The sequence below is a fragment of the Perca flavescens genome, chromosome 2 (genome assembly GCF_004354835.1).
Source record: "Perca flavescens isolate YP-PL-M2 chromosome 2, PFLA_1.0, whole genome shotgun sequence".
NCBI lineage: Eukaryota > Metazoa > Chordata > Actinopteri > Perciformes > Percidae > Perca > Perca flavescens.
This window is the reverse complement of record NC_041332.1, coordinates 27,813,880-27,874,827: the sequence shown is the minus strand read 5'-3', so window position 1 is coordinate 27,874,827 and position 60,948 is coordinate 27,813,880. Positions and strand designations below refer to the sequence as shown.

The window sequence follows — 60,948 nt, the reverse complement described above, 5'->3', positions numbered from 1 at the left end:
AATTTTAAATTGGTGGAAAACTCTTTTAAGTCTTAAGAAATCCCAGAATTTCACTATTTTAAAGACACCAAGAGGTAGTCAACTTAGGACTGCCACTTATTATTTTCATTATTGATCTTTGTCTATAAATTGTTAGAAGCTTGTTTTGCCTGATCAACAGTCTTAAACTCAAAGATATTCAGTAAGAGAAGCAGCTAATCTTTGCAAATGGGTAGCTAGAACCAGGAAATGTTAATCAAAAAAGTATGAGATTAACAATGCCCTTGATCAAGGCACTGGCTCAGATCTGGAGTTGCTCCCCGGGCGCTGTCATTGGCTGCCCACTGCTCCCTTGAGGGATGGGTTAAATGCAGAGAATGAATTTCACTTCATGTACGTTTATGTGACAAATAAAGTACCTTTACCTTTATTTACATTATTTGAATGAGGCTTTGCCTTCTGATGCAGTGCATGTTATTTTCATTTTGCACTTAAGTTTTTAATAAAATGAGAAAATACTCAGTACCTTTATATTTGTCAAGTATTATATTCACACAGGTGTAAATTAAATTTAGGCTTTACCATGTGGTTATTTTATGTAAACTATTGAATTGAATTACCAGAAAACATGCTACATCATTATATATATATATATATATATATCATTATTGACATATTAAATTACCTATATATAGATAGGAGATTTTGGCCATATTGCCCAGCCCTATATGTGAGCTTTGACAATAGTCACTCACTGCCCCCAGGGCCTTTTCCATCTCTGGTTGAGTTGTGTTTTCTTCTTCTACCTTTAAATATAAAAATACACATCAGTAATTTAAGGTTATGTGTGTACTTGTATGTAAAATGTGTACTTTTTTTTTACTGTGTAATGGATCAGTTACCCCCTTTATTTTTTATTTCACTCCTCCCTTCCTCTTATAGCTCAGGCCTTGTTTGACGTTTGATTGTGATATTGTTGGTATTGTTGTAATGCAACAAAAATGTATATATAAAAAAGGAAACCAAATATTAGTAAGAAAAAAGGCAGAAGTACCAGTAGAGATAAAAAATAACAATCATTATCAGTGATCCTTTGCATGTAACTCAACACTGAGCACTGTAAGTTTGCCACCACTAGAGGACGCTTTACTTCTAGTTTCAGTTTTACCGAGCAGCAGAGTGAGAGAGACTCCAGCCGATATCTGGCACCGTTTCATACACAACATTAAAAAGGAGACGCCTTATATCCACAATATCCAACTGTACACAAATGACAATGGCAGTCACTGTATCTTGTGGTTGGTATAAGTGTTTGTAGACTTATCTCAACTGCATCATGTCAAACAAAAGGCTGGTTGTGTCTATTTGCAGTTATCAGTAAAGCGAAGGTCCACAAGGTGTGTGACTGTGAGGGCGACATGCTCTGATGCTGCTCAAAAGACCTGGCTGACACAGGCTGCTGCAGGATGTTACTGCAGAGCACCCCCCCTATACTGGACCAATGTTAGTGTGTGTGTTTAATGTGTGTGTGTGTGTGTGTGTGTGTGCAGCAGGGTAGACTAGGGGTTTAACTGTGTACATGAAGAGAGCGTGCAGCAAGATTGACTGACAGATAATGGGTGGGGACCAAAAGATGTCATCCATATCTGATGTTAACTGTCATACAGTTATAACCTGAACTAACTTATCAGATTGTCTTACAGTTCTTCTTAGATAGACAAAAGGCTCATGTAGCATGCAAAATGACAACTTTTTGTGAAATATATTATCAGAGCATCACAACATTGTATTTTTCTATTATTACATTTGAATCATGATTGCATTTTAAAGTAAAATGGTCAAATCAAATAGTTAGACAAACAACAAATATTTTTAACACATCATGAACTATGTGCTAATATGAGGTGAATGTTTCATTGTTTTGGGGAATTAGCATGTGAAATACTATACTATGACTTTATTAATGACATTTTTACCCTAAAAAGTCATAGTATAGTATGTCATAAAAAAACGTCATAAAAATATGAAAAAAAGGTTTTTATGATTTTTTTATAACTTTCTATAGTAAGTTATAAAAAACTTACTATGACATTTACTAACTTACTATGACATTTTCATGATGTTTTTTATGATTTACTATACTATGACATTTTAATGACATTTTATGACATTTCTTATGACATACTATACTATAACTTTTAGTGACTTTTTTATGACTTACTATACTATGGCTTTTACAACTTTTTATGAAATACTATACTATGACTTTTCTACGTTTTTATGACTTGCCATAATATAACTTTTTATGACATTTTATGAATTACTATACTATGAATTTTTATGGCATTTTCATGACGTTTTTAATGACTTACTATATGACTTTTATGACTTATTTATGACTTACTATGACTCTTTAATGACATTTTTATGACATAGGGGCCTACTATACGATTACTTTTTTGACATTTACATGACGTTTTTTATGATTTACTATACATTACTTTTTTATGACATTTTTGACATACTATACTATGATTTTTTAATGACTTTTTTATGACTTGCTATAGACTTTTTCATGACATTTCATGACATAATATACTATGACTTTTTGATCATTTTTCACGACTTACATTTTTATGACTTTTTTTATACTATCAGTTTTTCTGATGGAGCAGGGAGCCGTGTGAGGGGACCGAATGGTGAGGCCAGCTGACTGGAGGCAACAGAGAGGTGTGGAGATGATGGCTGCAGGAAACAAACACAGAGATACTGTAGGTCAGAATTGACAAGGGACAGAAACAGGTAAGTAAAGGTTTCTCAGGGAGCTTGTAGAGCTTTTTGTGACAAACTATACTATGACTTTAATGATATTTTTTGACATACTATACTATGACTTTTATATTTTTTGACATAGCTACTTAACTATGACTTTTTTTTCAAACTTATTATGCCGTAATATTTTTCTTTATACTATACTATGACATTTTTCTGACTTTTTTTAACGTACTACACAATGTCTTTTTTTTCTGACCTTTTCGACATACTATACTATGACTTTTTTCGACTTACTATATTATGACTTTTTTGACATCCTATACTATGACTTTTTTCTTGCTTTTTTCAACATACTTTACTATGACTGTTTTTGACATACTGTGACTAATTTCAACATTCTATACTATGCCTTTTTTTCGACATACTATACTAAGACTTTTTTCTGACTTTTTTGACATACTATACTATTACTTTTTCTTGACTATTTTCAACATACTATACTATGACTTTTTTGACATAATATACTATGATTTTTTTGACATACTATACTATGACTTTTTCGACATACTATACTGATTTTTTTCGACATACTATACTATGACTTTTTTCAACATACTATACTATGACTTTTTTCAACATACTATACTATGACTTTTTTCCGACAATTTATGCCATAATTTTTTTTCGACATACTATACTATGACTTTTTTCTACATACTATACCATGACTTTTTTTTTTACTTTTTTCAACATACTATACTATGCCTTTTTTCTGACATACTATACTATGACTTTTTTAAACATACTATACTATGACTTCTTCTGATCTTTTCAACAAACAGGCGTATACTATGAGTCTTTTTAATTACTAAACTTTAAGGTGGCCTTGAGCTGTGATGTCCACTATGATCCCCACTCGCCCCCATCACACCAATTAACTTCACAGTCAACATTTTGGAGTACTTTCGCCTCCTGGGCTCCATCATCATCTACCAGGACCTCAAGTTAGAGCTGGACATCAGCACTAACCTTCATGCTGGACATCTATGCTATACATCTGCCCATGGCACATACTATATATTATTGTGCATTCTGCACTCAACCCTTTCGGCCTCCATTTTCTCATACTTAACAGCTATTTTGTATATATTTGTTCCTGTTTCTGTATTTATTGTTTATTTCTTATGTTTGTTTGTGTATGTATGCACCAATCGTCGTGGCAAATTCCATGTAGGTCTACTGTGGCAATAAACTCCTTTTTTGTTCTGATTCTGATTTCTTTTCCACATGCTTTGCTGACTTTTTCCACATACTATGCAATTTCTTTTTCCCCCAACATATTATGCAATACCTTTTTTCGACCTTACTATACTATGACTTTTTTTCAATATACTATTCTATGACTTTTTCAACATACTATACTATGACTTTTTTTCAATATACTATTCTATGACTTTTTCAACATACTATACTATGACTTTTTCTGACTATTTCGACATACTATACTATGACTTTTTTCTGACTATTTTGACATAATATACTATGACTTTTTAAAGATTTTTTTTGACATACTATACTGTGACTTTTTTCAATATACTATTCTATGACTGTTTTCAACCATTCTATACTATCCCTTATTTTTCGACATACTATACAATGACTTTTTTGACATACTATACTTTCTCTTTTTTCTGACTTTCTTTGACACACTATACTATGACTTTTTTCAACCAACTACACAATAACTTTTTTTTCATACTATTCAAGGATTTTTTTGATATACTCTACTAAGACTTTTTTCAACATACTATAGTATGACTTTTTTTACATATTATACTATGACTTTCGATATACTATATTATGACTTTTTTCAGATATTTTTCAACATACTATACTATGAATTATTTTGACATACTATACTATGACTTTTTTCAAGATACTATGCCATAACCTTTTCAACATACTTTACTATAACTTTTTTCCACATACTATACTATCACTTTTTTCTGACCTTTTTCAACATATTATACTACAAGTACGACATACTATACTATGACTTTTTTTTTTCGACATACTATACTAGGACTTCTTTCTCACTTTCTTTGACACACTATACTATGACTTTTTTCAACATTCTACACAATAACTTTTTTCTTACTTTTTTGACATACTATACTATAATTTTTTTTCACACTATTCAAGGACTTTTTTGATATACTATACTAAGACTTTTTTCAACATACTATAGTATGACTTTTTTACATATTATACTATGACTTTCAACATACTATATTATCACTTTTTCTGACTTTTTTCAACATACTATACTACGAGTATGACATACTATACTATGACTTTTCTTTTGATTTTTTTCAACATACTATTCTAGGACCTTTTCGACATACTAAACTAGGACTTTTTTTCCAACAATTTCTGCCATTATTGTTTTTCAACATACTATACTATGACTTTTTTTCAGATTTTTTTCGACATACTAGGGGTGGGACGGTCCATGAAAAAACATCCGAACCGCTCGGTCCGCTTGTCTCGGTTTGGAGCGTTCGACGCATGCGCAATGTAGCCTCGTGCCCGTCAGGTGCCTGTATGTGACCTCAGACAGCTGTGTTTCCCTTTTGTGCGAAAGAAGAGGTGTGGACAAGTTACCAACAAAACGTACAGTGAAAGACCGTGTAAAACATTTAAGGCCGTCCTGCCAACCTGTATACATTTTAACATCAATTTACTGTAACGTTTTTTTCACTCTAAAGTCGCTGAAGCGGCTGCAGTTTAGATCCTGTCGGATCTCTGCAGCAGGCGGGACTGCTCAGTTCTACCGGCGACTGACGCATGCACACACAGAAACACACACACGGTGGATGCAGGAAAAAACGGAGATGAGACGTATACAGGAACCGTTTTTCCACATGCTTTGCTGACTTTTTCCACACACTATGCAATTACTTTTTTCCCCAACATATTATGCAATACCTTTTTTCTGACCTTTCCGACATACTATACTATGACTTTTTTGACTATACTTTCTCTTTTTTCTGACTTTTTTCGGCATACTATACTATGACTTTTTCGACATACTATACTTTGTCTTTTTTCTGCCTTTTTTGATATACTATACTAAGACTTTTTTCAACATGCTATACTATGACCTTTTTCGACATAATTTACTGTGACCTTTTTGACATTCTATACTATGACTTTATTCCACATACTATACTATGAATACTTTTTCTGACATGGTATATTAAGATTTAATTTTTTTTACAATATAATATATTATACTGACTTTTTGCGACATACAATACTATGACTTTTTTTTCAACATATTATGCCCTAACATTTTTTTTCGGCATACTACACAATAACTTTTTTCTGACTTTTTCGACATACTATGCTATGACTTTTTCTTGACTATTTTCGACATACTATACTATGACTTTTTCGACATACTATACTATGAGTTTTTTTTTTACATACTATTCTAGGACTTTCTCGAAATACTACACTAAGACTTTTTGCGACATGCTGTACAATGACTTTTTCCAACATACTATAGCATGACTTTTGTTGACATATTATACTATGACTTTCGACATACTATACTATGACTTTTTTAGACTTTTTTCAACATACTATACTTTGAATTTTTTGAAATATGACTTTTTCACCATATGAATTTTTCCATGACTTTTTCACGACATACTATAAACTATGACTTTTTCATGTCTTTTTTACAACATACGGCTCTATGACTTTTTTTTTATGACATTCTATGACTTACTATATCAAGATTTTTTTAATGACATTTTCATGTTTTTATGACTTACTATAGTATGACTTTTTAACAACTTACATTACAGATTTTTTATGTCTTTTCAAAACTATGACGTTTTTGTAAAATGTTTATGACTTTTTTTATGACATACTATGACTTTTAATTACCTTTTCATGACATCCTATATTATGACTTATTCATAGCATTTTTAATGACACTGAAATTGGCAAACACCCGTAGCTATCTCAATTTAATCCATGTGTATGCATGGTGTATGCAATTCTGTGTGAGGTACACACATTCTCACAGGACATGTTTTCTATATAAATACCAGTTGATAGTGGGAAATAACATATGCATTTTTTTGCCATGCCGTAATGGATATTTGTTAAGAGGGTGCTCCTACATGACCCCCCTGAAACTCACCAGTTATTTTTATCAAAATTCAAAATTAATCGGTCAAATACTGGTTATTTAAGTACAACGTACTATATATGTGGCATATATAGTAACCTTATAACAAAGAGTTCAAGTATGTGTGTGTGTGTGTGTGTGTGTGTGTGTGTGTTATAGGGAACAGGACTGTTTCTAGCTCTCATGTATTACTGATGTTACTCTTTTTTAATAAACCTTGCATTGGGTTAATCACTCAATTAATTACCTTGTGCTTTGTTCTGTTTAGTTGTGCCATCTTACAATCAATGTATAGTAAATGTAAGATAAAGTGTGTCACTGATGTAACCGGTTAGAACTTGAAGTGGCGATGAGGTCTTAAAATATATGGAAAGCGTCTTAAAAGGTATTAAATTTAACTTCAGGAATCCTGCATATACCCTGCTATAATTCTTTATTTGTACAATACACACTGTACAAAGTTTGCCATTGTATATTCCAGCTTACATATGCATATGTTTCATATCTTTTAGAGCCTTTAAGATGCTTAAAGCTGTAGTTGTGACTTTAATAATGTTGCACTAACAAGATTATTAAGACATTTCAGTTGTCGTGGAGGTACTAAAGATATTTTTTTGCCTGACCTATTTTTTTTGTTTGGATTCTTGCAAGAAGACATGAAAGAATCCTCCAGTACCATGAATAATGCATCTTTCTTCTTTGCTGAGCCAAATCCTTCCGTCTTCTTTATATTCTGAAAACAAGATCTTCTTCTTAAAGGATCCAAAAGATATGAAGTGCATGCATGTGTAAGATGGGATATACAATGCAAACTTTGTACATGTACTGTACAATAAAGAATTATAGCAGGTGTATACAGGGATCCTCAAACTCAATTTAATACCCTTCAAGACATTTTTAAAGACCCTTTCAATACATCACAAGACCTCATCACCACTTTGAGTTCTAATCGGTTAAATTGTCATTTTTCATAGCAGATTTCTGCCAGTGACATATTATTTAGCTTGAGCTAAAATCCAGAGGTGTGTACATCTATGAACAAAACGTTGTTGGGGCCATAAACATTTCTTTGTATTTATTTGAATAAATTACATTGACTTATCACATTTTTCTTTACATCAAGCATACAGTCTTAGAATCCAGTGCAAGAATAAACTGAAAACAAATAAAACAAAAACAATCCAAAGACAATCATGTGCAGCACAGATAATCCTTTCTTTCACATTGCTTTTGGATAATATACTGTATATATACACATCTATACTGTATGTGTATTCTTTTGTCACGGTTACAAAAATAAGATACGTTACTGTAGATGTGCAACTATACACACACAAGGTGAAAACAAAAACACAGAAAAGCTGTACAGTCCTCACTGAGGGCAAAGATACACACGATTGTTAAAAAAACTGAAAGAAGGAATTGTTTCGCCTTTAAAAAATAAATCCATGATATTTGAACTGTATCTTTATTCTTCCCCAGCCCACAAACTATACTGTCTGCTAAATTGTGCTTCCCTTTAAAAAAAAACAACACTTCATATGGACCTTAGTTAATTTTGTATAATTTATTCTAATTCTACTGAATATAATGAATTGGGCGACATCCATGTTTGTTTTAATGTAGAACACCGTCAGAGACAGTATATCTTAAATACCTCAGCATCAGAGGTCCTCTGCAACCCAGTTCCTGTGCATAACACGTACTGTATGCAAACCCAAACCCCTCCCCCAAAGTACACGCACAACATTAATACAAGATGAGTGGGAAAATAGTGTTAACTGCTGCACAGATTGTTTTGCAGAAGGTAAATACATCGTTAACATCACAGAGCATGAAACCCCAGGAATAACGTGTGTACGACACCCAACTGCTTAGCGGACTAAAACATGTATTGTAAGAATGGAGTCTGGTTTGATTTCTAGATTATCAGTACATAAATTAAAGAAGGGGAAAAAGTCCCACACAATACTGCATACAACCATATAGCTGGTGAGAGAAAATGAAACCTAAGTATATAATCTTGCAATTTTTCTGAGGTCTAACATGACATGAAAAGGGTAAACCAGCAACTTATATAGTCCATATTATGTTGGAGAAAAGGGTTTTTAGTGTAAGTTGCATTATTCCAATGAATAAAACATTTCCACCAAGACAAAAATAAATTATTTCTCATTCTGTTAGGCCATTTGTGCACTCCTGGCTATGTCTAGTTTCATCTTAATCACTGGCTTATAGACAGCTAAACTACAGAATACTAATCGGACTAGTAGATTATGCAGCAAAAATAGCTACACCTTCAGCTGCAGAAAAAAAATGAGCAGTTAAGTCCTATAAGTTATTATATCACAATACATCAACCATTTTTCACACAAGCTGATGATAAAATACACGTCGGAGGATCGAAACTTATGCACCATAGTTTTCTTACATCACTTCAAACTGTTTAAACTTCACAACTTGTTTTTGAAAATCATGTCATCACTCCACTGGCTCAGATAGGTAATATCACATACTTTAGAATACAGTTTCACCCTTCCAGATTAAAATACCAAAGAACTAGAGATTGCAAAGCTTCACCCTATTGCGTTGAACAGATTCACTGATACTGTGCTGTCTGGAAAAAGTTGTTGACTCTGGTTTTTGCAGGTAACTTTGGTATCTAAATCACATACGACCAATCATGCACACGTTATGTAAAAAACAAAAATATGATGGGTAACCTTGGTTGTTAGTTATCAACTAGTATATTAACTAACTTTTGTCAATACTCTGAACAGTTAAAAGGTGAGGACATCCTTTGGACAGAACTTTGGACGCCGAGAGACAACTACCATTAAAAAAAGAGGAATATTCAAAACAAAATCAGCTCAGCATATTTTTTAATAAGATAAAACAAACACTGAAACCATGCTTGACCTATAGTCTCTAACAAACACAATTTGTTTCCCATTATGTGAGAGAAAAGTTTACATTTCTATCTACTGTAGAGGTTTCCACAAAGTACAGTGAATGAGAGAAAAGTGGGATTTTGCAAAGCTGCTCATAATTAACTTACAGAAGTTATGACAGACTGACAGCCAACTCAAACAGAGACAAAAGCCTGGACAGTAATGGATAAAATGGCTGTGGAAGCCTGAAGGTACCTCCTGGGATAAGGGGGAAGCAACGACATACACGCAGATTTTTTTCTCTTTTAAAGTTTTTACGCTCAATTGGTGCATCAATTCGTCGTCAGTCTTCATTCGTTATTGTGTTGTTGCTGTGTTGCCTCCTTTTAAGTGGAGTACAGGTGGTTGGTAGGGATGTTACCGGGGATACGGGGGGAGGGGTGTTAGGGACTGGAGGCCAGGATCTGTTTTGCCACCATTGCAGACACAGCTGGGAGTGGTGACGTCCTATTGGGGCAGCGGCACCAGGATTTCCACATAGTTGACGGGGAAGAAGCCGGAGGTGCCATGCAGCATGCCCTCGTACCAGTTGTCATCGATCTTATTGGTCAGGGTGATGATATCACCTTCCTTGAAGCCTAGCTCACCTTCATTCTCGGGGTCAAAATCGTACAGTGCACGACAGCAGGGCTGGTCCATCGGGGCTGGAGAAAAGAGTTGGAGGGATAGGAAGAGAGGAGTTAGATCAGAGGCTATAGGTAAGAGATAAGATGCTGCATATAGATTAGAGACATAATAATAGCTTGTGAAAAGCTCACCTGGAGTCCTTGCTGAAAGAGGGAAAGAGAAGAGGGAGATGCAGAGGAGACAAAGCAGAAGAGACACAAAACATGAACATCAGTGACCAGAAAATAATAATGAGGCATACAATGATTAAAGGAATAGTTCTACATTTGAGAAATACACTCATTCTCTTTCTGGGGGAGAGGTAGATAAGAGGATTGATACAACTCCCTTATCGGTCTGTTAAGGCTACAGCATAAAGACCGAAAACCGGAGGAAACATGTCTCATATACTGTATGGGAGACGCAGGGAAGCAGCGGTGAGCAGCTCTATACCGGAGGTCGGGCGGTTAACCAGACATACATTTGCCAAACCAAACAGTCAGTCTTCATCCTTGAAGTCTTCTTCAAGTCTTAGTAATTTTCTTGTAAAACCAAAAATTATACTTTGAAAACTCTTTCGATAAAGCATAAAAGTTTGTTTTCCAGTGTTAAATGGACTCATTGTTGCCCCTTGTGGACATTGGGGGGAAAAAGCCACTACAACTGCGATTCTCACCAAATATCAAGTACCATGCGGTGGTTGAGACAGTCCCGATCAGGGCTAGGGGAAACAGCTAGCCTGACTCTGTCCAGCGGTAACAAAATGCGCCTACCAGCACCTCAAAGCTCACTTATTCACAAGTTATATCTTGTTTGTTTAATGTGTGTATAAATAGCATGGCCACACGGCATTCTGCGGATGCAGCTTTTAAACAAATAAAAAAAATAAAAATAAAACTCTGAATATTAACACATCTCCACCCCAAGCAGAGAAAGTCTTCAGATTTTCATCCTGGATCACTGCTGAAAAACACAAGAAAAAATCTGCAGATTCTGTTTGAGGCTGATAAATAGTGTATTAATGTGTGTAAAAATAGTGTACAAAGGACCATTTTATGAGAATTTTTTTTGGCTCTGAGCAGTTGTCAAGCAACAAGATGAGACTACAGGAAGTTACTGCTCCCGACCAGTGAAGCTCTGGTTTTATAATGATAAAACCAACTAATTAGTAAGCTTTCGAGGTCCTGGTAGGTGGATTTTGTTACTGTTGGACAGAGCCAGGCTGTTACCCTGTTCGCAGTCTTTATGCTAAGCTAACTGGCTGCTGCTTCATATTTAGCATCCAGACATGAGAGTCGTATCAATCCTCTTATCTAACTCAGAGCAAATAAGCTAATAAGCACATTTCCCAAAAATGTTGAATAATTTCTTTAACAATAAAGGAAAGATGAGCAATTTGATTAAACAAAATAGGGACAAAAGAGAAACCAGGGGTTAGACAGAAACAGCACTGCAGACGAGCTGCAATGCAAACAAAAATGCAGACAAAAATACATTTCCACAAAAGTCAGTTTAAAGAAGGATAAAATTGAGAGTTATAGAGAGAGATTTTGCATCTCTTCCCAAGTCACTCTTGCTCACCTGGAGATCTTGCTGCAAATGGGAAAGCAGAAAACAGTGAAAAAAGAACAGAAGCGTTCATGTTTATTGGCATTTTCAAGATGGATAAGTGATGAATAGATGGGGTAAGTACAGCAGGCAGAGTAATGAAAAGGTTGATAAACAAAACAAGAAGAAACACAAGTTGGGCAATACATTGGCAGAGAGGCAGACAGACAAAGAAAGAGGAGGATATGATGGTTCAGAAGATAGACAAGAGAACAAAACAGAAACAGCAAATGCTCATCCGCTGGTAAGGTTTCATTGTTACTGTAGGTCGGGCATTCTTTGTACAGGGAGCGGATGGCACTTGTTTTTCTGCTGTTAATTTGTTTAATTTGAGTGCAACAATTTTCCTATGACAAAGACACAAACAAAAAGAGAGAGAGACCAAGAAATGACAAAGTGATGGAAGAGATATTGTTGTATCTCTCTGGGGATTCACTTTTGTCTCACCTGGGGACCTTGCTGCAAAGAGGGAAGAGGGAACAACACGAGGGGGGAGTGGGGGAAAGAAAGCAGTAGAAGTAGTTTTGAGTTTCAAGTGTAAATGCAAGGATGTTGTTGAAGAAATTAATAGGTGAGCACACAGATGGAGAAACTGACAGATAAGTTAGACCTGGCTCACCTGGAGACCTCGCCCCTGGAAGAATAAACAAAAATCATAAGGGGGAAAGAGAAGAGCGCAGAGTTGTATTAATTAGTTCTGAATTGCTGAATATTCTGTTCAGTACAGGTAGTAACTGAAATTTTTGGAACTGAAGGAAAGACTGTAAATTCACAAATATCTGCCTTTAGTTTAATAAATAAAAACACTGCTTTTATTTTAGTTTGACAAGATTTCTCATCTGCTATTCCGAAGAGCACCTGAATGGTCTTCTTTAATGTGGAACTAATGTCTATCATATATGTAAATTGTGTGTTGTTGTGTATTCATGGGCGTTTGTCTATACTTACACCTATGTTAGAAATTAAAGTTAAAAATTAGAGCTCAATGAAAATATCGGTTTAAATATAAACTAAATGTTTTATCATATTTTAGTAAGAAACTTCCCTCTGTTTGTAGTATTGATTGGTTATTGTAACTGTTTGGTCATGCAAACAAAACTCACTCCATACAGTATGTTTCATATTAAAAGGCTTCTAAGCACTCAATCCTTTTTTTTTCCAGGAAGGATTTTATTGTGAAACATCTGAAGGAAATGTTGCATTTCAAAAGTCGCACTAACTTTACCCTGCAATGCATTATAATACATTTACTGCGTTTCTTTCTTTTCTTTTGGCCTTTACTTGTTAGTAAAAACCCAGAAGCATTAGGCTGAGCAAATTTACTCTGGCTCTCACCTGGAGAGCGAGCACCGTGGAGGCCTCCGTTGTGGTTCTCACTGATGGAGGAGAAGTCCAGAGACGTACGTGGTTTAGGAGCGAACTCTTTCCTCGGTTTGACTGCAGTGTCCTTTATCCTGCAAAAACACAGAACCTGTTAATGCGCAAATAATAGAGATTAACATTAACCACAGTGTGTTTCTGTGGCAATGCTGCATTGGTAAATAACCGTTCATGACTGAAATTCTACACGTTATTGTAAGTACATCCAATAAGGTAGAGTAAAACAAAAAGATCCCTGTGAAAAAGGAAATATGAATACTAACCGTTCGTCGATCTTACTGGAGAGCTGTGTCAGGATCTCAGCGGCCCGGCTGTGGTACTCCACCTGAGCATGTACCAGTGCAGAGAGCTGGCTCACCTGTTCAATCTGTTAAAGACATATTTCCGTCAGGATCACACAGAAACAACTGTGAATGAATGGCAGGACTGTCAACAAACACAAACAGGATTGGGATTGACAGTCAATTCATCAGCAGGACGAAACAATTTCCCTGCAAGGTCCATTTGCAGCTGTTCTAGAGCTTTATCTGCTGATGATAGAAAGCTCCAGAACAGCTACTCATGGACCTTGAGACAGTTTTGGCCACATACAGGATCAACTAATATTCCTGATGATGTTATAACTGCATTAATTGATTGATTTGGGGCAGAAAAACTTCACAACAACCTGAAAAACAATGACTCGCTTTATAAAGTTGTTAGGACAAAATTGCCTATTGCTTCGTAGACACAGAGACATTAGCATTCAATGGCGTTGTGTTTCTATAGAAAAAAATTATATTTGTGGAGCTTCAATGTAGTATTTCTACATGTTTGTCCATTGTAAAGTAAATGGGGGTTTCTACTAAGAAGATTAACCCCTTGATTATCATGGTTTGAGGAGGACAAACCGGCAATGGGAATTGTTGTGGTAGCTAGTCACATCAACAGCAGAAGGTATAAGACAGTACAGTAAACTGAATGAGTTGACAGATTCAAAAAAACAAACAAATAAAAAATGGTAGGTAAAATAATCCTTACATCACTCTCCAACAGGTTGAACATGCTCAGCTCAGCAATCTCCTTGGAGTCGTCAAATTTCTCTAGTGCCTGTTTCAGATCGTCTTCTTGTACTTTGCCCTGACGTTTCTTCTTATAATCAAAGTCCAGACGACGACCCTCCATTTTCTTTAGGTGATGCTGCAAAAGAAGGAAAGCAAGAAAGTAAAGCTGAATCTTTGACCAAGGCGTGACTTAGATTAGTAGTTTTTTTCTTTTCTTTTCCCGGTGGTGCATTAAAGTTCTGCACTCGTACCTGAATCTCCTTCAGATCTTTTTCATAGAGGTTCTGCAGTGGATCAATGAAATTCTGCTTGACCTCCATGTCCAGAGCATCTTTAACCTCTCCAAGCTCACGCATGGCTTCCCCAGCATCAATCAGAGCAAGGCCTGGAGAGAAAAAAAAAAAAAAAAAAAAAAAAAGACCCATTTAGACACCAAATAAAACACACGAATAGCACACATTTATAATATTCCAGTTTTTGCCCTTATTCTGAAAAAGATGATATTCCAACTAAGCTGTTTACATGGCTAATGAAAGTGAATATTCCACTAATATTCCCGTTTAAACGCAATGTTAGCCGTGCAAAATACGATATTTTCAAAGTTTACCAGCGGTGGGGGACATTTTGGACTGTGCGAACAGTGTCCCTCTTTCATTCCTTCAAACAGCTTCTTGAAAAGGTCGGCGTAGTGATGTGTGCGCATATCCAAAAACCTGTTGATATCCAAGCAACCATAGCAACGCACAGAGCTAAAACCTGAATAATCCCACGTCTCAATCGGAAAATGCTATATTTGGAAAAAAGCCTTATTCGGAATATCCAACCGGAATATGCTGTTTACATCACCTGTATCAAATTCGGATTACTGTCATATTCGGAATAATAGTTGAATATTGATGTGCATGTAAACGTACTCACTGTATATTGTAGAAAGGGTTTAATCTGCAGTAACTCATTAGAATCCGGTATATCTCTTTAAACAACATTTTAATGTCTGCACTTGTGAAATAAATAACTTCAGGCAACTTCATCACATTGTTACGGTGTCCTTGAGGGAATAAAATGATGCCGCTTCATTCTTGTGAAGCATTTAATATAAAAAAAGTGTTCTTCTCTTTCTGCGAGGAGCTTTAATGGGCTGCAGCTCACCAAAGTTAGACTCCTCTCCGAGCTCCCTGCCAAACCTCTGCATGGACTCTCCCAGGATGGCCTCGGTCTGCGTATAGCCCGGTCCCTTCTCCTGTCCCCGCATACGTGACATGGAGTTCATCATGCTCATCTTGGCTCTGGTGGCTGTGAAGGCAAGGCAAATCAAAACACTAAATGTTGGGTGGGCTATGTTTTAAAACAATGCCTGAAGCACCAAATTGATGCTTGATTATATTTTGCTGTTTCCAGATGATTTGGAGGTTATTTTTTCTGCCAGTGCAGTGGCAACATTTTCCTCTGAAATCCCAATCTCAGTGAGCCTTTTCCCACTGCCTTGAGATTTCCCACCTTGTAAAAAGACAGAAATGCTGCTCTGTTTAATTACCACAAAGCAAAAGTATGATGTGATTGATCAGATTAGTTAATTACACATGCTGAGCTGAATTAGACCGATCCTGAAATATCTCGTCTTGCGTTTAATCTAGTAATTAGATGACAGTCAAAACAGTCAGTTATATAATATATTTCATAAAAATGTAATACATTTCTACTGATGCTAGCAAAGGCACTCTTTATTTCAAAAGGGGTAAACCCTGTTACTAGTGTGAGGTAAACATTTAGTCAAGGATTAGAGACAAGAATTAGATTGAAAACTAAAATGGGATGTGCATTTACAGGACCATTCAATTATGTACAGTATGTATGGGTTTTGTGAGATCACAGTGACCTTTACCTTTGACCTCCAAAATCTAAATCAGTTCATCCTCGAGTCCAAGTGGACATTTTTGTCAAATTAAAAGAAATTCCCTTCAGGGGTTTCTGACATATCGCGTTCACAAGAATGGGACAGACGGACAACCTGAAAACATAATGCCACAGCTATCGCCACAAAGGCATTATAATATAGAGTATGTGTATGAATAGATGTACAGTATGTATATGTGACCACGTATATATAATGTGTGTAAGTGCATAAATGCTTTCATTGCATATTTCTGAAAATGTTTTTCTTTAATACATTTTAAAAATATTGACATTTGGGAGACAGCTTTTAGTCTGAAAGTAAACAATACATTATATTATCATCTTGCACAGCTGGTTTATGTCACCTGGGTTTGGCTGCAGATACTCAGTAGTCTTGGTCATGATGTCCAGCACTGCCCGAGAGGTGACGTCCATCTTCTGTAAACCACAACGTAAAATAACATGTAGAGGGAGACATTAGGTGCAGAAATAACAGTTACGAAATGATGTGGATGGAAACGAAAATAAGTAATGGCTGAAAGATTGTGGGAGAGGATAAGAAAAAAAAACAAGATAAAAGAAAGGGTTGCTTTCTTCTGCAGGATGGTGAGAGAGAGAGACGTGCAGAGCCGAGAGCTGGCCATGATGTTCTTGTTAAGTGCAATGAGACCTGCCAGGTCACAGCAGCTCTGCAATGCTCAGCCTCTGCACACAGGAACTAACATATTAACACACAGGACCACATGTAAACACACATGTGGTGATGACACACACACACACACACACACACACACACACACACACACACACACACACACACACACACACACACACACACACACACACACACACACACACACACACACACACACACACACACACACACACACACACACACACACACACACACACACACACACACACACAGGCCGTCAGACTTTTGAATTGTTGAACTCTGAGCGCATGTCACTTTACCCTTTTTATACTTTTACACACTACGAGGTAAGCCCTGACCACACTCACAGTTACACACATTCCTGCAAGCTGCCCAGTAGTATTATTAATTTCAATGTAAACACTGGTGCAACATATTTCTATTAACATATTTTTAGTGAAATGAGACATTCATTCTTTTGCACCAAGCAGTTGGTCCTTCTAATCATGTTTACCACAGAATAAGCAGCAAGTGTTTATAGTGATTCCCCATTAAAAGCCAGGGTCACAACATGTTGAAAAGAATGTTTATATCCACTGGAAATACTGAGAGAAATATTCCCCTCGATATTTCTCTCAATATTCTGGTGGACCTTTGTAATTTTTTTATCTTTTAATAACTTGCCAGCAGTTTTCCAACATAACAGCAGAAATGGCTGGTGTGATATTTATAATGTCTGTTTGGATCCAACAACATTGTGATTTTGATCTTGAAAGAGTTCAGTCTTGCCTTTTCCATTTCAGTGAAGTCCACATCAAGCTTGGTTCCTTCTGCACCTCCAACTTTCTCGCTCACTTTCTGCAAACAAAATAAAAACATGGTTAGGTTTAAAGCTTTTATCAGCATGACAAAACAATGGCGCATTGGTTGCAAATATGAAAATCTGTAATGCTGCAAACTCCATGAAATGACCATTTCTACAATGCACAATACTGAAATGAAGTTGATAATTGAAAGGACCTCGGCAAAAATATATTGATGCTTGTTTGAGGGAACTTCTTCAAAAGTATTGCACATGGATTCTCTGCCTACAACAAACTAAGGTAATCTTACAGATTAAAAATTGTGCAATTCCTTTCTCTGACTTGTTTGTTTGTTTGATATCTTTATATCAGTAGTCTGGCTCATGAGATAATACAGAACTAGTCAGATGTTGTTTTATAGCAAGATACATGGTGGGTGATTTAAAAATTAGAGAGTGGTTTGCCCTGTCAGCATGTGCAGTGAGAACCAACCAAATTGCTGATTGATTGGCAATAGTGGAGGCAAAAGCCTGACTGTCAAGTTGATTCATTTTGAAAGGGCAATGGGCAATGAGGAAACACAAACCCTCACGTCATCTCACTCACTCACTTTTTGTAAAATAAACATAATTGCGCGTAGCACAAATATGTTTTCAATTCTTTCTCATCCTGATAATAATCTTATAACCCCTCAATTAGGTCCCTGAGGACCCCAATCCCTAAATTTGTGAGAGAATATTTGCAAAAACAACACACTGTTGGCATCTTACATAGGCACACATATCTGTACCTAGATATTTTTTATGCACATACACTACTTTAACTCAGTCTCGACTCTAGACAACAGGGTCTGTTACAGTAGCTCCCGCCTTAAACATGACAGTGTCAGGCTCACTATATTCAGCGATGCAGAGATTCTCCATCACTGCTGCAGACAGTTCCAGGCATGCAGCAGTAGAGAGGAAGAGATAAAGTATGGGCAGCATCCACAAGCTGAAAGCGTTGGCCCTTATAGCTCCAGACGTGGCACAGATCCACATGCACAGACATAAACACAGAAATAACTTCGTTAGGCTCCCGTCCCCTCTCTCCCGGCTCATAATATTTTCAGCTATGTCACCATAAAGCTCCAGTCTGTGATGTAACCAGATGGCTTGAGGGGGCAACAATTTGACACGACGACGCTAGACAAGGCCCTCAGAGGATAGACTGAGGGAGGAGGAAAAAGCTTCTAGGGAACGTCACGACACAAGACTAAAAAAAACATGAAAGTTAAGGTCAGTGGATAAATTCTTTCCTTGAGTAAAAGACTGAAAAATCACACTATACATTTACTTCTTTTTATATATTTTTTCTTGGGACTGAATTATCGTCTCATTTCAAAGAAAATTTAAAGATCCTGAAATAGGGAAGTAGATGCAAAAAATGTAAGAGGGGTAACCTGTGACTGACTGATTTATATGACTAAGCCTGTGACAACAGTTTATGCAGTGTAAGACTTTCTTCAGGATTGGCGCTCTGTGAGTGTCCTCTGATCCCACTTGTGAAACAGTTCATAATTCTGACAGCAATGCAAAATTCTGACAGTATTGCCACACACACACACACACACACACACACACACACACACACACACACACACACACACACACACACACACACACATGAGCCTGTCATTATCTGTACATCACTACAATGTCTTCAAATCCTCCTTGAGCTGGTTGCCATGGAGACAGGTACCTGCTTGTGCCTGGCTTATCAGGTAGAGTGAGTATGTCTCAGCATCAGTAACTTCCGGTTATTTCTCTCATTGTTTGTGCCCTTTTTTCTGTCAGACCTGATGATCAGAGACAAACAAGCCTCACAGTGGCAACCTCACTACCGCTTGGAAGACGACGACAAACAGAGCTGTAAAAGATGGAGGTGTACGTGTCAAATGTATGGCTGTATAATAGCATAGTGTTCTCTACTCCCTATGTCTGACACGCGACGTACGTAGTGACACTTCTGGTGTTCGTCCAAGCCGTCTAATCACATAGTGTACTATATTACACCTGGGATACAATGTGACATGATCAGTTTGATCAGATGTATACCATAAGTGAATATACAAAAAGATAGACTCCTTTTAGATAGAAACTGGTATTTATGTAAAAAACTGAGGCAAATATGTTTTACACCAGACACACACATGCTTTAATGAGTCATCTAAGCGGAGATACATTGTTATGTTTTAGTCTGCGTCAGCTGATAGTGTGTGTAGTTAGCCTGATGAGAGGGTAAGGACTGACGTATACACATGAGGGGTATGGTGGGGTTGATCTGACTTAACCCAGCGCACTGGCAGGTGGGAGACATTAGATTTATTCAGGAGACTGTTTCAAGAAGGAGCAGAATGCAGCAGGCTACGGCGCTAAACCACACGCTTCCACACAGAGAACACTATTGAAGAAAAAGACGCTGAAAGATTATTCTTGTTTTCCCACAACACAACTTTTGTAAATACACCTTTTAAAACCTGAACTACTACAACGGAGAGCGGGCTCAACCTGGAGCGTAGGTCACTCCCAACGGCGTGGTCACTGAAGCAAGCAGGTCCGGCTCCGAGGAGCGAATTGAAACAGCGGCTGTGTGAGTCAGTTTAACACCGTACAACCCCTATTTGGTAGAAAAGTATACACTCCAGGGCAAGCACAGGTCTCACTTTCACGTTAAATGCATCACGCAGGGAGAGGAGACCGATACCATAACGTTACTAGCTAGGTTAGCCTTTAGTTGTGGTGTTCCTTTGTTCTACGAGCCCAGGTTAGCTTAGCTCTGTAACATTCATGTATTGACAAAGATAACCTCAAGGATTTTCCTTTGGCGCTCTAATAATTTTTTTATAATATGTAGCTGTGTGTAGCAGTCACTATTTTGGTCCTATTAGAGGATATTACCAATTAGTCTTTCTCTACAGAGAGAATTATTCATTCATGTTTCACACCAGGTTGAACAGACTTGTGTGCCAGAACAGCTTCAAGGCTTTCAGCTGGCATACTGTAATATCCACATGCAGGATTTGAAGAGACAAACTGTTTGCAATAATTGTTAATGTGAGGGTATAAATGATTTTTGATGAATTTGTACTATACTAATAGCATATACTGTGTACAAATTAGGGCTGCAACTAACAATCATTATGCTGTCAATTAATCTTAATTAACTATTTTTTTCACTTAAATAAATTGAATCCTTTGCTCCATAATATAGTAAAATTGTGAAAAATGCTCCTGGTCATAAACCAAACGACTTGTTTTATCTGACCAACAGTCCAGAACCCAAAGATATTCAGTTTATGATCACATAAAACAAATAAATGCAACAAATTCTCATAATTGAGAAGCTGGAACTGGGGAGGGTTTGAAAAATGTCTAAAACAAATAATTGAATATCCTAATAGCTGCAATCAAATTTCCTATCAATCAGCATATCAATTAAGGCTGTGCTAGGCAATTTGTTTTTGGCGTCAAATAATCCTTCAGCATATTGTTTTAAGCCCAATTCAAGCACTGGTTTACACATTTGATCCCGGATAGAAGAGAGCACCAGCAGTACTTCTGAGGACGGATACTGAACACACAGTATGGGAATTGGAGTGTAGCAGAAAGACTCACCTCAGTCAGCATTCAAAGTTCTAAATCCAGCCATATCTTATTTGTTTGTATGAGCTTGTGTGTGTCCCACATCTATGATTCCTTGGAGATAGAGAAAGTCGAGGGAGTCAGAGTCAGTCGGTTATTTCTTAAGCTAAATGGATTAAAAAAAAAAAACTGTCGAGCGGTGCCTGTGGGGACATGCGTGTAGCTTGGCAGGGGAAGAGCAACTGAATGAATAAAAATGAGCTGTTGGTGGCTGTTTGGAGTAAGTGGAACAGTGCTGCTGTGCACGCTGCTGCCCAAGGCTGCTGTCAACGCATGTTCAACCCCCAGACACTTGCAAAGTAGAGAGCAAAGACAGAGCCGACGTGCTTTCATGGCTGCAAGCTGAAGAGACAGCAATTAAGTACAGTGACGAAGGGAGACGCATGCCAAGACACACACACACACACACACACACACACACACACACACACACACACACACACACACACACACACACACACACACACACACACACACACACACACACACACACACACACACACACACACACACACACACACACACACACACACACACACACACACGACTAAGGCCAACAATCTTGTCTAACGCCCAAGAAACCAGCGATCTAAAACATCCTGGGGAAGCGGCAAAATTATTGTGCTTTCACACGTAACTTATCTCTTTTTGTCACCATCATTTTGTCCCTCACTCAACAACCAACCTCACCCTTTTCTTCCTCCACCCATCACTCTCTCTTAGCCTCTTCCTCCCTGGAGGGAAAGGACACGACAAGGTGAACTGTGCAGCAGTAGCGGCAGTGTGAAGTGAACCTTACAGAGATGAGTAAAATGCACAGTTGGCTGCTGGGAAATAACAGCAGTGGCGTAGAGGATATGTAACTTGGGACGTCACAGGCTGTGATGTCACAGGCTGTGACGTCACATAGAAAGCACTCGTAGTAGTGAAGCCTGTGGGCATGGTGCGGATACATGCGAGTGATTGCACATGCAGCGGAGTCGTGAGGCTTCTAGACAAAGAGGCAATGCAGGGATGAGATTTAACTGCAGAGCTAGGGCCCAGTTATTCCTAATACTGTACGTTGCAGCCATTGTATTTTAATATGAAGACATAAAATATACTCTGCTTTGACTAATAATTTGTGCCCTTGTTAAACATTTATATAATCTAGAATCTATGAATATGCAAACACGGTTTCTTTTCGAAATGTAACTATTCGACACAAGATGTCTCCTACTTCACTGTCCATTCTCAGTGTACTGTATGTGCACTGGAGGTTTTGAGTTTTAAAAAAAAAAAAAAAAAAAAAAAAAAAAAAAAAAAAAAAATCACACTTGTGTAAGCTAGGAATGAAACTACGACTGGCTTCCAAACTAGTTCGTCCATGTGTTAAACTCAGATTTAAGGTGAGCACAAGAAACTTTGGAACTTCAGAAGATGAATGTGAAAACAGAATTCTAGTGTCAAACTCTGCACAAACACTATCCTGCACAGTGAAGATCAAATATCCAAGTCAAGTGACAATAAGCAAAAACACATTTTTGACAGGAGGGTAACTTTAAATGAAATGGATATGTGCAGGGAGGAAGTAAACAAAGTCCTCCCTGGTACAAAAAAACAAAACAAATCTCAAATTCAATCAAGTGTCAGCGGGACAAGATGGAACAAACATGAATATAAACAGTAATGTAAACAGGACTAATGCTAGGAGCTCTGTGAGGCTGTATTTAGGCACAGCATTGACCTAAATGCTAAAATCAGCATCACAATGACAATGCTGACATTGTTATGTTTAGCAGGTGTTATGTTTACCATGTTCCAGATCTTAGGTTAGAATGTTAACATTTGATAATGATGGGAAATGTCATTAGTTTTCCAGGTATTTGGTCATGATGGCGCTGAATGAAATGTCAATAATGAAATAAATTATTCCTGAGCGAAGCATGAATGCCTATACAAACTTTCCTCACAATCCATTTAACAGAGGTTGAGACTTTTCACTTAACCATGAATGTCTGTACAGATTTCCATCGTAATGCATTCACTGAAACTAAGATATTTCCATCTGGACAAAGCGGTGGACCAACCATTATAAACACTAAGCCGACAACACTAACGACACACAGAAAGCCTTCAGGTCTACTTCACAATTTATAATCACCTTATTTTATATTTTATGGTTATATTTTATTCCTTATTTTAATGTGCACTACTTTGTGTTGGATTCTCACTTTGTTGTTACTTGTGTGTCCTTTTCTTTCTGAAACTCAAGACTTTTATTAGCCACGACTGCTTCCCTGTAAATGCTTAGCACATTATAAATAAAGACTTTGAACCTTGAACATGGAGCTTTAAATCTCTCTCCTCACTCTCCATTTCTCTTTCCAACTGGCATCCATGTAAACCAAATCAGATTAAATACGCTAAATGTGGAGAGGAAAATAGCCCAGAGATCTTGCCAAAGGCTGCAGGGCATCCTCCCCTGCCTGTTCGCCCCAAAATCTCTTGCCTCATCACGTGGGTCAGACAGCAGAGTGTGTCCTAACATGCTCTTCCAGTGGATCTTAAGAGTACATCAGCATTGGTTACAAAACTAGGTGTGGTAAAGCTGAAAACCAGTTTGATGTAACAGGTCAACTTAAAGTGTATTTTCTGCAGAGAGGGATTCTATATTCACAACCCCAAAACCTCTTGAATCATGACTGATCTAAATGAGATGAATGCTGAAGCCAGGTGACTGAGGTCAGGAAGATAAGGGAGATTTAATGGAAAAACAGACTATTAATACTCTCTGGTTGAATGAGTAGTGCAACATTTTGGGAAATAATTTGCTTTCTTGACGAGAGTTAGATGAAAAGATTTATACGACTCTCATGTCTGTCAGTTAAATATGAAGCTATCGCAAGCAGCTGATTAGCTTAGTTTAGCACAAAGACTGGAAACCGAGGGAAACAGCTAGCCTGCTGTCCTAAGGTGACACAATACACCGACCAGCACCTACTAAACTCTATCTCGTTTGTTTAATCTGCACAAAATAAAAGTGTAAAAGAAGTGCTGGTAGGTAGAGCTAGTTCTTTGGACAGAGCCAGGCTAACTGATTCCCCTGTTTATGGCAAAATAACTGTGTCCTGGCTGTCGCTTCATTTACCAAGAGAATGGTATCAATCTTCTAATTCTAGTTTCATTGACAGACAGACAGACAGACAGACAGACAGACAGACAGACAGATGTAGGCCTATGTCCCAAAATGTCAACCTATTCCTTAAGAGAGAAGTATCATTTTTTTTAAATAGCCAATTTGAAGGATGCCTTGCTTCAGACTTCTAGGGTTTCATCCAGCCATTACCAGCTATCGGATCCCACTCTGTTATATTGAATCAGCAGCGAGAAATGCAGGCCAACAGGATTTCTTTTTCTATAAAGAGAACTGCCTAAACAGTTTAATGGAAACACTCCTGGCAAACACTACAGCAGGAGAGTTTAAACATCAGGTTTTTACACCTGTGTAAGATCACCCGGAGTTAATACTATTAAATGGCTGAGGAGGAAACCGACCAGAGACACTGACACATGAAGCGTCTGCTGGTGCTTTTAAAGCGAAAGCCAGGATTAGATTAGAGAGTGTGATCAATACTACAACATCTTATTTAGACATGCACATACAAGCCAGAGGTTATGATGTTGGCCTACTTTGTCTCATGTTTCTACATTTGCTTTTGTGTTTTTCTAAAGTATACATATGTTTATGGATTAGATGATCCATCTTAACAAAAACTCTAAGCAAGATCAACTCTTCAATTGAATGCTTAATATTTTTGCATTTTTTATCATTACTTCTTAACTCTGAAAGGCAGTTTTAACAGTTGTTACATCCTGTTTTATTCTGGTATTTCCGGTCCACAGCTTCAGATGGATCATCTGATTAGCAGAGAATTGTGCTTGTGTGTGGGCTGAACCTACATGCATATAGACTGGCCATTTGTTCAGGACTCTATCTCCACTCTTCAAATAAACTTTATGCAGTAAACTTTCACCCTGGTGTTGTGTCCATTATTTAATATTGTTGTACGGTATATACAGCCGTAAAATAATATTCAATCTATTTCGCTTTACTTACGGTACATTCCTAACAGTTTTTTTACATCAGGCTGTGTTTCTTATTTGCATGCTAAATATACAATTGTGGTGTTTTGGAAAATCCCACTAAAACCATACGTCATTACTGTGTCAGTGCTTAAAAGTACCTTCAAGCTCAATGTTGGTAGAAAAAGTTTCATTTGTAATAAAGGCGAAAACCAACCACTTTGAAAAGATGTCAGGTTTATTTATGACTTCCTGAACAATAATCTCATGGCAGATTCCCCAACAGAAGAACTTGTTTGTTTGTTTGTTTACAAAGTATAGACATCAGTATTACTGGACAAACAACTGTGCACCTTTGAATGTACTCCCTTTTTGTTTTCTATTTATTTATTTATTCATTTATATTTGGCTAAAAAGAGAATAACTAAATAATTTAGCCGATACGGTTTATTAAAACATGATGACTTGCACATTAACATGGTTTTGTATGTTCATGATGTATGCATTAATGCAAAGGTACATCCATAAGTCACCTACTGAGACACATACAGTATGTACTAATACTGTAATAAGTGTTTTTTCAATAATCTATTTACCGCTGTGCATATTATCAGCCTGTGCATCTTTGTGCTGGCCTTTATTTTTAGCATTCACACCTGTACTGTTAGCATTAGCATTAGTCACATGGCACCCAATGTGAGGCGCACAAGGAGTGTGCTGCTGCTGCTGCTGCTGCTGCCCTCCTCCCCCAACTTCCTCCTCTCCTGCTCACTAGTCTAATCTCGGCTGGGCACACGGAGGTCCCTGCTTTAAATACGCCCAGGGTGGAAGAGGGAGATTAAAAATGACAAGAGTGATTAGTGAGGCTATTAGAAGGCCTGCCCCTGCTGCTGGACAATAACAGGAGTATCTGACTCTTCCTGTCAGCATTAAAACACCCCTCCTCTCCTTCTCCACCTACCTGCTCCCTAACTCTCCAAAAATGTTTCTCCCTCTCATTTACTAAGGTTCAAATGGGATATTTTTCACCTTCTCTTCCCCTTTAAACTCTCCAATTTCACTTCCATTTTTGACTGTGAAAGAAGAAATGGATGATGAATGAGGACACAAGTAGAAAAACAGGAAAACTTGGGCCAGTTGGGAATATGACAGTGAACTGCCAAATCTTGAAAAGTCAAAAAAACAATTGCATAACAATGCCCAGAGGATCTTTGTCTTGTCTCCCTTTTTTCAGATTGCCTCTCTTCTTTACCTCCCTTCGGTCTTTATCACTCCCTTTTTTCCTCTTCTCACCTTTAAAAACACCCTGAAGGCCTCACTGTTCTCATGGTCATGTTTCTCATGCAACACTGCACCGATTATATTGGCAGCTGGACTGTGACTCAACAATATGTCTGACTACATTCATCTTAACTGGAATCTGCACTGCCACTGTTAAAACCTAGACATACTGTAACACCAGTAAGACCAAACTGTGGATGGATATTAGTGCTTTATTTAGAAGCAAACCTATAATTGTACAGGATGTCCTAAGAATAGACTTGTGCTCTCGCGGAATCAAGGAAGCTCCATTTGTTATTCCTAAACCCAGGATGATAGTAATCCAGCAGAACATCAAGACCTGGGGCGGCATTAGTGGGGACAAAAAAAAACAAAAAAAAACACGTTACACCTGGCTGTGATGTTGCACAAAACCACAGAGAAACAAGCAATGACAACCGTCTTAAGGGAACAAAAATGGAACTCTAAATTGGCTGCTCAGTTCAGACAATACAACGATACCTGCAAGGCAGGTGGACATCGAGTGCAGACTGACTGGAAACAGACAGGACAGGGTGTCAGGTTTCTCCTGCCCAGACATGCCAGCATCAGTCCACTGGTTGGCCATGTTGCTTCACTGACCTCTATCCTCTATGAGTGTGTGGCCCATGGCTATTATAATCTGATTTGTAAGCCTTTGCATGGCTCTTATGTAACAGCAGGGATGAATCTGTAGCTGGGGAGATGTGTGCCCACTCAAATCCATCCATGTACCGCTCGGTAAACGGGGGAGGAAGGGGAGGGTAAACCAGCTGGCACTGTGTGTGTGTGAGAGGAAAGCGTGCCATAGTTTGTGAGCATTGGGATGTGTGATGAGACAAATATGGAGGATGAGTAATGACACACACGACATGAGAGATGGCCAAAATTTGCTGAGCTATAGGATTGGATTTAGTGTGCAATGCATCTGACAAATATCAGTGAATCCGGTTAATGTACAGTCACGCCAAGACACTTATTATTTGTATGTTTTCAGTTGTTGTTTTTTTAGCACTTTCACTAATGCTTTTACCATTCATGGCAAGACGGCTAAATAGATCTAGGTATGAGGTTTTTGGAAATGAGTAGGGTAACACAGGAGTGTGCACTTAAATAGAACTGCAAGAAATGAATCCATCCATTGGACGTACTTTTGCTGTTGTGCTAAAATTGCTTCCATCATAAAGCGTATATTGCTTGTGCTCAGTAATTTCTGCACAATCACACCCTCAGTACTCTCAGCCACTCTGCCAGACCACCTATAGTTCTACCCAAGAACCATGAGAAGGTGTTAGAGCATTAACATACAATATGCTGATATTGACTTTAAAAAAAAAAATGTTGTTCCCTCGTAAATTTGATATAGTTATCCTAAATTTAAAGAGCAACTTAACACCAGGTAAAAATCTTGTTTTGTCCGAGCAGTTTAACATCTCACCTTGCTGCAGTGCTGAAGAAGTGTACTTCACAGTGCGTCAGTACCATAGACAGTATTAAACAGTACACGGTGACATCACTGCTGATGGTCAGAGGTGCAACAGAATTAAACTCTCAACCAGAGGGGGCAGTAAACACTGCTTTCCATCCAGGTGTAATCTACAACTGACATTCCCTGCCATTTGTTGGTTCACAATGTGTCAAATAGAGATCGTATGTTTGTGCTTAGGGTTCACTGGAAAGTTTAAGGTTGTGTTGTTTTTCAGTCAGTTAAAGGATTAAAGGTAACCTGGAGCATTTTTTTAAAGGGTGGATCCCTATTTTGCCAATAATAATTGGCTTTGCAAATGTTTTGTGAGGAAGTAAGATGCATTCAAAATGCATGTTGAGGAGTTTCACTAAATGTAAACATGACTTTTGTTTATTTACAAGAAAACCCCACAGTGCACCTTTAAGATTGAGTAGATAGTCTAAAGTCTGCCAGTCTCTGGTTTGATCTCTGGATTAGCAGGATAAATCTTGATGGAGAGCTTTTTATAACCTTATAATCACACTCAATTGCCATTTTGAATCATGCAATTCATACAGACTGGCATAGTGTTTATGTTAGTTGATTCCTTGTTGGTAGAAGTTGTTGTGTTCTCTCTTTACCAGTTAGTTGCCATGTCAGTCCTGCTGACGTAATTTTCAGTCAACACAGAACTTGGAAAAGTGGTTGGTATGAGCAGTTTATTTAATAATTTTAACATTGATCAAATAAGACAATAGTAGTAATTATTTCTGTAAGTCAACTTACCCAAAACTGTAGCGTGTCAATATCCATTCTTATCACTGTTTTTCATAGATGTAGCTAGCTTACTATGATGGAAGCTGACCAACCCATTCTTAATGACACCTATGTTCTACCATCAAAGTGGAACCGTTCAAACATAATGACTATATGCAGAAAATATCTGCTATTAGCATAAGTATTCAAAAATACAATTAGTATCATCACTAGTTAAAGCCAAATTCTCTCATTTTCATCCATCACCAGCAGACAGAGAGAGGAGCATGAACCTGAAACAATGATTTTATAAATGATATTCACTACGAGTTACTCAGCAGTCATTCAAACATACTGCAGAAGCACAGAGAGATACATAACCAACACACTAGCTTTCTCTCTTTCTTTGAACTCGTTGCCCCTCTGCAATTTCCATTTCAAAAGCAAAGTGTGTCTCTCCGAATAAATAATGACAGAGCTTTAAAGCACTTGACTTTTTCCAGCACATAATAAGCACTGAATAAGGGAAACATGTTATATTTATACATTCACTAGTCATTTAAGGCTCAGTAAAGATGCTGCCATGTGTCTCCTAGCAGGAAGACCCTCGCTGCTTTGTCCTCCTCATCAGCTGTTTGACCTTTAACACAAACTGTGTCTTACACACAGAACAGGGGCGGCAAGGCTCGATACCAGCAGATATTTAAAACTGAGCAGGATCGTCACTCAACACAACCAGGTAGCTGCACTCCATCAGTCAATGTCAAAAACAAAAACTCCCACAGAGCACATGACTGGTAATCAAAAACAAAGCCCAATGAAAACATGTGAAACTCACTGAAAATGAGTGATGGAATTATAATCCTTATTAGCTCCCTTTTATCAAAGAAGCACAACTACAGTTAGTCATTTGACAAAATAATCTTAACCTAAGGCCCATTTACTAGCTTGTTTGCATTCTGTTACATTATGTAACCCAATGCAAAAATAAATAGATTTTATAATGATAATGCAAAAAAAAAAAAAAAAAAAAAAAAGGTACAAAATGTTTGTTCTTTTGTATAATTTACCATTATATTCAAGTGCTAGGCCATGTGTAGGTAAAGTAAGGGCTCATAATGTATAATGTAAAAATAATAAATATGTATATGAATAATAAAATAAACAGTGAACACATTAGAAAAGAGAGGTGATAGGTAGAAGAGATTTGGAGCAACAGCAAGAGAAGAAATAAGATAAAGACAATAAAGTCACAATCCAGCAGGAGTGTACAGACTGTCCCAGTGGTCTGTAAGAGCGCAAGGGACACCAACACTCATCTAAGGTCCCTGAACTCAACACATCTTTTCACAGCTTTTTACAACACCAGACTGGAGTGGAACAAATGCTGCCTGGCATGATGGAAGATTCATTATCATTGTTGATGAAGATAAATGTCTTTCACTTCTAACTTCCAGCTAAACTATCAGGCAGCGACAGCAGAATAATGGATCCTGCAAAAAACAAGCAGCCATGCTTTTTGAAAATCAATAAAGCAGCTAAAAAAAACTCCAAACACTACCACAGACTTTCAATCACACTGAACCAATCCCTCAGAAAATAAACAATATTAATACATCCAGAGGCCGGCATGACCCATTAAAAGAGGAGAATTGAATTGAAAAGCCTCAACAGACCAACATCCTCTATATTTGATATTGACTATCTGCTATTCATCAGTGGTCTGATTTGATTAGTTTTACAGTCCATAAAGAAGGTCACCTCAGGAGGGGACGCAAAGCAAAAAATAATGATATCCAGAATACTGATGGTTACTGCTGAACCTTTATATTCATACAAAGGTAGATTTTTACAATATTATTAGCCAATTTAATTGATTAGTCAACTGACAGAAATCTGAAGCTATTCTTCCTTTCTTTTTCCATGATAGTAAACTGAATAACTTTAGGTTTCGGAGTCTTGGTCAGACAAAATAAGCAATTTAAAGACATCATTGGAAAAATATTATGGGCGCATACACACACACACACATTAACATGCTGATTATTGCTGAAAAAAAAAAAAATATAATATATATATATATATATATTTTTTTTTTATATTTTTTTTTTTAGGTGTTATAAACGAAACCATTAATTGTAGAAATAATCAGCATGTTAATCCACATTTTAAATTATTGTTAGTTGCAGCTCCTAAAAAAAGTCAGCAGGGAAAACACCCCGAAGTGGTGGAGGTTCAATACAGTTCAATGAAGAAGACTTGTAAATTAGATAGTGTTTCAATAAATCATCTGGAAGGGATCAATAAACAACTCACCTTTTGACCTTGTATATTACTAATGCGTGTACATTAGCGTATTAAAGTTGTTCTCAGAATGTTGGCAGAGAGGAGCTTCTGTTATTTAGCCTACCCTCATTGATATAACTGGGGTGGACAAAATAACAGAAATACCTGTCAGTAAAATGCATTACAATTCAACAGCACCACAAAGTATAGCCTCCAAAATTACAATACAGTTCAGCATCTCTCTAAAGAAACTGAACATTAAAACCTTCATGAAGGTAGGATTAATGGAGGACTGCTGCATTAGACTGCACTAGTCTTAGCTACAGTAGGTGTACATGATGAAGTGGAAACTGATTGCAGCTGCTCAGCAGTGCTTCAGAAAATTAAATTTGATAAAAAATAAATAAATAGTGTCTGTCCGTTTGTGCCTACGATAACAAAGCAGGTTGAGGTTGATAATAATTCATGGATTCAAGCCCAGACACACGTTTTCACGTACAATCTCATGAAACAATGGTTGGTCTTATCTCAGCGGTGAGACACAAACATCTGCTTCATGAGCTTTTTAAGGGAATATGCCAACAAGAAGAAGAAAAAACCCTAGCAAAAAGCAAACAAACCGTGTTTATTAATGTACACTATTTACTTCTCCTATTAAGATTTTTTTATTTATCATTTATTATCTGTTTATACACCAGCCTCCATGTACGGGTGCTCACAGGAGGGGGTACAGTTCTTGACAAACACATGAATAATATATCTTGTTATATATCTGCTGACAATTATAGTCTGTTATGAATCATTTCTTAAATGTTTATATAAGGTTTGTGAACAGTAAATAAGGGGGACTTAAAGTAAAGTCTTGCTCAAATGATATATGCAAATGTTCTCATTTTCAAAAGCAATTTGATGGAACATCATTATACAGTCTTTTGTAGCTTTAACTTGATTTAGGTGTGTTCTATGCAGACTTTTAAGACAGGGACAAAAACAAAAATCTAATCAATTCCATTTATAGTAAGACTCCTTTTCTCCCAGGATTGCTACACTTTCTTACCTTTATTTGAGTCTGCAGAATTTACACAATTATCTACTCAAACTAAGTTATCTACAGTGCAAACACCTGCTCACATGGCTGATAACATACACACCTACTGTACATGCAAGTATACGGCAGACCGTTTATTATAAATTAAAAAGATATTATTTTTGCAGTTAATTCAAGACGTCTAATCCACAGTGCGTGTGTGCGGTGTTTTGTCACAACGGCAGAAAAATAACTTAGCTTACCCAAAAGCCTGTGTCACTTTGTACAAGTCTAGAAGATGATGAAGAGGCTTGTTTACACAAAGCACCAGCGTGATTCAATTACTCATAACTCAACTACATTGTAAACAATAACATTAGAGCAATTACACATAATAGTAAGAGTTTAAATCATTTATTACTGTATCGTATATAAGTGAAGACATGAAGCCGATATGCTGTATCTGCCTCTTCACATGACCATCCTTAAACATTTGAGTGTTTTTCAGCATAAAGTAAAAAAATTATACATTAGCAATGCTCTAATAAAATACAGCCAGGAGGAGTTGTGGATCTCTGACCCCGCCGTCCGGTACATGCACCACGTTTTACAGATTACAGCTGCAGTGCTCTGATTCGGACTCACACACAGCTCCAATACGTGATGCAGAGTCACTGTGCTCTGATTAATCCGAGTATAATCCCTGACAAGCCATTCAGTCTCAGCTCTGCAGTTGGTAGGAGGACGCTGTGTGTGTGCACAGGGTGAGTCCACGGCTAGATCAACTGACATGGCTTTTTTATTTTCACTAGGGGAAGCATACTAGCACAAAAAGATACATACTGCCCTCTCCAAAACCTGCTGGACACTCGCTTTAGCAGACATGTAAATACAATAAAGCATATTCTGTTCTCTCCCACCCCTCATTACTGTCCTCTCATGAGCCAAATTAGGCATTAGGACTGAGCGCATGATGCTGCAACTGCATGAAAGCAAAGCCTCCTCTCCTCTTTTGTTCCCAACATCGTCCTCTTCTCATGGCTTCCTCCTCTCATCCTGCTCTCTCCTACACTTCATCCTCTCTTTCAATCATCTTTCATCCTGCTTTCTTCCTTTCTGCACCACACTTTTCCTGCCCAATTGTCCTCTCTACTTAATTTCCAGCAATACATGCGTCTGCTACAATATAAAGTTCATATTATTCTGTGTCACTGCATTTTGCTCCTTCTTGTTTTTAACATGTCATAGCTCACAGGTGTGCCGGTCTGCTACTTCGGTTCGGACTGAAACATCTTACCAACTATTGGATAGATTGCTTTGAAATTTTGGACATTCATGGTTCCCAGAAGATGAATCCTTCTTACAGCAGGTTGTTTTTTTAGTGAAATGTTTTGATAACTGCCATGACATGAATACTTATCTATTGTTTTTGTGAACTATGGTGATCCTCTGACAGTCCAAATTTTATTTTGCCCAAAAAGTTAGTTATTGACCAAAGTAAAACCTCAACAGTACTTTGTCCTTACTGCTACTTTGCATTGATTAGAATGCTGATGATGTTTAAACTACAGAAATGACCAGTCCAATGCATATTATGTTATATTATATCATGTCTATTTAGACATGAACTATTTTTTCTCAGAAACAAGACTAAGAGTCTACAGCTACGCAAGCAACTCTGTGAGGTTGTACTGAGTGGTGACAATGGCAGTGCTAACATGCTAACTGTTTACCATGTTCACCATCTTTGTTTAGCATGTTAGCATGATCACATTAGGGAATTAGCACTAAACACAAAGTATAGTTAAGGCTGATGGGAATGTCATTAGTTTTGCAGGTATTTGATCATTTTGACCTGATGATGTCATTGACAAGAGAGGAACGGTCGGGGATCATCAAAGTCAGTAGGATTCATCATCAGGGGATCATGAATGTCTGTTCAAACTTTCATTGCAATCCATCAAATAGTTAACAAGATAATTCAGTCTGGACCAAAGTGATGGACCAACCAACATTGCCAGAGATCCGTGATGCAAGTATGGCTAAAATCTCTCTAGCATTACATTTAATATCATAAATTCAAAAAAATTAAATGATCTTTTGGATACATCAATATACTGTCACAAACATATCCTAATCTATCTCTACTGATATAGGTTCCCCAAGACCTTTATTCTGACACCACCCTCTGGCCAACTATTACTCATTACTGCTGCCAAAAACAAAATTTGGTCCTCAACCTTTCTCTGTCTAACTATTTGGTTTTCTTTACAATGATCATTATAGCCTCACTGAGGGGCTAGAGTGGCTGATGACTTCTTTTTCTTCTTGTCTTGTTTCATGTTATTTTTTATTCATTATATCAATGCAAAATGTTACATTTCTGTCTCAAATCTTGACTGAAAACGTGATTGTGTGACTTGATTCAGGAGCAATGACCGGACGATGACCTTTAACCCTGAGTAAATGCACTATACATCAGACAATATCTTCACAAGGTCTCTGGGGATGTAAAAACATCCATATCTACAAATTATACTTCATTCCATTTCATTACACATCGGCAGTTATAAAAGCCAATAACCAAAATGGGTTTCGGGGATAGTGTACTTCAAGCTTCTGGGTTATAGATTTGGGTAATAATGATGTGACCTGAATGTCCCTGAAGTAGAAGTTTGTGTGTGTGTGCGTGCGTGCGTGCGTGCGTGTGTGTGTGTGTGTGTAGGTGGTTTAATTTAGTCTTATCAATGTTTCAGCTATTGCCACGGATAAAAGCAAAAACATTTAACCTCTGCAAGAATGTTGACACATTAACTGTGGAATAATCATATAACGAAAACCTGGTTGTATTATTTTGTTGTGTAATATTACTGAACTTTCAGCAAGTCATATTAATGGTCGATATCTTCAAAATAATATTTTAGGGGGAACTATGCAGAACATATAAGTACCTACGCTCAATTTCCCCATTTATTAAGTTAGATAAGACAAACCTTCACCCAGCACTTAATAACAGGTCTTGAGAATTTCCCTTCCTTCCCGCAGTGGTTGATGCCCGGAATATATACAGTAATATGCCAGTCCTGAATAAAACATTAACTGTGGCCTGAATACTGATGCTGGGAGAGAGGGAGGATGAGAAATAAGGGAGTGGAAAAGTGGAGATAGAAACCACAGATAGTGATGAACAACAGCTCACTTTCTATAGATAAACCAAAAACCTTAAGCAAGCGTCCGAATGACGGAATCTGCAGAACACAGTTTCTTTCACTCATCACATCTTTCTTCTTGGCAGATTTGGAACTGGCTAAACACTGTTTATTCACATTTCGTCAACATGAGGACATTTAACGAGTTTACCTCACCAGTGCTCTTATTCAAAATATGCTGATAGCATTTAACCACAGGACAAGCTAAGATTAGGACTAGTACAGGCCATGTCTGTCGGTCATTGACCTCCAGAACAAAGCGGACGTCAGAACGCTGTGAACTCCACAGTCCAGTTTTCAACCTTCTGGCTACTACATGTACAGTCGTGTCAACAGTTTATTTAAAGTTTCTGCCAAAGTCCATCCTGTTCTATTGAATACTTTTAATAATCTATGGGATTCATTGAGATATACAGCATGTCAAGACTTGATGTATTGATTCTGGCCACACCTTATCATAACGTGTAGCAGCAGCTCTGGAGATGGCGAGTCATGTTTATCATATGATAAAGAGTCAACAGACAAAAGGGTCGTTCTCGTTCTCTAAAGGATTTATGAGGAATCTGGGAAAGACTTCCTTGTTTGAAAACTATTGGAAGGGAGCAGCCTTCAGAAGCTGGGCTTAAATATCTGATAAATATTTGCACTTGTCAGAGTGATAACTGAAATGTATGCCTGCTTAGCTAGCCCAAGCAAAGGACAGCAGAGGATCCTGATGTGGACATTTCAGAAAAAGGGCTCTACTGTATGTAAAAATGTTTTTTTAAGCTGGAAGCAAAAAAGTGAAAAAAAAAAAAAAAAAAAAAAAGCACTGTAAGGGAAGTAAATAAATGAAGATAAAAGTAGGGGTGATAGCACATTTGACTTTCATGCAGGAGATTAAAGTTTGCATTTTTTCAAACCTGAAATAGACATTTGCCTTTTTTTTTTTTTTTTTTTTAACAGTAATCAGGATCACTTCCTAACCGTTAGCCATTCTGAAGTTATTAGTTAGGAGGCAAATATTGTACTTTTAACTCCATTACATATATTTGATAACTTTAGTTACTTGATAGTTTGCAGCTCTAGATTAATACAAAATATAATCAACAAAAAATTTATGATTTTGTATTATTATAAATATAACTACCCAGCAGTATATAAAGAAGTTAGAATTAGCTGCATCTTAAGCTAACATTAGAGTAATACATATACATTATTGCATCAATAATTCTAATACAATAATATAATATTCAGAAATGAGCCACTCTGCATGAGTACTTTTGGTACTTTAAAAAAAGGTCCAGTGTGTAACGTTTGTGGCTGTTCATTATCAAAATATGTACTGCCCTTCACAAACTTGTCTTTTTTTATGAATATTGACCACCACCATCAATTCCAAGTATTCCTATTGGCTTGAAATTTTACAATTGCGTTTGCATGAACTGGGGTAGACGCTCCATATTTATGCACCATCTTGAAATACGTTAGCCGGTAAGGGACATACAGGCTATACTGCTCCACCTTTCGCGTTTTTGACTCACAGCTGCGGTGTCCAGTACTGACTGCCTCTTGTGATCCTACATGTGGGAGCATAATTTTGCCTCCAACACTACAAATATAAACTATTGCTACTACTCTGTGAATCCTTTGACCTAGATGACGGAGACATTTATTTGACAACTTTTTTTTTTTTTTTAATCAGAGACTAATTTGGCAATCAAATTATCATTTCCCAAGCAAAATACCAAACACACCAGACGCTAAATCTAGAAGCCTATATACAAATAGATTAATTGAGAAAATTATGGGCACAGTTGGTGAAAGCAATCGTTAGATGCAGCCCTACCTGGAATTTATGAGTAAAAAACTGGCATAGTAGCAATATCAACTAATAAAATTCAGTTTCTCCTAAAGCCTGCAAGAAAATGCTGTAAATCCCTGCAGATCGAGCGTTCTCCACACTTCCTGTTTGACTTGGCTGAGTCCTTCCTCCTGCTCCAGCCTTTAGTATCTCTTGGCTCTCTTGAAATTTTACCTTTATCTCTCTGCCACTCCCTACCTTCTCACAAAGGCCGCTCTCTATCTACTTCTCTTTCCCCTTTCTTGTCTTCTCTTATCGCGCTTTCCTTACTGCACTCTCTTTGCCCCTCCCGCCTCTTCTGTTATCTCCCAGCTGGATCTATTCTACGCTGCACTGCAGTAGGCCTGGATGAGGATCCAGGCTGGATGAGTCACCCACTCACAATCTGCTGCCCTAAAGCCCTGCAGGCGTCAGTCACATCCAGGGACCCCACTGCTGTCCATGGGCATGCATGGATGTACATCTATGCACACTCACATGCATGCTTGCACATTGCATACCTACAGTATTTCTGAGGAAATACAAACCAGAAATACCTTCTGCGTCTACGTCTGTGCACTTACATACATGACGAATTAACTTCAAATGGACCACAAAATAACTTAATTATTTGTCTCTAAGCTTCAAACTAAATCAAGATGGTTTTGAATTGCAAAATCATAATGCTACACATAATACAATGAGGACAAGACGTGTAGTATTCATATTAGTATTCAGCAAACACACTGGGAAACCTCTAGTAGAACCAGGCCTGAATACAAAATAAAGGATTACTGCTCTGCTACCCACTGTAAGAAATATACACCATCCAAATGTGATAGCTGTTTCTTAACACCAACACATACTCAGACAGATGATGTAGCTTCTGTATCTTGACAAATTATTTAGTTTACATACAGAACATTGGTGATAGAATACTGCTCCTACAGCCGTTCCTAAAAGGTGTCTTGGCTGAGTTTTCCAGCTTTTCTCAGTCTGAACAGATCACTTCATAATAGGTGGCATTGTTACCTGGAGTTTACAATGTGAGGTGTCTTTCAAATCTGGAGATATTCTACTGCTTTCATTAAAAAAGTTATTTGTAATTTGTGCTGGCAGTAATTTTCCATGTGTATATTTTTTATATTTTTAAGACTGAGAATCTCGATTTGGAAAGAAATGGTTCACACAAATCTGGTGTTACTGATATACTGAATCAGTGATACTACCATCCTATATTCATCAAAGTGATTAGATTTAATATTTCAATATTATTATAGGTTATATGCTGATCGGTGCCCAAGAACATAGCTGAAATACGGTAACTTGAAGTATATTTAGCACACAATACTGTTTGGACCTGATTAAGAGCAATGTCTTCCTCAGTTTTGAAGTTGCAGCTAGGACTCATAATAGTACTATAGGTAAAGGTATCATAATAAAATTTAGACAGACAAAAGGTCAACCATATCTAACCATTTTTGAAATTCAACTAACTCTCAAATTCACGAACTGTACATACAAAAATAAGTGCCTCAATGGATTTAAACATGACGTGCATGCAGAAGCTTCCAAACCTGTGAGGAAACTTGTGAGCCTCTTTCTGACATTGACAACAAGCAAAGCAACCATTTTATCTGGAAAAGCTATAAGACCCGCCCCCAAAATACTTTTCTTTTTGTTCTCTCCCTCTCACCCTGGCACACTTTCTCAGGCTCTTTCCATCCTCTTCATCTCCCCTCTCTCCTTTCTGCAGTTTCTATTTAATTAACATATTTTTGTCTTCCTACTGGCAGCACACACTCACTCCATTGAGATATGCTCTATGCAGCCGAGAGAGAGAGAGAGAGAGAGAGAGAGAGAGAGAGAGAGAGAGAGAGAGAGAGAGAGAGAGAGAGAGAGAGAGAGAGAGAGAGATAGAAAAAAAGGTATTTAAACTGGGGGTTGACTTAACAAGCAGAACTGTAGGTGATGCACCATGCAAACTACTCTTTTGCAAAACCATTAGTTGAGGAAATAACAGCCCACCCACACACAGTAGCATCTGCTCAAAAGCATGAGTTGATTTGTGACTTAAAAAGTGATCAAGTGCCACCTTCAAAAATATGCCAGACAGAAGCAATGTCTTAGCTTAACATAACACTGGCTACATAATGACATGCTAATATTATTGTTTTTCGATAAAGTACAAATTGCCTCAGGCAGTCAAACATATTACAGCATATGGAGAAGTGTGTGTGTGTGTGTGTGTGTGTGTGTGTGTGTGTGTGTGTGTGTGTGTGTGTGTGTGTGTGTGTGTGTGTGTGTGTGTGTGTGTATGTATGTATGGCAATTTGAAGTGGACCTGTTGGGTTTTATCCTTCATCCCCGTGCTTCCTTTCTTTATAAAATGGCCACCGTTATTAATGCACCACTATGAGCCAGGCTGTCCTTGGGTAATATATGTCTTCCATCAGAGAAAGCGTGATTGTGTAAAATAAATTACTCAGTGACGTATGTGAGAAGGTGAAGCGGAGGTTGTGTGAGCATGTGTGTGTTAATCTCACGAAACTCCTGTCACTCCATGGCTTTCTACCTTTTATGGTCGGTTTGTCTCTGCAGATTGCATTAAGTCTATAATGAAGAAATGCTGCAAGCCACACAAGAATGAGAATTTTACATCTCTCACAGAGCAGATGCTGTACACTTGACGTCAGACAAAGCTGCGCAGCTAATTAGCAATTAGTGACCCATCGGGCTATAAGGTCAATGCAGCGTTTTATGATGTGCAATCTGTTTCAATCTACATATTGTTGGACATTATCGCAGCTCCATGTGTTTATGGAAATGTTTTATATTGAGATTTTATGTCATCACAGATATTAGGCCTACGATGTCCTGTACTCTGCTGTCCATATGGCTCTGCTTTCCCTACTTTGAGACAATTTCATGTGATCCACTTTGATTCAGCTGATTATAGCAAGGTAGCTTTTCCTTTAATATCTGTGGTTGAACCATTTAATGTGGCACAGCAATTAGCACTGCTTTAAGCCAATATTGGATTTCAATATGATTTTGCATCAATTTGATGAAGAAACCTTAATTTGTTGTGTATTCAATTAGCTGTATTAGCTGAAATTAAATTATTGCCTGGTTATTTCATCCAATAACCATTCAATTTAATATAATCCATATTACCCACACCTAACTGTCCTGAGTGATGATACTGAGAAAAGAGACGACTGTACATCTTGTGTATAGTTAATGCCATTAAAGGAATATTTTGTCTTTATGCTAAAATGAGCTAACTGGCTACCATACAGACATAACATTGGCATCAATATTCTCATCCAATTCTCAGCAAGAAAGCGAATAAGCATATTTGCTGAAAATTTGAACCATTCCTTTAATGCTGATATACATTCTGACAAATTCCTGTCCAATTCTTTTAATTCCCTGGTCCCATCCCTTAATCTCTGTGACACTATTGATGTGTTGGGGTGGGGGTACTGCCATGGTCTGGTTGGAGGATGTGTGTGTAAATAGCCAGATTGCTGGGTCGCTGCCTTAGTGAGTCTGGGCCTGGATTACAGGGCTGTGGCACTGGAACAGAGGAATTGATAGGAGCCTTCTGCCACTAAGAGTCTGGGGAGGGTGACAGTGTGTTGGGGGTTGGGGGTGTGTGTAATGCTGAGGAACAGACGGGAGGAGACCACAGAGACAGCTAACTCTGAGCTGACTTGAATCGCATTGGGAGTAAAACTGTAATGAAGGCCGTAAAAATCTACAAATTCAAATATATTCACTGCATATTTACACACTCAACCATGCCTCTTTATGGATGCACACTGAAAGCTACATAACTGTATGCATATTTACAGATATGAATGCTCTTATGCACCCCTCGCCTCACACACAGAAGCATTTGAGGCTGTAGAGGAACAGGGAGCGAGAGGGCTCTGCTAATGGGTGACAATAGACTCATCACACAGAATTAACACAATCTGTGCAGCCATCTAATGCCCTGTGTTGGCTGCTGTCTACTTCCAATCTGATCAAATGAGCTTCTGATTAAAATTGAGATGTTAACAGCAGAACACAACCTTCTGCAAATTCTTCTTCTTCTTCTTCTTCTTCTTCTTCTTATTTCCTTTTATTTGATTTCATCCTTAAAAATGATAAAACTTTCAGTTCATTGTTTATATTTGATCTGTAAGTGCTGCACTTCAAGAATAACAACATTCCTGTGTCTGGCTTAAATCATCTACACAAGCCTCTCAAATGTCAGTGTGACATGAACAATAATATAAATAACAAATGGCAGCATAAATAACTAAAAATACAATACTAGACTCTGTTGTATCGCCACATGGATCCCAGCTGTTAAATGTGTAAATTAACTCCTGTCCTCACAAACTGCTGTGTTAGTCCCAGTAATTCTCATCCAACATGTAATTAATAGGGTTCACTATCTACAGACACCGACCTTCAAGAGATACACAACTATCAGTGTCACAAATGAGAAATTATACCCTCCCATCTATCTCAGTGACGATTAGGAATAATGTGAACTGGGAGCTGTAGCTAAGGCCATTTGGAGACTGGGTGAACTGGAGAATATGGAGGGAGAGAGCAGCATGTGTGTGACTCAGCCAGGCTCGGGGTGTCCTGCTGCGTGACGCCTAAAGCTGACTGTCAGTGTTACTGTGACTCACCCCGAGAAACAGGACAACCTCCCTCAGATGCTGAGCTCCCAGCCAACACCAGAAATAAAAGTCATTCTAAGCTCTAGAGTTAGTGGAAGGCTGCGGGGACAGATCTGTCCATACCTTTGACCATCAAGATGGCCTATGGCCAGGCTGCTGTGAGGGGGTGGCAGGGCCAAAGGGTACAGACGACCCCAGGCCAATGCACAGGTCTATAGTGCTGGTGTGGGTTGGATGAGGGACCTACAATTTGGAACATGTTGTCCGCCCTGTCCATCATTTCTGATGGCAGGCCTGCCTATGACCAGCACTCTGGTGGCCTTCAAACTTACTGAGAGTCTGGGCTCTAAATAAAATATCTAAGATACTAAAATGGGAGGGATGGGTTAAGGAAGCCTCTGAGTAACCTTGGACTGAGTATCTTCTTATGCATTAGTCCAATCTAAAAACAACAGATGATTCAGCATTAGGAAGGGGACGCATGATTTAATTCAGCACTGGTATCCCGCAATAGAAGATCAGCGCGTTTAGAGGGCGCCGAGGACATGGCGTGCCGCTGCTGGTACAGTAGGAGCGGATTTCTCCAAGGCGCACTTAACGATTGCGTAACACCGTGCTCCTCCTCGGAGTTCCCACTGTGTTTGGCTGAAAGAAACTGATTTAAACCGTCCTTCATTAGAATGGCAACAACTTGCGCAAATGTGAGCGGCTGCCCGTTAGCTGCAGCTCTGGTGGTTTTCTGTGCGGAATGTCATCTGAAGGGTACCGAGAGGAACTGACGTCCCCGACATCACCATCATCACAATGTCGTGCCACCTGCATCCCAGATGGCCACACAGAAACAGGACTGAATCATTATCGTGGGTCTTACTGTTAACCACAGCAGAATACAGAGCGGATGCTGCAGTGCAAAACACGAGTAACACATTATTATATTGGTGCAATGCTGCACCATCTTTTCAGTGGAGTACATTTCAGCACGAGGACAGCAATGAGTAGGTGATTTAGAGGGAATAGATGGAGCACAGCTACAGCAGGCTGCTATGAATGAGTGCAGCCCGAGGTGTTAATAAAGACCGATCTGTGGCTACTACCCAAACGCCACTGCACTGTTCTCCACCAATGTGACGCTACAACATGAAGAGCTGGTGTTCAGGACGTCGCGTTCTTCTTACCTGAGTGGCTTTGTGGAATTGCTTCTTCAGCCCCGCTACAGACATGGTTGCTACACGGTGGTTCTAGCTGTGGATTTAAATTTGATGCTGCAGGTGCGTGAGGGAGGAAATCACGATCCTATAATTGTTTCTGGTGGTGATGATCTTGCAACCGTGGCTAACCCCGGTCTACGCTGGTCTTCAGCAGAGGGATCTCCTGTGAAAAAGAGGACAGACTAAAGCCCTGATGATCAGGCTATTGGATGTCAGAGCCACATGTCTATAAAACGGCGCTGACGTCGGAGTCAGCTCCTCTTAAAGCGGCCGCCGCCTCTCCACGGCTGGATACTCGAAAAGGAGGCTGAGGTATTTCTAATCTAAGCTCATTTAGGAGATCAAACTGGGGGACGGCGACATATACATATATATGTAGACTTAGTTTAGTCCAGTGGTGGAACGTAAATGAGATTAAGTACATTTACTCAAGCCTACTTAAGCAGAAATTCGAGGTGTTTGTAGGCTACTTTACTTGAGTATTTCCATTTGCAACATCTCAGAGGCAAAGACTTTTTACTCCACTACATGCATCTGACAGCTTTAGTTACTTTTCAGATTACAACTTTGCATACCCTTCCTCTCCATTGAAAACCATGTATCTCTAAATTTGTTGATTTTGAACATACACTGAAGGATTCAGTTTTCCTTTATGGGCTGAGAAAAATAAGCAAAATAACTATTTTAAAAACCCTCTTCGATTAGTGGAAAATCCATCATTATAAAGCCGAAAACAGGGCTATTTTTCTCATGAAAAGTGGACTTTTTAGAGATACATGATTCTCAAACATAATGATCTTACAGTATAGTATATGTTGCGGTGCTGTAGATAAAGGAGTTAAAATTAGCCCAACCTTCAACACCTACAGTTCAATTCACGGGCACCAACTCTGGTGGACATTCCTGCAGTCAGCATGCCAATTGCACGCTCCCTCAAAACTTGCGACATTTGTGTCATTGTGCTGTGTGATACAACTGCACATTTTAGAGAGGCCAGCAACTTTATTTTTTTATTTTTGTTTACTGACTGGTTAACCATGCTGTCTAATCAGCATCTTGATATGCCACACCTGTGAGGTGGATGGCAAAGGAGAAGTGCTCACTAACACAGATTTAGACAGATTTGTGAACAATATTTGAGTGAAATAGTTCTTTTGTGTACATAGAAAAAGTCTTAGATCTTTGAGTTCAGCTCATAAAAAATGGGGGCAAATACAAAAGTGTTGCGTTTATAATTTTGTTGAGTGTATATAATAGTAAAATGCGGACAGGGAACATACTTTTGATACTTTAATTACATTTTGCTGATACTTTTACTTAAGCGAGGTTCTGAATGCAGGACTTTTACTTGTAGTAGAGTATTTTCACATTGTGTAGTACTTTCACTTCAGTAAAGGATCTTCCACTTCTTCACTCAGCTTTAATCTGACATTAGGAGGAAATAATGCAGAGAAAAGTAAAACATATCAAGGTTTGTTGGTTAAAGACTAAAATGTGCGTTGCCCTTTGCAGTGGTGGTACTAAAGGTATTGTCTTTGATTCAAATTAGATGAATTGGATATAGACTACCATCACCTTGGCGAGAAATAAATACAGAGAGACTACAAAAACAGTTGGGATATACAATTAGTTTCGGTGCTTGCACCTCTAATGAGACTGCCTTATAAAATGAAGCCTGACAGCTTCAGCAGCTCCCAACTTCTCCAGCACCCTGGACAGCGCCCATCAACAGAGAGACAGAAGTCCCACTACGAACTTAGTGACTACATTTCTTCATATTCCATCGGTGAAATTGACTCCACATTGAACAATAGAATGGTCCAGGTGCAAAAATGCTTATTTACACACAAAAACGATCACACACTGGTGTTAATAAAAGAAAGCAACAAGCGTGAAAATGCACACCTACACAAACCTTTAGGGGCCATCCACACGGAAACGTTTTTTTGTGCAAACGCACATGTTTTGCATCGTTTGGGCCGACCGTCCAGACGAATCCTGCAAACGCACTTTTTTGAAACCTGGGGCCTGTTTCACAAAAGCAGAATATATAAATCCAGGATAACTGATAAAGCGAGGCTTGACCTAGTCTAATCTGTGCATCCTGGCTTGGTACATTTCACGAAGGCCAAGCCAGGCTGAAAAGGAACGACTAGGTCGAGCCAGGCTGAACTAATTCAGATAGATGCGCGTCCACGGATTTCCTGAAAAAGACCGCGAGGTCGATCACAGATTTACTGATGCCAAAATGGAGAATAGGCATTGTAGATAGGCAAATTTTTACAGAGTGAGCAGCAGCTTCTTGTGGAAGTATGATGACGTGAAACGCATTATTTGAATAAAATAACACGGCCGCTGTACTGAAACAGCGAGAGAAAGTGTAGCAGACGATCACGGACCGACTGAATGCGTAAGCAGCCTAAATATATACATTAACTGACCTCTGCTCTGAATGGAAACCGTCATAATCCTACCATTCAATGATTAGGCTACTAATCATTTGCACAAATTAACAATTGTACTCTTTGCCTTAAAAATAAGCAGAAGATAATGTTATCTCAGGAAATTTACCATGAAGATCCATTTTCTATAACGCTAGAATATGAAGCGTAAATATCTCTTTCACTCTGTTCCTCCCTCTCTCTCATTGGCTAAAATATTAATTTCCTAAGTCATATTAACTTCCACTAGGCCTACTCGCTTTTAATGCAAAGTGTACAGGTGTTCGGTTTTGCAAATGACAAGTGACACATTGAATGGTTTCATTTAAGAGCAGTAGTTCATAAATGTATATTTTTAGACTATCATTTAGTCTGTCCGCTATTATCCGTCACGCTTTTTCTCGCGTTTTTTTATTTTTTCTAGAGGACGAGTTTCCTTCTCTAGATATTATATGCCTTGCTCCCTGGTATATATGGACATAGAAAATAAAAACACTGAAGAAATTGCACTGTAAAATCTAGAAACTATAAAGATAATAAAGTGATAAATTCCATGCATACTATAAACATGAATGGAACAGAGTATATTCATCAGTTATTTCCCCCCAGGCAAAATATAAGGTCAAAAACCATTAAGGTGTCCTCTCCCTGTTGTTACATGAATGTACAGTAGCCTACATCACTAGATAGTTACTGGTCCAGTGAACTAAGTCTATAATTTGGGAGGATTGTACAGTTAGGATATGTTCTTAAAATTGTACAATCCTCCCAAATTATAGTCCCAGTTTACTGGACAACACAAATTGTGTGCTAAGAATGCCAAATACAATGCACATGGAAGCAGAACAAACATGATCCTTATTGTTAAAGAATAAAAAAATAAATTATAAACTAAAATAATTTAAGGTGCATTGGGGAACTATAGAAATGTACAGCATTGTATGTATTGCCCTTAGTAACAGACTTCATTTAAAACTCATTTGAAATTTTATCAGCCTTTTCTAATTATCTCAACAACTGCCATAATATATTCATCAAAATCTTACAAAAATATGAACAGCAGTCTTCATACAGCAATATAACAGTAACAATGACAAATTTATAATTATAAAAAAAAAATAATGGTCACAACTTTAAATAATAACAGTACTTAAATGAACAGCAATATGCACCTGTTGTATTTTAATCCAGGCTGATAACAAAAGGGTAAAATCACTGCTGAGTGAACAGAAAAGGTTCCAGGATTAAATAAATCCTGGCTGTTAGCCTGGTCAGGACCAGGCTAGCTGCACAGAATAAATCTCCATGGTGATTTATGTGCCTCTGCTTTCGTGAAACCAAGTCAAGGCTAAATTCATCCAGGATAACCAGGAAATCCCGGCTTAATCCCTTATCTTGGTTTTGTGAAAAAGGCCCCTGGTCTCAGGGTGAAAAAATCCGAAAACGGCTGTTGTTTGGCTTCGTATGGATGGTAAATACGGATCCGTATCAATGATGTCATCGCCACACCCCTCTTTTACACCCTCTCCCACGGCCGCTGACGCCCACAACTGCGGTGAAGCTAAGCGAGCATGTCCCATCTCCGTGGTCAAACCAGCTCACTTCATCTAAATACTGTGTCTCTGCTCCCTGACCCTTCCCTCTGGATTCTACACAAGATATATTGCTAACGTTATGTAGCCAACGTTAAACATCGCTAAAGTAGCTCCAGCAGCGAAGTAACGTTAACGTTAGCTGCTATGGCTATCTGTTTATAAAGTGGAAGTAGACAACTTATCAACTAGCTAGCTAATCTGACTGCTTATAAACTCCTTGAACGGATTATAGTAACTTTTACCACGGCTTATTGTAGAAAGGCTATTAAAAAGACATCATTCATGGATCATTGATGTTTGTTTGACTGCCGATGTTAGAGCTAGCTAACGTTAGCGCGCTAACGTTAGCGCGCTACTAGCGCGCTGCAATCACGCAAAATAAAAAGCAATCCAACTGCACATTATACAGTGTAAACAAAGACACGTTTTCTTGCGGCGGGCTTCATAAAATGAGCAGTGGTGAAAGGTTTTATAGTCCACGGATGTATTAAGAGAACGTTATAATCTAGCTAGTCAGGTTATGATGGGAAGTGGAAGTGACTATGCTCTTCTACTCCGTTTTTTGTGAATGTCTGTAGCAGAAACAGCGCCGCCTATAGGCCTGGACTATGAAGTAGCATATTGAGTCATTTACAAGTGGATTCGTTTGGACGCAACTATTCTTGAAACGAATCCAGGGAAGACGGGTAAAAAAAAGATCGTTTTGGTACGTGTGGACGGGGCCTTAGAGAGCTGAGAGAAAGACATCAGTGTGGTCAAACGAAAATAATAAGCAAAAAGCAAAAAAAAAAAAAAAAAAGGGATTGACTTCTATATTTTACTATAGCATGAGGAAGTTAGTTTAATAACTGAATTTATGACCAAATTGAAAGTTCATTCTTGACCCTGGAAACAGAAGTTGACAATACAATCTCACTGCAAGGTCCATTAGTACTGTAGATGTTCTGGAGCTTTGGATCTTATCATACAATCTTCCTCAACAGATGGAGTTTGTAGATGCTCACATTTCCATTTTCCTGAGCACTTGAATTATGGACCTTGTGGTGACATGACAACATTTTGTTATTGGGGTTTTTCCATCTGTGTGTAGAAGCTGAAGGCAGCATGGTCTCATCTGCGGTTGTAAAATGTCCAATTAAAACAAATAGAGACCGTATATTCGAAGATGCTTTTGTGTAGGAAATTGACTCTATACAGTCAATGAGAGATGCAACCTTTAAGATATAGTAGAGCTGTGAAATGTTAACTCTCCCTTTCAATTATTAGTAAAGCATTTAAATACAGCTCATCTTTTGATCTTGATAAGTAATTGCTGGGTGTTAAAATGCAAACACAAGCTGTGTACACAATAATAAACTACTGTAATTGTGTGCAGTGTACATTTGTGGGAGGTGTATTTCACACCATTAGAACACAGACTGGGTCCACACAGTTCAGGATGTGCATGTGTGTTTAATATTATTACGATGGCGCAGCTTCTCTGAGTATATATATCTATTAAACAATTCAATTGTTCATGAAGTGCATAACTCCATCGTTTCGCTTTTGTTCTATTTTAAAATTGGGTCTAATTCTGTACTCAGGTAATGATTAAATTCCACCACAGAAGGAGAATCATTTGTTATGTTAGTGGCGCCATCGTGTGGAAGAAGGAAAGAATTATCTACCATCTCTCTCTCTCTCTCTCTCTCTCTCTCTCTCTCTCTCTCTCTCTCTCTCTCTCTCTCTCTCTCTCTCTCTCTCTCTCTCTCTCTCATACAAGACACCAAACAAAAAAGTGATTTTAATTAAATGTCAAAAGGTAAGCCTGAAAATGGATTGCAAAGACAATTCAATCATAATTTATATAAATAACTCATGCATAAATCCAGTTTACTCACAAGGGATACCACCAAAGGAAATGTCTACATCAAAAAAATGACATCAAGGGTCAAAAAGGGTCCTGTTTTTATATGTTATCCAGCACTACTGTATATGCCTGTTATGTCTGCCCAATAAGTCACAATCTATTATGTTTTGCTTCCACCTAGTGGTAGGAAATAATGCAGCAATGATGATGCATATATTTGTAACAGTGTGCAAACTGCATGCAACACATATGATCACAGTTTGTTGTATGACCCTATCAGATCAGACCAGCTCCACAGTGAAAGTAGCATATGTAATGTTTGAGGGTTTATAACAAATACTGCAGGATAACCCTGAAAACCATTGTTGTTTTATCTGAGTAGGTCTGATTGGCTACCAGAGAAAGTACGAGTGATACATCAAACCGGCTGACGGTGATCTGAGGGCAGTTCTTTACTAAGTTTTCCTGCCCACTGGCCTCGACGGGCAGCTCTGAGAAAGTGCTAGGTCCCACGGCTTAGTGATCTGTATTTGTGCGTGTGGCCTGAGGTGAGTGTCCATTTGTCTTAACTCATGAGACGATAAACCTCACCTGTACTGTGCAGACAGATGAAGGCTGAGCTCATGTGAAATATGGGATTGTTACCATTAACTTTATTACACTGACCACTGGTCTCATTTTTGTCATCATCTCTGACTGAAAGTTGGAATATCACACAGTTGGAACAGTCAGAGTTTCTGATTTACACATTACTGACAAGTCCACAGAGGGCACATTTTTAACATGTATGACTTATAATTATATCCAGATAGTTTTTTTTGGTACTACTATTAGAATCTTATTTCTGCTGTAAATGTTGGATTTAGAGCTGAATGCCTACTTATACAGTACACCACACTGTCAGCAAAAAGACACAGTACTGAAGTCACCAAACTGGACACTCCTCATCCAAGCCAAAACATTGTGTTCATTTAAATCACAGACAGATATGTAGACTGAAGGACCAAACTCCTACTTCTCGCTCTTTTATCTCTGCAAAAGTAAAGAGGGTCTGCTTTGCCTCGACTAGGATGGAATCTGCAATTGGCCAGATCATCCCTTCCAGCACCCTGGTTTAATATTTCCTGGAGAGGCTGATCAGTCTGATATTCCAATAATTGGGGTCCACCTTCCACTGCGCTTCTTTTAAAAACAGGTACATCTGCCAACCAATAAGTGCTGATCATGATCTCTGCATGACATTGATAAGGCATGTAAACCAAGACAGCCCAACAAAATCCAGAGCTCTACCAACAGTAGCTTTATCAACTTTATCTCATCCACAGAGCACATGTCGGCTGGGCTCAAGAATTCCTCAAAGCGTTACTTACATCATCCTAATATTTCTGGTTGAGGTCAACAGTTCTCTTCTACCATGCCTTCCCTTCTTGAGTCGCCAGTTTGCCTCTTTTAGGCTAACCGTCAATCCTGGTAGTTTTTCAAGATGGTCCCTTTAAATGCTTGTGCCTGCTCATGCACTCAGTTAGTTACATTCATTGTTTGCATTGGTGAACTAAACACATTGTGAATCACATCTTCCTGCTTGTTTCTGTTCACCTTTGAGGCAACAACCCACAAGAAACTGACTTTATATTAATCTTTAAACATAAGCAAATTGTAATGTTAATATGTCATCATAAAGAAAGCCCCTTGCATTGCAAGAAAACTGCAATTGCATCTGTGAGGTAAAAGGTGTGTAGGTGCAGATGGAAAAGACAGGATGAGCTGTGACAGCAGAGCGGGGGTCATCTGTCACACATATGCCAATGGTGTCACTAGAGACAAATAACTAACACACACCAGGCCATGATCATGTGTTTGTGTGTTTCGTAAGGCCTACCAATCCCCACGCCATCCCACTCCACTCAAACATGCTAATGTACCTGTGCTCTGCTCTAATTGGTCCCAGTGATGCTCGCCCTGCTCCACCTGTGTTCATGGGAAGCCTCCAGTCAGTCCTGCAGTCAGGCCCCCGCCACTGTGTGCGAGCGTGCAGTGCTAATATTATGCAAACAAACACTTCTTTGTTGTTTGGCACTTCTTGCACCGACCCGCCACTGTGGAAGAAAGAGAGAAAGTAAGTGAAGGAAAAAGGAGAAGGAATAAGGGGTGGGTGAGTGGGGGGATTCTTGAATTCATTAGTTTGATTACCTGAGGTGTGCTACTTTACAGGGGGTAATCTGCCAGCCCGCTTCATACCCTCCAAACTTCAGCCAGTCCGCTAATGAGCGCTTGGAAAAGTTAGTCAAGGTGGAGAGGTGCTTTGAGGAGCTATACACCGCAGACGAAGGTGTTATTATATATGCTGGGGCAGAAAACAAAGAACGGCTGCCTATTTTATAACTAGGACCAATGAAAACTGATGCTGTTTGTTTTTATTCTGTATGCACATAACAAAATGGTCCTATGGATAGTGTGTCAACTGATGAACTCGGAGCCTCAGAACAAAAAAACCAATCCCCTGCTTAGAAGCTTGGCATATTTGAAAGAATGAAATATTTGACAACAATATAGCGCACCCAAGAACGACAGTTTGACTGATCTGTGATATTAGAAGCCACATTTTCTACATCGTTTGAGACAACGTCCCAGATTAATCATACGGACACCAGAGGGTTCAGGTAGTCACATTGAAAGAGTCACTTCTCTCTGAGGTGATGTTGAGGACTGCAGCTTCCCTCCTACGCTGTAAGAGAAGGTGGATTAGAGACCAGATCAACCCCTCTCCCATTCTTTCTTTCTCTCTTTTTTTCTCTCCCCAGGAGCTCAGGCCATGGATTTAGAGAGACAGCTGCCATGAGCAAGGCTTTGGACAGTCCACTGGGATGGAGAAAGTGTGAGTGTCAAAGAACAAGAAAAGTGCAGGAACAGCTTGGTTACAATGGACAAGACAAAGAGGTGAGAGGGAGGGGAGAGAAATCCAAAAGGGGAAGCCAGAGGATGTATATATATATATATATATATATATATATATATATATATATATATATATATATATATATATATATACACATACAGATAGATCCTGTAACTTTCCCCTTCCTCTTGCCCTATGCCTCTGCTTTATCACACAGCATCAAAACATAGCTTTAGTCCCCCGAGTAGCTGCCCTTTTTATCTGCTCCCTAGCTTCCCACGGCGGGCCGCATCCACCCATAATCTGCTGCTGTTTCATGTCTGGAGTGCTGTAGAGGAGGATAAGGGACTTGTTCAAGCGAAGATCAATGAGGTTGTATACATAGCATATGTGCATCGTTGATTCCTTTTTTCTTTTTAAGGTGGCATCTGATCTGATAAGAAAATTATACATGGACTTATTGAAGAGCTGTATCTGTGATCGAAAAGTTAAAAAGATAATTTGGCTCTTGACAAAAATTTCACCCAACAGTCAAAAGCGTGGGATTTCTGTCATACACTCTGTAAACAGCATCTACCTTTTGCTTCTGAACCTTCTCCCAGTGCATCAAACATGAAGGATAGACACAATGAAAACCGTAAACATGTTGCATTATACATTTGTCAAAAACACATTTGGCTATGTCACAAGTACCTTGTTATTTAAGACAGTGCCAAGTGTCTGTGTGTGTGTGAAATCAAAGCAGACTGGTTTATTGGCAGCAATAGCTGGTGTGTGAAACTGTGTCAGTGAAGTAAGGGAAATCACCAGAGGCTGTTTTCTACTCACTCCACAGCTGGTTGACGAGATTTGAAAGGACTAATTGTGCATCAGTTGGAGGCTGCAGAAATTTTCTGTTTGTGCTTTGACTGTTGTTTGTACTGAGGGCTACCCGCCTTCCCGCCCAAGTGGCACGCACTCACACCAGACTGAGGAAACTTAAAAGTACCACAGAGAAGCCTTGGGACACACATACACAAATCATCGATCGACCCTAAAGTCAACCCGTGACCCTGACCTCCTCTACCCCTCCAGGAACAATCTCCTGCAGGAATCCGTGGAAAGACAAAAATACAAGAGAGTTGGATTTAAAATGAAGTCGAGGTGAGAGAAAGAGATAAAGACTGACGAAATGACACCGAGTTGATTGTGCTGGAATGAATAAAAGGGGAAGGGAGTAAAACTTTGCATTTGGAACTACTGATCAAAGTAATTCCCACAGGAAACCTCTCTTAATGAGAGCTGTACGAGAAGAGAAGGGTGGAAGACGAGGAGAGAGTGAAAGAGAAGAAAAGAAGGGTACGGCACGCCATTCCTACACAAAAAATAAAGAGATGAATCATATACAGTGCCTAGTGGAAGACGGTGTGTGTGTGTGTGTGTGTGTGAGGGGGAGGGGGGTGTTTGAAGGGTGTTTTCAAGATCGTTTTAACGTCTTCACTGAGGGAGCGTCAGAGGCAAGGCCAGGTTAATTAAACCCAAGGGAGTACCAGCTGAGGGGGCCCGCATTTGAATATGTCACAGAAATAGCACGAGTGTGTCAGTCGAGGCCGAGGCTCGGCGAGCAAACATGTTGACTATGCATAAAAGGAAGAGAGAGAAATAGAGACAGTCAGACAGCAAAGGGTGGGGGCTCCGAGATAATTTGCGTGGCACCGATGCTTTGCTCTTCTATACCCACTGTGCCACCGGATTTCTCTGAGTTATTAATGTTTGTCATTAGCTGCATTACCCTGGAGGACAGTGACTGGGAAGAAGAAAAAAAACTGCAGAAATTTATATGGGACAAATATTGACAATAGCTGGCTCCTGGGTATCGGAGAGGAAGAAAAGATGCAAACTATGTTAATGAATGGTAATTAACCACAAGGGTTTGTCTCTCCTGGATCCCAGCTAAATTGGTCCCCGAGTTGCAGCTAGAGACAGTCCTGGCCTAATCCTTTATTATACAAAGATAAAGGAAAACGACATCATTAGCATATATTTGAGAAGGGAGGGGGGATTAAAAAGTGGAATTATTTCTTTTTAATTCCTGAACGGAGGATTCTTCACACCATTGTTAATTACACATAATAAAAAGAAAGGAGGAAAGCGATGAAGAGGAAAACAAAAGCTAGGAGAGGTATGGGAAGGAGTAAAAAGAAAAAAGGATGACTTGAAGGAAAGAGCGTGTGGTCTCTTGTGTAGGATGCCAACTCAAGGACAGAGAAGATCAGGATCATGGTTTAATATTCAAAATGAATAATAAGAGCGGGAGGAAAAGGAAAACAGATAAAAGGGGTTGGAGGTAGTTATGTCAAGGATGTAACCACTCCTCTAATACAACCCTGTGCTGTGCTGTGTGTGTGCTCATGTGGACCCTTGTTAATGATGTCAACAGCAGGGGTCACTTGTTACAGACAGGAATCATGCCAATAGTCAGCATGTCAATCATGTGTGAGAACCCTGCTGTCCACCAGAGCATCCTCAGTCACAATCACATGACTGACAGTCCTGTGAACTGCTGAAAAAAAATACGACCATGAAACTCCAACAATAATGCAGTTTTTGAAGAACAAAATGTAGCCAAAAATAAGTGAAATTGTTTTTTATTTAGCAAATAAGAGCTTTTCAGAAGAAAATCATAATATCTATACATTATTACCATATAAAATTATAAACAGAAGAAATGCAGAGTAGGAACTATAACATATGTTAAACATCCACAAACAAAGATAATTTCCTTCAGAAATAAATACTTGCAGTGCATTTGATGAATAAAATGCAGCGGGCTTCAATCATTGGATATGTTTTCTGAGAGCAGTGTAGTAACCTCTAACAGTGACTATTCTGCTCTGTGCTGCACTCTTGACTTTCTCAAAGTGTCGACTTGGCATTGCTAGGTCAAGTCCCTGCACCCTAAGGTCCTTCAGGTGCCAAATAAATTAGGGAGAGAGGTAAAAGAGGGCAAAAAAAAAAAAGTCTAACTTAAACATTAGCGTAAGCATTTGCCTTATCACCCCAGGTCTGCGTTGAGAGTGGGGGAGAGTGGCTGCACTGTAAATTAGCTTGGCCCTAATGGGGCCTGTCTGATAGACATAGTGCACTGAACGCTAACACAGATGTCGAGGGCTCATTTACAAAAGCCGGGCTGCTGTGTTGAGCCAGTGGCCCAGAGTGAGTCGACAGCGCTTTTCTCACAAATATTGGTTCTGCTGCCCCGGCTCAGCTTGGCTCAGCCCAGCTCCCACTGAGTAGGAACCGGGGAGGGAGTGAAGAAGGGAGGGAGAAAAAGAAGAGGATGACAGTTTTCCCAGCTTCAGCCCAGGGAGTCAGGCATTTTCGCTGACTGGTGTTGCGAGCGTGGCCAGCTCTTCTGTCAGCACTTTCCTCTCCTTCATCTTCACGCGCAGAGCCTCCATTAGCTGGCCAGCAGAGGGGATCTGCAGGGGAGGAGATGGATAGAAAAAGGGTGTGGGGGCGGTAGTAGAAGGGGTTAGAGAAAATGAGGAAAACACACAAATTCACCACTATAAAAAAAAAAAAGTCTGATTTTTGACACCTGGCAGCTTTTCAGAGAGACTATGTGCTGTTTTCTGAAACAGAACCTCAGATGGCGCCTGAGGACTTTTCAAACTTTTGAGGGACCGTCCATGTTGAGTGTTTTTACAAAGCAATTTATAAAACAGGCTACACAGCAGCAGATGTCTCCCCATCCACTATCTCCACTATCTATTTTGCAAGGGCACGGTTGCTGCATCTGGGGCTTAGCGCCACTCAGGACGGTTGTGATTTGTTTAAAGAAATAGAAACAAGCTAGAGCATTTTTTCCCCTATCCCAGAATAGATAAGCGGTGTAGGCAGACATACATTGCATATATGGTCTGGCAATGTGAAACTAAGCTAAAGCTAATATGAGGCGTCAGTAGTCTGAGTCAGACTAATTGCCATAAACAGATATCTGCATGAATGCAGAATGTGTCGGCAACGGGACAAGACTATGGTATAAAGCGTTCTGGTTTCCGTTTGTAGTTTGTTTGTAGTATTGACCAATCACGTTTGAGCGGACTTTGGTTGCATGCAGGTAAACAGTCTGTGAGGATAGGAAAAGAGGCGGAACGCATTGGCCAAAATGCAATCTCGGAACCCATCAGCTGTCATCTGACAAGGATTTAGCTTTTTATTAGCTTTTTTTTTTATTGATCTGCATTCATATGCAGATATCTGTTTATAAAGATTAGCCAAAATGTCGTCTGGGCATAAAAGATCTACAAAATGCATTGACTCGGACTATAAACAATGGCTGGTGCACGGAAGAGCAAGTCTTGTCCTGTATATTTGTTATCCGCTGGCTACACTGGAAATATTGGCCATTTCCCCCCAAAGGCTAAATTGTTGTCGGACCGATAGCCGATGGGTTCCAAGATTGAAGTCAGACAAATCAAGAGAGCATCTGCCAAATCATTCTGTTACTATCCCTCCATTGCAGCTCAGCCAGGACCCACTTCAGGAGGAAACAAAATGAGAAATTTTGTACTAAAATGGCCATAACATTGGAAGCTCTCCACTCGATTTAACAAACCTCATATAAGCTTTAGCTAAATTTTAGAATTCATTTTGCATTGGAAAAGGACTGTGAATGTTGTACCTCACAATACATTGGAATTGTGTCAGAGGGGGATCTCTTCTTGGCCAATATGGACAGGAGAAATGATTACAGCATCCAAAAACATTTAATGTACATGTGGGCATGTGTGTAGTGTTTTGTGACAGACTTAAAAAAAATATTTAATTGATCCTTTAAGCACAGGAATATTGCAACCAGTCCCTTTCTTTTTGGTTGGCTGAACATACACTACGCTTTCCCCAGAGTGATCACTTTTCAGTAGACACGTCTCAAGGCATAACAATAAACATCATGAGCATCGATGGGGACATTTACAGCATTGTTGTGTTTTTACTAGACTGTGTTTATGCTGGGAATGTGAAAGGATGAGAATATATGTCCACTTAATCATACAGGATTACAAAGGTTGAGTGTGAAGGAACTATATGTGTTTGGTTAGTTGTTGTCGTGGAAACAATGGAAAAAGAAAAAAAAGAAGAGGTGAGCAGGCTTCTCCTCAGAGTTCTGGCTAATTTTGTTTTCCCTCTGAATCAACACAAGGATTTTATGGTCATTAGGGCGCCTGATCAAAGGCAGGCGTTCATACTGTATAGCCTATAGATATTCACTTTAAGTTATGTACAGCCTTTTACAAGCGCCTTTTTCAAGCGAGGGAAACAAATTCATTCCCTGAGCAGTTGTTTCCTAAGTCACATGGCATAAAATGAGATGTGGACTGGCCAAGCTGAAAATAGTGACTTCAATATCATAAATTCTTTCACTTTTAATATCTTGAAAGAGAATGTGAAAACATAAGCTATTGAACCATACACAGAGAAAACAGGCTGACACAAGTCTGAAGTGCTGTAACAAACTTTGCTAAATAACATCTGCATCAGGGAATACAAGGTATCGTGTTTCTTTTTGAAGTGATTAACACAAACTCATATTAGAATTAGGTCTGCAGCTGACATGTTTTAAGGACATCTGAAACTATCGTCTTATCAATTTCCAATATGTCTGGAGAGAGTGGGAACCTCACGCTGGCCCTTGACACATCTCTCCTCTTCATTAAAAGGTAACAGGAGCAGAGAACACAAGGCCCCGTGTGCCGGGAAGTGTGTGTGTGTACGCACTTGAGCATGTGTGCTGTGGGGAATCAGTTCCAACAGCACTGGATGCATCAAACACACAGCGCTATTCCTCAGAGAACCACTACATTGAAGTAACTGCTGAGACAACTCCCTCTGCCTCTGTCCTCCAGGGAGAATTCACTCTCTCTGTCTCACACACGCACACACATTCACATCGGCACAGACACACACACACACGCGCACAATTTCCCAATCAGCTAATTGCACTTAGAGCCACTAACTATGCAAACAAACCCACTAAAATAGAGACACAGCCACAACACAAGGCTCTATGGGACAGCAAAGAGGGAGACTGGATCATTAAAAGTACCGATATGGGAATATGGGTAAACAACACTAACAGGTAAACATGATCTAGATAAACCTAAGATGAGTGAAGTTTAAGTCTGAAACAGATGTTAAAACTATGAAGGAAACCCTATCTTCTTTCCATTCCTTCATCTTAAGTATTTTTAGGGCATTTTAAGTCTTTAACTCAGACAGTGGAGAGACAACAAGACACAAGGGGAAGAGAGTACTGGGGATGTTGCGCTTTATGGTTGGCGTCTTAACCCCTAATCCACGGGCGTGCACAAAAACTGTGTAACGTACTGTATAGGCATAAATACAACAGCATCAACATCTTTATAAAGCTTCATTAAAGTTGATTTATGTCAAGTACAGTGAGAGAACATTTTGGTCTCTTGGTTGATAAATGATTCTATTGCGTTTGATAAAATACCTCTCATTCAGATTAATCTCCCTATGGTGTGTGTGTGACTCACATCAGCAGATTCTGGCACAAGGAAACACAAGCACTCACACACAGGCTCACGGACGGGACAATCAGGACTATCCTTTCCTTTCATCTAACTGCCACATTTGCTGGGGACCAAAACCCTGCAGGATGGTTGGAGGTAAGCTGTGATGCAGCTGCTCTACCACATCCCATGGGCTGCTTAAGGCAGTGTTAGGAACTGGCACTAATGTTATGCTACAGTTGATTTAGCCGGGCCCCTGTCCCCTTTGGCACAGCTAGCCTTCGCCAGCACTAAGCAACGTAGCCGCGGTTTTGCAAGAGGCCCTGTCCCCTATGGCAACACTAAAAAAGCTACTGTAGCATTAAGCCATGCTAACTCACGTCCATTACTATTCAACAGGCCCTGCAGAGCAGACCTTTTGTCTAGGTGTGATTTCATGAACATGTTTCAGAAGTGAACTGACATGTAAAGCCACTGACACTGACAAGCGTGTGTGTGTGTAAGAGTGAGTACGTGCATGTGCGTGTGTGTGTGTGTGTGCGTGTGTGTGTGAAGACAAGAACAAGAGCTGCAAGCAAAAGGTGTTTTTATGAGCCAATTAAATGACATTGCTATTCTACAGCCTGGGGCACACCTCAAGGCAAGAAGCAGCTCAAAGTTGAAGCACTCCAGTGACCATTGTCTGGTAGTGGCATTACACACATCACCTTTTTTCTTCTTCTTAAAAGATCGATCATTCTAGCTCTTTTGTCTTCTCCCTCGGAACGTGTTAGTGCAATTATTTCCAAGGGCCCAATTTGTGAGTAGTTGTAAAGATTGTGTCAGACTGCTGGATATCTAAATGAGTCAGAATGAAGAGGGAGGGGGAATCAGAGAGCCTAAAAGAGATATAACGGGGTACATCTTTCAAATTTCTGCATTCCCTCAGCATGTTACTATTGAGTGCTCTTTCTCAGTTATTCACTAGTTTACCACCTTATCAATATAAATGTAGTATAATTAGGCAGATGTTGCTGCTTAATTAAACTACAATTTTAAAAATTACATTTGGGTCCTTCCAAAGTCCTACAGGAGTGTCTACCTGTAACAACAGCATACCTTATAGTTGTACAGTGTATATTATCTGTAATAAATTTGTGTAATAAACAAGGATGTACACTACTGGTTAATCTAATAATCACTATTAAAAAGTAAGGCTTCGGATCTGATTGGCACGACAGGAGTGTTTTCACAGTGGTGAAGGATTCCTGCTATAAATCTTCCCTGGCTGGTTAGCCGTCTTCAATCTAGGCCACTATTCAAGGTAAGGGAGAAGTAGTTACAGTAGTTTTATCACAGAGAGGTAAAAACAGCTCTTTGATCTTTGATCTTCTCACTTTTGTTTGAAAATCAAATTTATCAAACGGGGGAATAACAACAACAACAGCATGATAAATAGATTAAAAAAAAGCCCAAGCACAAAGGCACCACACTAAAAAGTCTTGCATTTGATTATCTCCTATAATGAATATGTCACATTTGCAAAGAGGGGCTCAGGTAAGAAAATCACTAAAGCACCGACAAGCCTATTCTCTCCCTCTCCTTCGTAATTACCTACCCCTGCAGCGGAGCAGATCCCTCTCTTTTCTCCCCTTTAGGTCACTAGAGACTGATATGAAAGGGAATTGGACACTTGGGGCCACAAATACTGTAATTAAAAATCTCTTCTTTTCTTGATACGTTGTTTGGAAACATCATTTCAGTGTGCAACATGCATTTGTTAGGGATCTGACCTAAATACACCCAAGATTAAACACCGGAAAGCACCGGGTCTTTGTTTCAGGTTCCTACTCATTAGGTGTGAAAATGAGGTGATTCAGGCACGATTGGGGTATAAATATAGAAAGGTGATATCCATACAAAACAGATGCAACCTTTAGGTAGAATTCAGCAAGAACACACCCGTGATCACCAGTATGGCTCATTGGCCATGGTAATGTACTGGGAAGCAGTTACAATCAACAAAAGTGTCTGTGCCTGCGGCAAACTGTCACATACAAAACAAGAAGGTGCTAAGAATTGTTCCCTTTCAATGCTTGTTACCTGACATGAGGGAATTTAACGCATCTCATCATCTATTCAATGAGGAAATGTCTACTTTCATCCTTAATTTTCTTCCTGTAGTAACTTAAAAAACAAAAGTCCACTATGCTCCAAAGGACGACCCTCAGGTACAATCAAACTGGCAGCAACCTTAAAGCTCCAAAATAGCATCATGACTCAAGA

The 60,948-nt window shown here is 38.8% G+C and overlaps 2 protein-coding genes across 10 annotated transcripts in view; both read right to left on the bottom strand.

Moving 5' to 3' along the window:
* Positions 1–9,823: 9,823 nt before the first annotated feature.
* sh3gl2a (SH3 domain containing GRB2 like 2a, endophilin A1) lies at positions 9,824–45,340 on the bottom strand. Of its 8 annotated transcripts, XM_028596175.1 has the most exons (13): positions 45,300–45,340; positions 43,352–43,547; positions 17,884–17,952; positions 16,805–16,877; positions 15,696–15,839; positions 14,798–14,931; positions 14,524–14,682; positions 13,767–13,870; positions 13,459–13,577; positions 12,743–12,757; positions 12,097–12,108; positions 10,668–10,679; positions 9,824–10,553 (listed from the first exon to the last, which is right to left on the bottom strand). In XM_028596175.1, the coding sequence occupies exons 2-13, from the start codon at positions 43,394–43,396 to the stop codon at positions 10,357–10,359; spliced, it is 1,083 nt and encodes a 360-aa protein (XP_028451976.1). In that variant the 5' UTR covers positions 43,397–43,547; positions 45,300–45,340; the 3' UTR covers positions 9,824–10,356. The 8 variants fall into 8 exon arrangements, with proteins under 8 accessions (XP_028451976.1, XP_028451960.1, XP_028451968.1 ...); XM_028596159.1 differs by lacking the exon at positions 45,300–45,340 and having other exon boundaries at positions 43,352–43,631; XM_028596167.1 differs by lacking the exon at positions 45,300–45,340 and having other exon boundaries at positions 9,824–10,559; positions 10,674–10,679; positions 43,352–43,631.
* A 9,436-nt stretch (positions 45,341–54,776) lies between these two features.
* The window catches only part of cntln (centlein, centrosomal protein), a 91,120-nt gene continuing 84,948 nt past the window's right edge, over positions 54,777–60,948 (bottom strand). For both annotated transcript variants that reach the window (XM_028595351.1, XM_028595359.1), the window contains exon 27: positions 54,777–55,626. In XM_028595351.1, the coding sequence (XP_028451152.1) occupies positions 55,516–55,626 (111 nt within the window). In that variant the 3' untranslated portion in view covers positions 54,777–55,515. The remainder of the gene's footprint in view (positions 55,627–60,948) is intronic.

Coding starts and splice junctions, on each gene's coding strand:
- sh3gl2a (XM_028596175.1), bottom strand. CDS start 43,396: ATGTCTGTAGCGGGGCTGAAGAAGCAATTCCACAAAGCCACTCAG. Junction 17,953..43,351: donor AATTCCACAAAGCCACTCAG/GTAAGAAGAACG, acceptor TTTTGTTTGCAG/AAAGTGAGCGAGAAAGTTGG. Junction 14,683..14,797: donor AAGATCTGAAGGAGATTCAG/GTACGAGTGCAG, acceptor CTTCTTTTGCAG/CATCACCTAAAGAAAATGGA.